Raw genomic sequence first — 72089 nt, 5'->3', positions numbered from 1 at the left:
CATGTACCTGAACTTTAAGTAGAAAAGGGTGAACTTATAACCTATAAAGCACTGTAATTCAGCATCTTTTACACAGCAAAAAAATAACAAGAAAAATCTAATTGTTTGATAGTTGAAGTTAGAGTAGACCCCTGCACTATTTTACAGTCAACATGGTGATTAAAATAGAAGTTAATGTTTGTAAAATACACAGTAAGACAGAATGACCAATAAGGGATTGTTACATGGCCTAAGCACATGAGAGGACATTTTCATTGTATGATCAAAATTTTCATTTATGAATTATGATAAAGTGGCTACTAATCTGCCCCCAAAACAATGGGAGGGGCAAGACACTATGACATATTGACATTATAACTACCCTGCCCTCATAATTCTTTTGCCAATGCCAGCAACATTTTCCCAGATATACTAGAAGGTAATGGCAAGGTTAGGCAAACAGTTTTGCTCAAGGCTTAATGTTTTAAATTGCATTGTTTAGGGTAAAATTGGACAGTTTACCAAATAGTAAGAAAATGGCAGTTGAACCACTTAAATTTTGGTTTGACTAATGCTGCCATCTAACATTAAAAAAAAATGGAGAGGGGGGGGGGAATTATTTTCCTGATTAGGCACAGTTTATGATTTAGGTATGATTTACATAGTGGAAACAATGTTAGGCAAGGGGTAAAAAATGAAAATTGGGAAAATACTGACAAATTTTCCATGGGTTAGATTGTCAACCTGGCATTTACTATAATAATATGGACCTATAAAAATTTCTCCCAATATGCCAGAAGAAATCAACTGCATAATAATTAAATTGACACATTTAGTCAAATTCTAGAATTTGGTAACCTGCACTCTAATGGTGTGGATCTCTTTTAACAATACAAGATGCCATTTCTCTATATATTATTGGCAACATTTTTGAATTTAAATACATACCCTTCTTCTTTGGTTAAAATTCATTCACATTGAACCATTAGATAATCAACTTTAATTTTCTAAGCACTTGCCATGACAATCTCAAGCACAAGTCAATCCCCTTGATTTTATCAACATTGGAATAAGAAATTCTCAATTTCAAAACTACTTAGTAATGTGCTTGACCTCGGTTTTGAGATGCCGCATTTCAACTTAAGAGTAGGTGGGCACTAGACTCCCCTAATTTCTCAAACAAAATGGTAGCACAAAGACATATCTGCACATGTCAACTACTATTTTTAACATTTTTGTATTGATAAAAAATAAGAAGCCAGATGGATGCAGATAGTGCAATTGGTAATCTTTTGTTGTCAAATAAAGGATTAGAGATCAAATCGTGCCTACACAAAAAAAGAAATCAATATTGAATATTGCCTATGCCAAAAAGAAACCAATTAGTATCTTAGCTAGACAACAAATAGCAATCATTATGAAACGGAAATCATAAATTTAAATCCGGTTATAGTTATTAAACAAAATTTGGGAATCTCAAATCAGTGAATCACTGTGCTAATTATAAAGAAATTGATCATTGCTTAAGTTTGCTAACCATGTCTGCCATATGGATGACAAACTATTACCTATTAATGAATTGGTGATGATCTTTAGAGTCAAATGGCCAACTGGGAACTCCAAATTTACTCAACTTCCTAAGTGTAGCCCTCGTTTGAAGCCTTTCTGGTCTGTTCCTTGACCTAGGGTTTGGAACCCATGCGTGCAACATAAGTTGAAAAATGGGTCAAAGTCTTTTAACCAAAGCGTTCCAACCTCTATCTTTGTGAACATTAACCTCCTAAGCATAATCACGTTCCCAATGTAGCAAATCCACATTAGAGTTATTGACTAATACATGATTTCTATAATTTTGCACCATAATTTAGGTGGTCTAGCTCCAAGATAGTTTTCATAGACTACCCAAATTTCATTATCACTTAAATTATTATGCTTTAAATTTTGTGCAATTTCCATTAAAAAAATATGTGTGCAATTTGTATGTGGATGTGAATGACCTTATTTTCATTAACTTAGTCTGTTTATTATGTTAAAGTATAGTTATAACTTATAACTTGAAAAAAGTGAGACTTTAAAAAACTGTATATTCCTTTTTAAGGTAAAAATAAGTTGAACCAAACAAGTTAACACTACATTTCATTCCAATGCAGCGTATTATATACTCACGCAGTTTTTTTCAACTATTCAGCAAATTACAACTCATTTAGGGGCTTATAGTGGTCAATTTTGGCACCAGATTCATGAGATGACTAAGCTTCATAAAACCAAGCATTAGTCCAAGCTAATTGGCTAAATATGATTTTAAACCTCTTCACTCAAGAAAATGATAAACAGCTCAAACAAAAGAAAAGAACATGGACACATGGCTAAATTACTTTTAACCCCATTGTCCCGGAATATTAATTGCCTCCTTGTGCCAGATTCCTTACTTTTTTTAATCGTTCTTTCTTTTTTTCATATAATTTATCCTATTAAGTATTGACCATGGTAACTTAGAACCTTGGTTACGTATGATCAATCTGAAAGGAATTCTATCATTCAATATCTTTTTTTAAAAAAGAAAATTCGAACCACTCTGCATTATTCTATAAGCATTCGACTTTAATTAAGTGATAATTTTACAAGCATTCAGCTTGATTCAGCCAAAAAAGCTCTATGGACATGTGACCTCTAAGATGATTCATTCATGGTGGATCGCTTCCAAAATCAATTTTAATTTCTGAATTATGTAATTAAACTGATAGGCCAAGAATGTATTAACCCCTTTGGTAAATTAATCAATTAATTAGCTAAGTTAATTAATTAGATTCAATTACATGCAATAAGCGTGATAGCACAAACAAATCACTATCTAAAATAAATGCAGTGGAAAATAAGTTTGACACAGGTGATTTGTTTATGAATGGAAAAACCACTGAAGCAAAACCCCACCGGATGAATTTAAGATCACCACTCCCGAGAATCCACTATTATCAAAACAAGCGGTTATAAGTAAAGGAATCCCAGTACCTTATACCAACCTACAGTTGAATCCTTACCCCAATACCTAATTGGACTTATAATGTGGTGACAATCTCTCATTTCAATGCACGGCTCCAAGTATGCGACTAACCAATTGATGCACGAATCCAAGTTTGTGACCACCAACTTGAGGAAGATGCTGGCTGCAAAGTTCTTTAGTTCATCCAACGATGAAGATCAAGGAGCTCCTTGGTTACAAAACCCCTAGCACAAAGACACAGTAGCTTCTTCAAGAAATATAATGAATTAGAGAAAATTGTCTCTGGTCACAATATGCATAAATAATGACTTTGCATTTGCTTGCATTATCTGAGACAACCCTTAAAATAATCCTTATTTATGTCTAGGGTTGTGAGAAAAGAAACCCTACACAAATACACTTGGATATACATGAAAACAAATCTGGAAATCTGAATTTCGTAATTCTCAATAGATACTGTTTTTGTCGAGCAGCTGTCGAGATTTGTCATTAAACCTCGATAGATATCTATCTGTCGAGTTTTAATAAACAACACTTCTTCACTTGTTTCTTGAACAGATTTACATGACTTCAATACTAAACTTGAACTCTTATTACTTGAAATACTAAATCCATCTTAGATTACCCAATTACAAGTAAAATGCGTTTTGCCAAAGGATTAGCCAATCTTACATAACATATGTTCTAACATAAACCTCCCCTACCATACATCAATTTTGTAACGTTAATCATGAGTCTTTTGCCTTATGTTAATGAAAGTATCAACAACAAAAAAAAAAAAAAAAAAAATTTAAGTTTTGTGTTTTGAATTGGGTTGCTTATACAGCCCTACTGAAAACTACAGCAGGCTCAATTTAATTATAAATAAAAAATATATATATAAAAAAAAAAAAAAAAGGAATTTCAAGTTTTCAAGGTAGTGGTCAACAATAACAACTATGCTAATATATATATAGCTCCATTAACTTGGAACTGAAATTTAACTACTATTGTAATTAAAGAGAAATCCGATACCTTGATTATCGATTTAATTCATGTTTTTCAGTATATTGAATCATATATTGTGTCTATCTATTAGGCCGAGGTTGATCTCTTTGAAAGTAACTTTCCATCAATATCATATGACATTTATAATCCTAATAAACCTTATTGCTTAACTAATAAGTCACTATTTTGAACCTTATCTGAGCAAGAAAATAAATAATATAAAGCTTCAATCGCGGTTGGCCTTTCATCTTATATTCCATGATATATTCTTGTTTTTTATCTGGAAAACTACGAAACTTTATGAAAAATGTTGTTTTAGATTTGGAAAACTCTAATGAAAAACTTCGAAACGGTATGAAAAATATGATTTAGACCCCAAAGCTCTAGTTAGCGGGATTAATCATAACTTTATACAAAGTTAGCAATTAACCAATTAATACACCGCAATAATAAAATAAAGCAATAAAAAGCCTCATATAATTTGATGGTGAAGTGAAAAACTTCGAAAAACTCTTCAACAGCAAAGCAGGGACGGATCCACGGGGGGCATAGGGGGCCCGGGCCCCCTAGCCCAAAGAAAAAATATGGGGAAAAAAAATTGGGACCCCTAGCCCAAAGGAAAAAAAAAATTAAGATTATATATATATATATATATATATATATATATATATTTTCTAGAATTGTGTCTCACCCTTCTAAAAACTTAGACTCCCTCTCTTTTAATTAGTCAAGCCTAACTAGCAACTACCTAACTCTAAAACTTAACAAAAACAAAATTTTAAAATAAAAAATTTCAGTCAGCCCATTATTAGAGTACTAGTATTCGGTGTTTTAAATGGTAAATATTTAATATTTAGAACATTAAATATCAAAAACACTACTGTACGGGATATTTCAAATGATAAATTAAAGTAGTAAAAGTAAGTTTTGGTTTGTGATTTTTTTTTTTTTTTTTTGCAACAGTTGATACTCTTAAGAAACAATATTATTTTGTTTTTTTTTATTATCTTTATTGGTAAATGATTGCATCTTAATGTATTAAGAAATAATAATTTTGTGTATTGATCTTGGCTGATAGTTTGTTAGTACTATATGGATATTTATTTGAATTTTTTTTCTTCTTATACTTCAGCCCCCTATCTTGAAATCTTAGGTTCGCCCATGTAGGAAAGCAACCTAGCTTTCAATGTAGGCTCTCAAGAAAGTATAGTAGTATTCTTGTCTTGAAATTCATGCATCAAATATATATATATAGTTAAGTTCAAATTACACTTGATGTAACTTCAAGTTACACTTGGAAGTTCATTCATTGTGTGGCTATGCCAAGAGCTTCTGTGCAAAAGGTGGTGAGAAGGATTTGTTGGGAGAAGCCACCTGAAGGTTGGTTGAAGTTGAATACAGATGGGTCGATGGAGGGTGGAAGTGGTTTGGCTTGGTTTGGCTTGTTGTGGAGGGGTTATTAGAGATGCTAATGGGCAGTGGGTAAGAGGCTTCAGCAGAAAAGTTGGCATCACTAACATTTTTGCTGCTGAACTATGGGGATTAAGGGAGGGGCTATTGCTTTGTAGAAGCCTTAATCTTTCTTCCCTTGTGATTGAGCTAGATGCGGATTCTGTTGTGATTGCTCTCAATAATCCTTCCTATGCTAACAATTTTATCTCCCCTATTTTGGATGACTGCAGATTGTTAGTTTCTCACATGCCTCAAATTCAGATTAAGCATTGTTTCCGCCAAGCTAACCGCTGTGCTGATAGACTTGCTAGGATGAGCTTTAGTCAGACTTTGGAATTTTCTTTATTTGATAGTCCGTCTGTGGACATAATTGATGTGTAAGAGAATGACCTCAATGGGATGTATTTTGATAGATTATGTCCTGAACTTTGTATTTCCTCTAAGTTTGTTTTAATGAATAGTAATTCACCAAAAAAAAACTTTAAGCAATGTTACACCACCAAATAACTTGTTATTGAATTCATATTTTGAAAATTCAACCGTTGAATTACATGTTCTATATATTTTTAACATACATGTCAATTTTCATGTCAATCTGATATAATTTACCATCGATCCATAAACTCATTTTTTATGCATTATTTTAAATTACGAAAACTTAAATTTAAACAATTAATTGATGACATGATTATTAATCTTTGATCATATTTAAATTTTATTAAGTATGGAGTAAATACGAAGATAATATAATCTAGCTGTAGATTTATCAAAATTCACATCTAATTAAAAAATATTGGGGATGTAATATTGCTTAAAGTTACACTAGGTGTAAGTGATTAACTTGAACCCAACTCATATATATATATATGGATTGGGTTCAAGCCACATCTGGTGTAACTCTAAGCAACATTACACCAGATTTAGCTTGAACCCAACCTTTAAGCAATATTACACCAATCAATTTTTTTAATTAGATGTGAATTTTGACAAATCAACTGTTGGATTACATTATCTTTGTATATTCTTCATGCCTGCAAAATTTCAAAGTGATCGAAGATCAATAGTCATGTCATTTATCAATTATATAAATTCAAGTTTTTGTAGTTTAAAATAATACATAAAAGATGAGTTTATAGATCGAATGGTAAATAACATCCTATTGGTATGAAAAATGGCATACATGTTTAGAACATATAGAACATGTTTTGAAAATTTCACCGTTGGATTACATGTTCTACATGTTCTAAACATGCATGCCAATTGGATATTATTTACCATTTGATCCATAAATTAATCTTTTATGCATTATTTTAAATTACAAAAATTTGAATTTAAACAATTGATTGATTACATAGTTATTAATCTTTGATCACCTTGAAAATTTTCAAGTATGGAGAATATACAAAAATAAAGTAATCTAACGGTGAATTTGTCAAAATTCACATCCATTTAAAAAAAAATATTAAGTAGTGTAATATTGCTTAAAGTTTCAGTACTAAGTACAACTTGCTTAGTATTTAATATATATATATATATATATATATATATATATATATATATATATATATATATATTGTCAGGGGACGAGAATCCAAAACAAGTAAATAGGCAGTCAAGGTTATTCCGATGAGCTAAAGTCCATAGAATGATCTAGGGCAGAGATCTCACGATTTGAAGAAAGATTGGGATAACTTACTTCATGAAGGTTTCGAGGACATACTTTGAACCTCGGAAGGACGAGCACTAGTTGTATAAGGGGCATAGAGCTAAACCACCAAAAAGGAAAGAAAACCAACTTGGCATGGAATGTGATAAGGATGAAGAAAGAAAGGTATAGAAGTCATCCACTCTGTATTAAATACAAGACAACCACATCTTTAACCGCATTAATGAGGAAGTGACCATGAATAATGGTGGCACGGCTAAGATTTTAGTGTAAAACTTGCTGGTATGTTCCAAATGGGATAAGAATTCTAAGAGTGTGATCCCAACCCTCCAAGTGTAGAATACAAATATATTTAAGCTGGATATATAAAGCAAGATAAAACATCTAAAATGGGACCAAAAAAAAAAAAGTGTAAGAAAGAAAGAGAGTTCACTTGTTTTGTAATATCTTCCTCGGAATAGACCCGAGGACCAACACTTGTATTTTTTCTAATCAACTTTCAAATTGAACATCAATAAAATAAATACCATTTCTCTCTTAATTCTATGACATAAGCCTTCTTGATCTTTGTATGGGGTATTCAAAAATAGACTTGACTTCCCATCCCTAAAGAAATTAATTGTGATAGCAAAATAGCAAACTCATCATTTAAGACATAAAGTTGTTCTTTTGCTTTTTGCTTCACACACACACACACATACAAACAAGAGTTGTATGAACTTCTACTTAAATTTAATGATCGCTTGAGTGAGTCCTGATTTCGCCCAACCAAATCTTATGTTCGTCAACATCTTCAAACGGTTCTTTGAAAAACTTTTACGACCTAACTTAATTACACTTGTTTTTAACACTTAAACAACCTTCATTGACACCTAATTTAGCACATGGAATATGCCAATTAATTCTAAAATTTTTATTTTTCTTTTCCGTGTGATTGAGTTTATATGAGAGGGGTCTAAATCCAAATCCATAGAATAATATGGGAAATTTGTATTCAACTGCCAGATTATTGGGAAAGTATAATTAATATCAGTATGATTGTGAAGTTTAACATTCTAATATGGTGTTTGTTAACTGGAAGCAAAGAAGTAAAAAACGCAACACGGAAATTAACACGTAAACAAAATTGGACTTTAACAATAATATGATACATGAATGATGAAAATTTAGATTAAATCAAATTTCTTTTATATTTTATTTAAATTATATTTTATGCAGCCAAAAAAATATATTATTTGTGCGGACTATACTTGATACCACATTCAGAAAGTAGCCCACCGATAAAATTGTGTGCTTGAAACAGCTGGCTGGTAGCAATTGATGGTGGAATTAACCAACTGAAATAAATAGATTGATGAGATTTTGAAGGCAAATGATAGCAATTTACATAGTAATTGAAAATAGAATTATTCCTTTTTTTTATAGGGATAATAGAATTATTCTTAATACACTATTAATCATGAATTTATGATGATGAATTGATGGTGACATGTAATGTTATTAAAATAATACAGATAGTTCTTGTATTTATCTCTAATATAAACATTGTCTTCTGTATGCATACAAAACAATTGACAACGACTGAGATTTGATGGTTAATTTTGTAGGACTTGATGAAAAACATGTAGTAGAAAAGATCATGATCATCTAATGTTTTGCAGTTGTGAATTTGTGATACTCTGGAATTATATGAATTGATATTTGCTTAAATATGAGTGAAGGTTGCATGGGAGTGTACCGAAAACCATATTTGTACACCTAATTGTAACTTAACTAGTCTTTTGAGGTATAATGCATATGTGAGTATGTGACTAGTGATCGCGACAGTTATTTTACGAAAATGTTTTAGAATCAATGGAATCATGATCTTATCTTTCTTATCTTTCTATTATTTTCTTCTAATTTGGTTTGTATCATGTTTTGATTTTTTTTTTTTTAAATGTGTCTAACTTTCTTATACACGATATGCATGTGTTCAAAGACTCTATCTCTTTCCTTACTAAGTACAAATGACACAAAAGGAAAAAAAAAATTAAAAATAGTAAATTAAGTCTGCAAGATAAAGAGAAGACAATTGAAAAAGATGACAACTATCACCAAAAAAAAAAAATGCAGGAATTGTCCTATTAATTTGTCATCTAATTAATTACATCTTACTTAAGTATATAAACATAAGCAGCACAGCACAGCACAGCACAGCATATAACTTAAATCTCCGCGTAAGAACAAAACAAAAGACATAGCCGACGTATAAGAACCGCACCAAGACAGTAACAATAGCATCATCAAAGCCATCAACTAAAACTCCATGTTCACACATATTCATACTCAAAGTTCCACTATAATGCCATGTAAATCTTGAATATAAGAGATAGGAGGTTCACTTCATTTAAAATGAATCCATTGCACGATTCAAATTAAATATTATAAATTTAAAGGTATACTTAATGTTACATCCATTAAAATTTTAAATAACATGACACTACATGCATAGTTAAATCTAAAAGAATAATACTAGTGATACAAATTATTTTACAAAAAATTTTACAAACTACTAATGTGGTGAGTAATTATTGATAAATGAAAAAGTGATATTAATGGTGGGTTTAGATAAAAACCAATAAAAAGTTTACCACATTAACATTTTATAAAAATATTGTACAATAGTTTGTAACTGTAGTATTATTCAATCTAAAAATTAAAAATTTTGCTTGTGGAATGGAGTCTCTCAGTTTAAGTGATCAATTATAACCTTGACTTTATTTATGCGAGTTAGGACTCAGTACTATTATTGCAAAATCAAGGAAGGGTAGTTATCTTTAGAGTTTAGACTGCAACTTTGAAGCGTGTGGCATTCAAAGAAAAAAAGAATAAAAAATTTATGTTTGGAAAGTAATATTAGTCCAAACAAAAATCAACAGCAATAATACCAATAGGATGATGGCAAGCAACACTGGTAGAAGCAACTTTGCTAATAAATTGTGAATAAATTTCTACAAGTTTGAAAAATAAGGGAGAAAGTGCATCAATACTTATTAGGAAATCCTTACTTTGCTGTTTTTATTTATTTATTTATAGATACAATAGTATTTTGAGTCTAAGACAGGTACGATGGTATTTTGAATTTAAGGCATCCTCCTCATGCTGATTATTTTTTATTATCAGGATAATTTACTAATTAATTTTTTGTATAGTTGAATTAATTTAAGCATTTTTTACTTAATTTTTTTTTTTTTTACAGTAGGTCAATAGTTTATCTGAAACACTTGTCCTGTTATATATATGTATGATCCATACACCCATACACGTGAAGCCTACATGCAAGTTAAACAGATCTTTTGACAATATATATATATATATATATATATATATATATATATATATATATATATATATATATATATATATATATTTTTTTTTAATTTCCTTGTCGGAGATTGGAGACATAGGCAAACAAACAAGCTTTGAATGGGCTCAATTTTGAAGCGTAGGCCCACATCGTTGGGGTTTAAATCTACACTTCTTGGGCTCTTATCATATTATGGCAATTGTTTGGGTTCAAGAAAATTAACTCCCAGTCTACGATGGTCAAATTAGGTTCAAGGATTTATAAAACATTTCTTTTTCTAGGAGAAGATAGAAAGATAGAAATTTTTTTTTTTTTTTTGAGATGAAGATAGAAACATATAACATTCTTTTAAATGGTATTTTTCAAATAACAATGCAAGACACACAAAAAAAATATTTACAAACTTTTTCATATCTTATTTAGATAATAAGTTGTTATTATTTATTAGAATAACATCATTTTCTTATGCACTCACTACTATCATAATTTTTATAATGTATTAATCATATTAGGTCACATCTCAAACGTGGATTTGAAAATTTTTGCATTACTAGATTTATTCTCTCATAGGGTCTCACATCACTTAAGGTCTATTTAGAATTCGCTTATTTTGCTGAAATTAAAAACTTTTTGCTGAAAGTATTGTAGATAAAGGTAAAAGTTAGTTGAAATAGTATAGTGGGACTCATGAATAGTACCAAAAAGTATAGTAGGGTCCATAAATAGTAGTAAAAATAAGCTGAATAATGAAATAATTTCCATTTTTCATTGGTATTCAAATGGAGGCTTAGTGTGTGTTTGACTCCAGCTTAAAAAGTCAGCTTATTTTACTATTCAGCTTATCCTTGCTACTATTTATGGGTCCTGTTACACTTTTTGGTACTATTCATGGGTCCCACGGTACTATTTCAGCTAACTTTTACCTTCATTTACAGTACTTTCAGCAAAAAAAATTCAGTTTCAGTGAAATAAGCAGATCCCAAACAGTCCCTTAGGTTGCATTTGGATAGCTTATTTTTTGTCAATTTATTTTACTATTCAACTTATTTTTGCTATTATTTATGGATTTCACTGCACTTTTTGGTGCCTTTATCTACAGTACTTTCACATTTTGCTGAAAATACTGTAGATAAAGGCAAAAGTTAGTTGAAATAGTACAGTGAGATCCATAAATAATACCAAAAATTGTAGTTGGATCCATAAATAGTAGCAAAAATAAGATAAATAGTAAAATAAGAAATAAGATAAATAGTAAAATAAGTTGACAAAATTAATCATGTCAAACGACACTTAATGCCCCTTTTTATAAGTGTTGAAATTGTACTTTTTTTTTTTTTATACAAGATAGAATTCTACTCTAGTCTAATCTAAGTGTATATGTGTGTGAAGTTCCTTCTTGGAGACTTGAACTTGTCCCCCAACACTCCACAAATATTTATATTTGTGGAGTAACTATCGCACCAAAGGTGTGTAGTAGTCTAAAATAGGAGTAATTCTTAGATACTCCCGGAGCACGAAGAATGGTGCTCCCTCCTCTCACATTCATGGTGGGGTCCGCTCATTAAATTCATGGTGGGGTCTACCATGAATGTGAGAGGAGAGAGCACCATTTTACTATACTCCAAGAGTACCTAAGAATTTTTCCTAAAATAGTACTTCTTTTAACTGATTTCAATGCCCCTATTAATTAGTCCTAGTAGATGTATATAATACTTCTTTTATTTATTTATTTTTGTCTCTCATTAGGCCTAAACTATCTCAGTTACTTGCGACCCAGCCCAAAGCTTTGTAATTATTTTTTATTTTATGGACCAGAGTCAATGCCTAAAACTTTGCCGGTTGAGTAATAAGCTAGGCGTCAAGGCGTGTGCTTGCTAATTATTACTAGTATAAACTAGAAATCATACTAGTCATGATGCAGTTAAAAAAAAAAAAAAGGATTTGAACAATGTTTGGTTAAAAAAAAAAATATTCACAACTTTTTTTTTTTCACTCTTAGCTTGGGAAATTTTAATTAAAACAAATATGTTTCGTATAAACTTATTACTAATACCGTTTTATTATGTACTACAAACAACAGTAGACACATTTGTAAAACAAATAAAAATAGTTTGTGAAAAATTTTGTGTTAATGTCACTAGATTTATTGAATGAGATTATCACCTTTTTCACGGCATCTCTTTACCAACATTTGTTAATACAACATTCTAGAGTACCCTAATGTTAGACCATTGATCCTTGACAGAAGTGGCTCCATCCAAGACAGTTAGTAGTCGTGTCTTAGTCTCTTAGAGGCAATTACCATAAAGTGGTAGCAAGTCAATGGGCTGTTTTTTCTTGCACAATACAACCTAGGCTATCGAGGTTATCAGTACAACTTCGTGGGATTATAAGCCTTAGTGGCTAAATAGTGTCTTTAATGTTTTGAGGCAAAGTTGGGTCGGGTTGGCCATATGATTTTGAAAAATTTATCAACCCAAACTTGAGACTTTAAAAGAAACATTCAACACACCAATTCACAAAAAACCAACTAACTCGAGGTATCAAACTAGGTTGAATTAGGTCATGTTGGTAGGTTAAAAAAACCATCAACCCAATCTGAGACCCTGAAAAGAATAAAAAATAAAAACCCATCAATCCATGAAAAACCAATGTCAAATTAAGTAGATGGTTTGGATGCACCGTTACAAACTCATGCCTTCCATGTTATTAACATTTCCCCCCTTTTTAACTTTAATCTCATTAAAGAGAACAATATGAAAAGTTTTAACCTTGATTAGATATTCAAGTAGAAAATTATAGTTTTATATTCGGTATGCATTTTTTAAAAAGCTTTAGGACTTGGAGTATCAGAAAATTGTTTCTCAGCAAAAAAAAAAAAAGAAAAAAGAAAAAAGATAAAAAGAGGAGTATCAGAAAATTGTCGCCGCAACAACTAAACATTGATTTCGATACAATAAGTTGTATGAACTCATACACTCAACTTTAGTGGTAAACTGGAAAATTTGTGTAGGCATAGAGGGCACACTTGTACTTTCAACTTGAACCCCCGGGGACAACCTTAACAGCTAGCGAGCCAAGTCTCCGAGACTCTTATCTATGTTTCTTCTGATTCTTATTATTACAACAACATAGAATAGAACACAGTACACAGTTTCTTGTTTGTGTTCTAATAAGCTTTTGAAAAATGCAATTAGTGTTAGCAATAGCATCATCATGCAAACTCAATTGTTCTTCTAATTCTTGGCCTCTCCAATTCCAAATCCAATCTCACACAATTTTGGGTCGCCGCCAGCTCTGCTTCGACGGCATGTCGTCTGTAGTGTGCTCTAAGTCTCAGTCTCAACCCCACCATGATTCCCTCAACTCCAACCATTTCGTTCCTTCCCAACAACCCATTTCCATCCCAAGGTTTGCTCTTCCATTACTGGACTATATTATATAGAGTACAGACTAAATATGAGCATTTTTTGATGCAGGTAAAAGCTATGTATTGTACACCATAAAAATGTTATCTTTTATTTTTTTTTATTTTTTTTTTTTAGGGATGCTTTGTATGACATTAAGTCTATCGATAAATTTTACAACTTTGTTCATAACATATTATGTGACAGAATATGATTGTTGTAACATTACTTTAATATGGTACCACCGCCACCGCCACCGCCACCGCCACTACCACTAACATCACCTTATAGTGTGCCTTTCACCTTAGCAGATAAGTTGTGAAAAAAGATGTGGAATTTGTCGTTTTTCTTGATTTATTGTAATTCTATAAACACAACTTGGTGTAAAATGCTGATGTGGTAGGTTATGATTGGTAGACAATAAAGTGACATTAATCAAGAACAATTTCTCACGTCAGCATGTAGTGAAAATGTCTTGAAAAAGCGTATCTGTACAATGTCGCTAATGAGCTTTGACTCAAATGACACTTCCTCTTACTACAATATTGTATGAAGTGTGAGTTAGTGGATTCAAAATTCATTAAATACATGTGTAGCTTCCAATTGAAAGGAAAATTTTGTATAATGCAATTGAAGCTGCATTACAATATCAATTCTAGTTCCAATAAGTTATTTTGAGGATTTTGATATCAATCCCTTTGATGGTTTTAGGAGTGTTAGTAGCCATTCAAAGAATTTGGAGAAAGTAGTATGCAGTAATATTCCAGTCACAACCCGGCGGATGCTGTTTGCAAGTTTATTTGTGTATTCCTGTTATCATCCTTCAAGGTACTACTTATCAGGTCCGCACGGTTCAGCTTTGTGATCAATGGTAGACTAACAATTTGTTCAAGGCCTCAAAATGTATGATTTAATTGTGTTTTGTCACTGAGTTCAACTAGTATTTTTTTGTATGAATTTCATTCAATTAGAAAATGAACCTTGAAGGCAAAAATATGATTGCCACTTCCCAGAATGTAGTAGAGTGAAACATCTGACATGTAGATCTCCAACTACAATTTGTACATTGAGATTGTGAAAGAAAAGATTAAAGAAAATATTGGTCAGGAGAAAACTCTAGCATAACTGAGGGTGCTCCTTCTGTTATAACTAATCCGAAGTTTGATTACTTAATACTTCTCTTCTTTCTTTGTTAGATAACGGGTTTGCTTAAATATAAGTTCTTCCTTCATTACAATGGTCATTGGATCAGTGAAATATTTGGTTTGATTTTTGATCTTGGACATATTAACTTACTTTTGAAATGTGATTACATGTGGATGTACAGCTCAAGCTTTAGGGGATCCATCTGTGACAATTGAAGAAGTAACTCCTCCTGTATTTCCATCTGGATCACTCTTCCCTGTTGAGGTTTATCATTAACTATTTTGTTCTTATCCTTGGTTTTTGAATCATCAATTCCAAAAGAAAATTTGATGTTTTTGCTAAGTAACATTCTCTTTTGTACAGATGTTCATGGTAGGTAAAATGATGTGTCTAATTTGCAGGAAAGAATTGTCCAACTCTTTGAGAAAAACACATATTCTGTTGTCAACATTTTTGATGTGACATTGCGTCCTCAACTTAATGCGGGTGCGGTTGAGGTATATAAGCAATTAAATTAAAAATGGCTTCATTTACTATCCCAAGAAAAAAAAAAATTGGCTTTATGTGAATAATCTTGTATCTAGAAGCAAACTTATGAAACTAGATAGCTTCTCAAGAAATTTTCTGCTAAACTAAGCATATAGTTGTCTTGAGTGATATAATATCTTTCTATGCTTATATGCAATTGGGTGGCAGCATATATAATTCGTGTTGTCCATATTGACAGATTCCTGAAGGAAATGGTTCGGGCGTAGTTTGGGATGGACAAGGGCACATAGTAACAAATTATCATGGTAAGAGCTAGTGAGTGAGTTTACAAGCACTGAACATTAGATGAATGCATCTTTCCATTAAATGATGTTATCTATATACACATGGCTTCACATTGTAGTAGGGAGCTCATGCTTGATTTAACCAGAACATCACACTACATTATTTTTCAAATTTTTATTTATGTGCATTTGATATAATTCCTCCTTGTGAGATATCTATATGCTTTTACCCTTTCCATAATTAAACCTTATAATTGATCGCTTATCAGGTTCTTCTTGAGCAAAATAATACATCCTTCAGTATGTTTTCCATTTCAAACACTTTTGAAAAATTTAGAGTTTATTCTCTTAAGGTAGGATTTGGGAACATAATGTGCTCTTATGTACTAGTATGTAAATGTTATGCATATATTAAACTGAATCTAATCTTCTAGTCAATGATATTAAGTTCATAAACTCACTGTGAAATCCCAAGTTAATCATTATGTTCTTCTATTGCCGCAGTAATTGGTAATGCCCTTTCTAAAAATCCAAGCCCTGGCCAGGTTGTTGCACGAGTTAATATTCTAGCATCCGAAGGGTGAGACATACAAAATCCTTTAGCATTTAGCACTAATTTGATTTATGTTATTGCTGCATCCATATTTCTCATTTTCTATTATTTATCAAGGGTACAAAAGAATTTTGAGGGAAAATTGATTGGTGCTGACCGTGCAAAGGATCTTGCTGTCTTGAAGGTATTTTTTCTTTTGAAACTTCTTGTTTCATAATAATATTTTTCTTTAAATCTGCCTATGTCATATCGTATCCTTTAGTGGGTCCTCACCCCAGACAAGCCAGTGTAAAGAGTCTATGCACATACCAGTGTGAAAGAGTTAGAGGGTGATTACATTAATGTGGAAGGAGCAAAAGGGCAAAAGGGAAGCCAAAAATGAGATGGATTGAAGTTATAAGGAAAGACATGGTTTATCATTGGTAAATGGGATACGGCCTTAGGTAGGGCTGAATGACAGAAAAGGATCCATGTAGTGGACCCCAATTAAGTTTGGTCTTGTCATTGAGATTGTACACTTCCAAGTTTCATACACTGCTTTAAAAATGAATGCTTAGGTATCGTTGTTCACTCAATTAAGATCTGCATGATGTTTATCTTCGCAGTTTATGCAGTATTTTGGTCTCATCAATCTAACAAAAATCATGCATTCTGAAAAATGTTAAGATAGAATATAAACCCATTTAGGTTGATGATGACTGTTAAGATATTGTTTCTCCTCTGGTTACTTGTTTTATCCATTTATTAGTGACTATGAGTGTTAAAATCCCAAGGAAGCCTAGTGAAGAGAATTGATTTAGTTTTTCATCATGTTGGAACACCGTAGTGTAGTCCTTCTGTCTTCAATGTTTAGGTTATATAAGCAAAGTTGAACCTATCTATCATAGAATTTTGGTATCCACTTACAGTCTTTACTCTAGCCTCATCACAAGTTATCTTAGGCTTTCTTGGCCTTTCAACTACTTAATCTTTCACATCCAAGGTAATTTTTTTTTAAACTCTAAGTCCTGTTAAAATCTGTTTCGTAAAAAACTAGTGTCAATTATGGTGCACTCCTTTGAAAAGATAAATGAGCAGGGAATCTGCTATCACTAGAAAACTAAATTTAGAATGTTTGTTACCAACTTAGCGAACATCTGTAAATCTGCTGTCATGAGGAACAAAATCTGTAAGATCATTGCCATTAAAAAGTTATATATTATATTTCCTTGTCTCAGTTATTGTAAATCTTTGTGCTGTAGAAATAGTTGGAGGTGTTATGCAATGCTTTGAAGTTTCTAAGGAATTGGTATACCTGTGTAGCAAATAGCATTGCGATTATACTATACAGAATACAAGTAGTGGAGGTATTAATATCTTTAACAAACTAGGTGGACGCCTCTGAAGATCTGTTAAGGCCAATTAAGGTGGGGCAGTCATCTTCTCTGAGAGTGGGGCAGCAGTGTTTAGCAATTGGGAATCCATTCGGTTTTGATCATACTCTTACTGTTGGAGTTATTAGTGGACTGAATCGAGACATTTTTAGTCAAACTGGTGTCACAATTGGTGGTGGAGTTCAAACAGATGCAGCCATTAATCCAGGGAACAGGTCAGTCAGGGACCATTCTAATCTAAATGTCTCCATTAAAAAGACCAATTCTCCTCCTTTGCCTCCTCTGCTTTAAGGAGTATCTCAGTGGATGCATTTCTGCCCTCATTGGAATTTCAGAGGTGTTCAAACTAGTGAAGCAAATACTTTCTTTCCATTGTTACTTATGCACTGCCTAATGCCTACTTTTTCTTGTGACTGGCAGTGGAGGTCTTCTAATGGATTCCAAAGGAAATTTGATTGGGATTAATACTGCAATATTTACTCAAACAGGTATGTCTTTCATTTTTTGGATAATAATCAGACTGTATGTTTGTTGCACCAATTTTATTAGTCTTATTAGAAAGGGTAAAATGACTGAAACCAAAAAATATTTTGAGATTGGATAATTAAGAAAACCCTTTGGAATTCTGGGTTGTGAATCAATATTTGAATGGTGCGTTCCACTTTGTTAATTTCTAGGTGTATGTAAGTTCTCTAGGTGTAGCCTCTATTTGGCATTATTGAACTCCATCTATACATGGCATATGAAGGAACCACTTCCTGTAGTATTGTGTGTTGTACTTCTGTTCTTGTATGGCAGGGACATCTGCTGGTGTAGGCTTTGCCATCCCTTCCTCAACTGTGTTAAAGATTGTACCTCAGTTGATCCAATTTGGCAAAGTAAGTGGTCTTGCTAAATATTTGTTTAGGTCGAATTATCATGATCTTATATTTTGCTAGAAAATATACGTAACACAACCTCCACCTATATGAAACTTCATTCTAATATTAATCTTGTTACTGAGGTTCAAGTCATAACCCAGTGGCAGTGAGTAGTGACACCCTTTGTAGTGCTTGGTGTTTGTGGCTCGAACCCCACCTCCCCCTCCCCCACTATCTATCCATCAAAAAATATATATTAATCTTGTTACTTTTTATCTTATATCCTTAGTGGTTTTTTCTGCATTTTGACAATGACATTGCTGTTGTGAACAAAGAATCACAATTCATTTGGTAATAGTAAAGTTTTGTATTCTGTTTCGCCAGAAATGCTCTAAAAGCTACAAACCTTCCTATCTCATACCTTCTCTATCTTAGGTTGTTCGAGCTGGTTTGAATGTGGAGATTGCTCCAGACTTGGTTGCAAATCAACTTAACGTTCGAAATGGAGCTCTCATTCTGCTGGTATCCCTTCAGAGTTTTGAGATTGCATATTGATTGATTCTCCCTTTTTGCCATACTGTTATCTCATTATTTACATTTCTCATCTGATAATTTCTTTCGGATGATTTTCTGATTGCCGAAGCTTATCCTATGGTACTGTAGGTCCCTGGAAACAGTCTTGCAGCAAAGGCTGGGCTACTACCAACGACAAGGGGTTTTGCTGGTAATATAATGCTTGGAGATATCATTGTTGCAGTTGACAACAAATCTGTGAGCTCTCTCTTTCTAAAACTGTTCTCTTTTTCTATTTATGCATTCTAATATGCTGCTTGTTAATAGAAGATTCAAGATTAAGTATTATATATCGTTAAAGTTAAGATATCCTTCAAAAAAAGTCGTACACGTGGTGCTGCTGGAGAAAAGTCCACCAGAAATCAATTTATAACCTGTGCAGAGTTCACAATTTTTTACTTGATCGTTTGCTCTCTGATTGATATATATATTAATTTCACTCTCCTTGGGTGAGAACTGATAAGATAGAAATTTAAGAACTTTAAGGTTAAACAAACCTAGTTTCACATACTGTGGGTTTGCCAGCCTGACAAGGAGTACTCATGTGGAACATAATTAGAACTGCTTTCTGCTAATATGCAATTTTGTACTCTGAAATATAGCAAAAGGTGTGATGTATTTTTCAATTAGTCTTATACATCCTATCCTCAGGTAAAAAGCAAAGCAGAGCTGTACAAAGTGTGGGATGACTATAATGTGGGGGATAAAGTAGTCTTGAAAATTCTGAGAGGCAGTGAGTATGTGGAGCTACCTATAGTATTGGAGGAAAAGAGTTTGTGACAGGTTCTGTTGATATTGAGTTTTACTTTTACAAGATGTCATCATTTCGTTTTGTTCTGTATACTAGGAAAACAACTGTGCTGTTGTTAGTTCTTTTGTTTCTTTTTTCTTTTTTTGGAGAAACCAGACCCGAAAGGGCCCAGGTAGTTAGTTAATTTAAACGATTAACTGTTGTACACATTATTATTATTATTCTATTTGTGGAAGTGGATGATTCCGGATGTACTGATACTTTTCGATTATTGAGCAAGAGCTGAGCAATTTATATATATATATATATATATATATATATATATATATATATATATATATATATATATATATATATATATTTTGTTTACTTATATGTGACAAAGAGTCAAAAACATGTTTGTTGATCCTAGGGAAATGAAATTATTCTAATACACTACTGTGCTTTGGTTAGCATCTAAAATGGGCACTTACTTCCCATGACATATGAATTCACACAATCGAATGGAATCAATTATTAGTACCTTTAGATGATTTGAATGCCCAAATCCATCATTAGGTACAGAAAATTGAATCATTTGAGAAACTTGGATAGGCTAGCACAAGTCCTAGCATAATAGCTTAGCTTGAGCTTGTGCAGGAGCCTAACCAGTTTTGTTCACTACTCCGACTAATTGCTCTATGATTTAGTGGCTTCTTAACAATATGATATTAAGTTAAGCTTCTCAACTTCTATCTAAAAAATAAAAAAAAACAAAGAGGTAAGTTTCTCAATGGATTACGTCAAAACAGCTATTTGTTGCCGTGTGCAATTCTTACACCTAATTAATCTAAGCCTAACATCATCCTTATCACCTCAAACCACACTGCATCTTCTGAGAACTGCGTGCAACATCATGTGTCCCATGGCGAAATACTGAGCGTTACTAGAGATAGATAAAGCGCACAGCATATTCCAGATTTTCTTCCATTGTCGTTTCTAGTATCTCATTGTAACCAACCAACAACTTCTGCTTAAAATGCTTGTGTTAGCTATTTGTGAATATGCGTTTTTAAAAGTAGCGATTAATGCGTTTTGAAAAGACGATTTTGTCAATTTAGCTTTTAGATAACTTTGATTTGTTATTTTATAAGAGATAACATTGATCTTTAATTGATGTTCTAGGTACAGATGATAACTTTTCATTCTTTTAATTCAAAATTGCAATAATAATAATAATAATAATAATAATAATAATAATAATAACAACAACAACAACAACAACAACAACAACAACAATATTGAAGATATAAATAAATTCAGAAAGAGAAATACATTAAAATTGATAAAAGAATGTATTAAAATATTCAGGACCCATAATATATACCAATAAATTTAATTAAAAAAATACAAAGATACTAGCCTATATATACATTAAAGATAATATAAAGAAAGAAATATTAAAAAAAATGAGTCATACTAAGTACACAACAAAATGTCATAACAATTTCACATCATTCCTAAATTAGCATGTCAGCTCACATATTGGCTGATCACAATTTCTAATATAAATTTTCTGGTATGCTAATTTGAAATTTTTGTTATATCCACGACATTATTCTAAAAATTGATTGCAAGAACCCACACTACACCATTTTCTTAATCAATATTTCAATGTGGTGGATTGACCATGTGTATTAACCTTAATCTTAACGTAGTTGAAATTGAAGCTGATGGCTATGGTTGTTTTTTATTGGCTTACTCACAGCAGTAATTTACTAACACTCAAAATCTGATTATAAATTGCAACTTTCTCAATCAAATTTCTCATGTGTTGACGAAGCACGGCTTCATGAAGCTAATCAATGCGTTGATGCTTTGACTAGAAAAAAGGATTAGATCAAGATCAGGATTTTGTTATTTTCCAAACCCACCACCTCTGGTTAACGGAATCTCACCATAAATTTAATGAGTGAAATTCATTATGAATGTGAAAAGAGGAAGCACCATTCTTCTCTACTCCAAAAGTATCTAGGAATTTTCCGACATTTGTATTTTGCTTTATTGAAATATTAATATGGCAATAGTGAAGCTTTTGGATTCTGTTTCACCAGAAATGCTCTAAAACGTAGAGACCTTCTAATCACTGTTTGTTCCTCTGTGACTCTGTCATTGCAACTGACTTTAAAGGCAATGGGAAAATTATCACTGCTGCAAATTCAAAATCCTCAGTTCGAGATTTTGCCTTCAAAATCCTACAATTTGTAGTAGGGAGGTAAGATAAAACCAGAATTCAAAGTTTGAATTAGTTTTAGCAGTTTGCAACTCATTCAGTCTAAGTTCAATTTCTTTTTTGCTTTTTTTTTTTTTTCTTCCTCTTGATATTTTTGAGTTGATTCAATACAAATCTTTACTTATCAAAACATTTTATATGCTAGATTGCATATTTTAAGATTACTTGGCCAAACGTTTCTTTAAGACTGCAGAACAATCCTTGGGGATATTAAAAACCAGGAGACAATGAAACCAGAAACAATAGTTGAGTTAGACACAAAGATTTGGTTGTATACTGCTATCAAGTTCTGACTATCTTTTCTTTTAATAATTAAATTAATAGCTAGTAGGCTCTGGTTTTCTAATTTTCTTTACTTAATACCATTGTTGTTTAATGGTGAGGTTTTTATTTTATTTTTTTATTTAGTGTATATGGACTAGACGAGTGTAATGGTGAACTCTCTTTAAATTAAGGGTGTAAATAAAAGCAAAAAAAAAAAATAGATGTGTTTTCTTTTGACATATTTGCAAGGTTGTCAACAAGATAAAATTGTAAAAATGCTGATTTGCAACACTAGGCTATTTCTCTAATCTTCTTTGTGTAAACATAGCAGCCTTGCAGAGTAAAGTACACAAAGACAATGTATGGCTAGAGAGACTGTCGCACCATTGCCTTATGAATATTCATTTGCACTACACTGGTTGCTGAAAGTCTGAAACCTTTATTGGCAATTAAGCACCTTATGCCTTTTGCTATCTTAGACTGGGAATAAAAGAAATTTGTGGGTTGTGGTAACTAATATGGTCTAATCAAGAATGATTGGATGATTTCATTGATGAGATTATGTTGAATTTAATGGTGGAAGAATATGTCAAGGTGCACCAAAAGTTGTATATCTAAGGTGACGTATGGTCCTAAAAACTAAAAACCTCAAAGGAGCTCGTTGAAATTCAAATCCAAATCCAAATCCATGTCATCCAAACACACCGTTAATGACAAAAGTTCTATTTTATAGTTTTCTACATCATTGTGAATTGTAATTGTTTTTATTTTATTTTTTTACAAGTTGTTGTGAATCCGGTTTTCTTCTAAATCGCTATTTAGGATAATGTGAAATCAATCAATATCTATATGATATCTAAATCGAATAATAGCATTTATATTTATTATTGTCGTAAGTCCACAACCCAACGATCGACTCAAACAAAGATTTTGTCAGTTTGTGCTAATTCCGGAATCTTTTACATGCTAGATTATTACAAGAGAAGTCCCTTAAAATGGCAACAAGAGAGAGAAATGAAAACCTAAACTAAAAACAAACACTTCATGAAGCACTTATAAACCTACCAAAGATGCACCAAACCGGTGGCTTTGGGATTATTAAAAAAATTAAAATTAAAAAAAAAAAATAAGGGTTGTTTGACTGTGTTGATAGTTATCCAATAGATGGCATTAGCATGCTTTTTTGTTATCGTTTGGGGGTGCTAAAAGAGCTTTATCCTATAATAATGTGCATGCTCTTATAAGTTCATATTATATGATTTATCCTATAATAATAACGGTTAAGTTGCCGGTACAGGTGATAGGTGAGGAGGCCATCAAACTCAAATCTCACTGCAAGGTACATCAACTTAAACACACATTTTCAGTTTTTAAACATTACATGCATTTTCATACATTTTTTCACCCACATGTATTTCTACACATATTTTCAAATAACAAAACACATATTTTCAAACACTTGTACCAAACACCCCTCAAATCTCACAGTCGAAGCTAAAATAGTAAAACCCACAAGCTCGTCAATCTCAAGTTCATTATCGCTCTATTTGTTTTGTTGGAAAACTTTCTGTAAAAATAGTTTTTCACATTTTCTAGTGTTTGGTAGCACCAAAAAAAAAAATGGTCAACGGAAAATTATCTTTAGTCAATAGAAAATCCTAATAAAAATAAGACTTTTTTTTTATAGGTAATTTTCCAATTTTTTTTTTTTTGGAAAACAATCTCTCTCTCTCTCTCTCACGGTACGCTCTCTCACTCTTTCTCTCTTCCATTTTCTTTTTATTTCCTCACACCCTCATTGTCACTAACTCTGTTCTGTCCTCTTCCATAGATCTCTCTCTCTCTCTCTCTCTCTCCATATTTCTCTTCTCCTTTATAACACAGTTCTCTGATTAGATTTTTTTTCCCTCATTGCTCAGTAATTATTTCATTCCTCTACCAACTTGCAAAAGAGAAAATATTTGCAACTGTAATTATTTCATTACTCTCTACCAAAATCCTAATTATTTACTTTGAATTTCAAACTTAATTTTATTTTTTCTCTAAGAAATTTTTGGTTTGATGGATTCCATGTAGAAGTTTTTTTTGCACATAAAAGTACTAAAAAAAGAAAAATGAAAAAATGAAAAAATGAATGATTGAATGAAGTAAAAGATGAAAATTTTAAACATAATGCCTATATAGCTCTAAATTGCTTTTACATAAGATAATTTTTTTTGTTGACAGAGACATTATGCAGATACTATGTAGTGATGATATATTATGTAGATACATTATATAAATACATAATTTTGAGTAATATTAAAAACTTGTGATTGACCATAGTAGACAATTAGTGTACCAAAAAAAAGAGCAAACAATTAAAAGTTATTGTTATTTGTACTTATTAAAAATGTATTCCCCTATCAATTTTATATAGATAGACAGATGGTTGATATGTGTGTGTGTGTGTGTGTGTGTGTGTGTGGGAGTTCTTGTCCATATATATATGAATAAGATGAGTGGTAGAGATTATGGAAATTTGACAACTAATTTTAATTGTATTTATTGTCAAAATTTTAGTATAAAAACCAAATTCATTCTTAGTTTATTATTATTATTTATATTGATTACATTAGTTAGTTTATATAATACACATGTTTTAAAATACACAAGAAATATAAAAAATAAAAATAAAAATAAAAATTTGCATACCAAACACCAAAAAACATTCTCAAGTTCATTTTCAAAGTCATTACCAAACACAAATGATATAGTTTTCTAGAAAATACTATTTAGAAAATGAACAATTTTTTAAAAAGCGTTGATTGCTGAAACAAACTAACTTAAGTTAAAACTTATCAAGATCAAGTCCGTCAAACTCAAGCCCATCAATCTTAAACTCATCAACCTAAAGCCTAAGCTCAACTCCATCAAACTCAAGCTCATCAAGCTCAACTCCATCAATCTCATGTTCATCAAATTCAAAGTCCATCAAGCTCAAGTCTATAAAGTTCGAGACCATCAAAGTTCATCACGTTCAAGCCTATCTAGCTCAAAGGCCATCAAACTCAAGTCCATCCAAGTCCAACAAGTTCAAGTCTATCAAGCTCAAAGTCCACCAAGTTTGAGCCCATAAAAATTCATTAAGTTCAAGCTATCGAGCTCAAATCCCATCAAAGTCCATTAAGCTTATTCCATCTCAAGTTCAAGCTCATCAAATTTGAGAATTGAGAGAGGGAACAGTATGGGAATTGGAGTTTCCTTTTTTCTTTTTCTTTTTCTTTTTTTTTTCCTCCATTAAAGCTACAATGAACTGAAAAAATTGATGAGGGGATTTAGTTTTTTAATAGCTAATGTGATACTATGACAAGTCTGTCTGTAAAAATATTGTAATAAAATTTGTAATTTTTTTTTTTAAGAAAGTGTAAAATTTGTAATTGGTTTGACATTATTCCCTCTTTTTAATAAATCCAACCAAAATAAATAAATAAAATCCTAGAAGCTGGTCACTTTTTAACTGAGGGCTCCCACACAAAACAAAAGAGAATAATAAACTAGACTAGACTAGTAGTACTACCCTCGTATATATAAATAGTACCAAACCATAGCCTTTGAAACCACCTCAAAGCCTATTTTCTGTTTCTGGGGTCTCTCCAAAACATGAACTTTCCCAAAAAAATTTAGGATTTTATGTTTTTTGGTATTTTCCTTTTGCCTCTTTGAAAACTAGGGTTGTAGAAAAAAAGAAAAAATGGTGGCAGAGAAGGGAAAGAAATCGAAGGTGGTGGAGAGGGCTGAAGGGGAGGATTCTGTTCACATTGACAGTCAGCTTGTTCAATATATCGAGAAGTTGCAAGAGGTTCAAGATGAGCTCGAAAAGGTTCTATTTTTTCAACGACTTTTATGCATGTGTATGTGTTTATGTCATTGTTGTGGTCATGATGACCACCATTGCTGATTTCCATGGTGTTAATGTTGCTATTTGTTCGTTGGGTTGAGTTTGAATTGGGGTGTAGAAAGTGGGTTTTTTTTTTTTTAATTTTTTTTTTTATTGCAATGACTATTACCCAGTTGTATGTATCGTTGTATATCATTGTTGTGGTCATGGTGACCATACTTGTTGATTTCTATGGTGTTAATGTAGCTATTTCTTTGGTTGATTTTATGTAGAAAATGGGTTTTTGTTTTTGTTAATTGGGCTCTGACTTGTATCATTGTTGTGGTCATGGTGACCATCATTATTGATTTCGAGGTGTTAATGTGGATATTTGTTTGTTGGGTTTGTTTTAAATTGAGATATAGAGAGGGGTTTTTTTTAATGCAATGGCTATTACCCAGTGTTTTAGCTTGTTATTTCGTGGAGATACTGTTTTATGATAATTTGTGCTCTTTTTTCTTGTGCTATAGTTATGGTAAAAGATGAATCTTTAGCATTTTTCTGTTGAGAAAAAAGATAATGTGACTTGAATAAGCGATTTTGAATCTTGGGTAATATGTGTTTGGGAACTTGAACAAACTATTTACTCAGTTCTGGAACATGAGGCCAGGATGTTAAATATTGTAATGTAATAAGTTTGTTTGTAAATACCGCAATTAATATAATTCTGATATGTGTTTTCATTTTCATGGAATTGAATTACTTCATTTCTTTTTACTTAGTGGTAGTACTGATGTTACAAATCCATATTCATGTGTGGAGGAAAACTGTGAGCTATTGCCATGGTAGTTTATAGATTTTACTTTTCAAAATTTTTTTTTATAAATTTGATTATATTCTGTTCTATTAAAGTTTATACCAAGATTAGTGATAGTAACTTCATTTTTGTGCAATGCTGGTGTTCAAATCAGTATATTTGTACAAGAAAAATAAAAAGCTATGCATAAATAACTAGTGGGGCAATACAGTTTATTATGGAGTTGCAATAGTTCCCTTTTTACTTTGATTTATATGTCTGATGTGGTTCTCAAACTAATGCGAAAACTCGAGTAGTTGATTATTATGGGGAGGTTTTTTATGGATTATGGTTTTGATGTAGTTCAGTAATTGCATTGGCACCTTACAGGTCAATGAAGAAGCCGGTGACAAGGTGTTGGAAATTGAGCAGACATATAATGAGATACGCAGGCCAGTCTACAACACACGGAATGAGATTATCAAAACCATTCCTGACTTCTGGTTAACTGCTGTTAGTGACTGATTTATCCTCAAAAAAACCTTTTATTTCTAATTGACTTAATAAAGTTTCATCCTTTTCTATTTGTAACAATGTGTGTTCATTACTTAAAAAAAATTGCAAAAATGTATTGTCAGTTAAAAAAATGAGTAACAATGCGTGTGAATCCTTAATAAATTTACTTCTATATGACCTGTGCATTATTGCTCTATGCAGTTCCTGAGCCACCCTGCACTTTGTGATCTTCTGAACGAGGAAGACCAGAAGGTTTGGCGCATGATTTCAAAATTAGTTAGCCAGAATTTTCATTCTGACATTAGCAAATTATTTAGAACAGAAATTTGAACAATTTTCCTTTTATTTATAGCTTACCAAATTCATAGTGTTTGTTTAAATAACTGGAGACTAACACTCAATTCTTTTAACAGTTGAAATAAATTCTTGTGCAATTTCAAAAATTTCCTTTCTTTTATTTATGGCGTAGATCTTCAAGTACTTAGACTCTCTAGATGTGGAGGATTTTAAAGATGTGAAGTCAGGGTACTCTATTACATTTGTAAGCCGCTTCATCCATTCTTGCTTAGCCGATCATGTGCATATGATGTTTTCTATTCTTCTTATTTCATGCTTGTTATATAATCTTATGCTGATTTTTTTTTGTTCAATATAATACACTTATATAGTCTAATAGTGTCTTATTGGAAATCACTAATTTATGCATGTATTTTCTAAATTCTAATTTTCAGAATTTCAATGAGAATCCATATTTTGAAGACCTAAAGCTGACAAAAACCTTCATATTCTTTGGGGAGGGAACGACTAAGATAACCGGTACAACCATCAAGTGGAAGGAGGACATGGTAATGGACCAATGGTTACAAGTTACAACCTTTATACCTGTTGGAATTTTATTTTATCCCCCCCCCCCCCCCACATTTTTATTTCTCTTCTTGCCTACATTTGATAATGGGTTCTAACTTGTGAAGGGTGCTTCTAATGGAGTAAATCACGAGGAAAAAGGAAACAAACGGCCCCGTACTGATGCTAGGTGGTTTATCTAAATAATCTTTGCATTCTAAATATAGCATGTTTGTATCTGTAGGCAGCAAGTAGAACCATAACTACATTGAGAAGTAATTTAATGGGTTTGATAATTTTTTATAGCATCCATATATAGAGTATGAACATATGGTCATTTCTATCTCCAAATACATACATACACACCCGCATGTGTATATACTATATATATAGCAATTCATTAGAGAAAAGTGCAATAAAGGGGCACGGCCAACCATGTTACATGGGATATGAGAACCACCAAAAGAGAAAACAACATGCATGTGTATACTGCTGCCTTTTAAAGTTTTCCTCCTCACTCTTATAATTCTCATAATATTAATATCGGGTTTTACTAATACACACACACACACACACACGTATATATATATGTATGTATGTACACACACTAATGCCCTCCCCCCCCCAAAAAAAAAGTATTCATTATATCTATCGTTTTATTGATATATTTATTCTTCTCATAAAGTGGTCTGATCTTTCTAAATTTGTTTCCGAAGAATCTCAAAAGGAGCTCTTCCTTCACTTTAGGAAAGGAGGTTGGACCTGCCCATGTCTGCTCAAGGGCATGTGACGTAGGACAAGAGGGAACAACAAAATCTGATTTAGAACACCAGGGGCAGATCTGGTATAGCTTGAGTTTTGAAGAATTAGGGTTAGGTTTTGGTGGGGAATAGGCTAGAAAATAATAGAGATTATAGGGTTTCCAAAGGGGATAAGGATTAGTAGGGTTTTAGGAATGAAATCAAAGGTGAAATTCAAGATTTGGGTTGCTGGGAACAGTGATGTGAACAGTAATCATGAATAGAGAAATTAAAGAAAATAGATAAATTCTAGAAATCACACCTAGACTTCCTAGGCATCACACCTAGGGTTCCTTAGCATCACACCTCAGAGAAGGTTGCATCACACAAACCATAAAAGAAAACATAGCTCTTAAATTCTAAAAACATTCATTAATAATCAACTTAATAGAAAGTACTACAACTCTTTAAGTAGAAGACTAATACCTAATCCTAGTTGAACTAGGATTTCTTAAAATCCTAATAAGACTTAGGCTTGGACTCCTTAGGCTTTTACTACTAAGCCCTAACCAAACTTAAATAAAACCTAAAAGAAGATCTAATGGACTGTTGGCATAGCCCATTCCAAAGAATTATGAAATTACAAAGTTGCCCTTGATACTTGAAATCAAATAAAATATAATAAATCTGTCTTCTCATTGCCTCCTGCATCAGCATGACACCGGAGTAGGGGGTTGAATTAGGTTTAAACATGTTGAAGGGTTGGGTTCATGAGGGTGTTAATGGCTTCACACTCAATCTAATTGATTTGTGCCCATATAAGAATGGTAGCAATTGCTAACCTATACCTAAACAACTAGAACCTGCCTTTCTCTTTTTCAAATCATTTACTTATTGTAAACTAAAAAGGAAATGAAATATTGTCATGCATAATTGCCATATAGTAGACGATATTTCTTTTATGATAGAATCAAAGCAAACCTATGGGTAAGATGATCTAACTTGTTAAAAGGGTTCATAATGTTGAAATCTTACTCCTAATTTATTTATATTTGGTCAACCAAAGGTCAAAGTTTTGATGAAAATCTTGATCCTAACATGCCTAAGATTGATAATGCTTTTGGCTGTTGAATAAGGATGTTCTTGACCCCGTTTTTAGTTTGCTTCATATTCCCATGTTAAACATAAGAGACTATTTTCCATTTCGTTCTGGTTTAATGTTTGATCTCTGTATGCATGCATTGTGACTCTGATTCATGGCATTTCAAGTAGCTATATATTCTAATCCTCTTGTAACTAATTAGTTAGTTAGTTAGATAATTGTTTAAGCATTGGCCAGTAGGGTTTAGACACTAGTCAGCCATCTAGAGGCTGCCAATGCCAAACAACTAGTATAAGTAGTAGAATGTAAGCAATTTGTAGATCAGTTTTTGTATGTGATTAAAAATAAGCCTTGAGAGCTTTTAATTTAGAACTTTGTGTTCTTTGCAGAAGTGCCTAACCACCTATCAATGTGTTCTAAGAGAATCACTTTACATCTAATTCTAAATCATATCACAGCCCATCACCTTCCCTGCATATCTAATCAGTTAGTTAGTTAGTTAGATAATTGCTTAAGCATTGGCTAATAGGATTTAGACACTTGTCATCCATCTAGAGGTTTCCAATGCCAAACAACTAGTACAAGTAGCAGAATGTAAGCACTTTGAAGATCAATTTTTGTATGTGATTAAAAATAAGCCTTGACAGCTTTTATTTGAGAATTTTGTATTCTTTGCAGAGGTGCCTAATTACCTATCAATGTGTTCTAAGAAAACCACTTTCCATCTGATTCTAAATCATATCATAGCACATCACCTTCCCTGCATCAGGCTCACTCATCAATATTATTGTGAATGCAGCTTCTTTAGTTGGTTTACTGAAACTGAACAAAAAGAGTTTACAGAGCTTTATGATGAGGTAAAATCTGTCATTTTAATTATCAGGTTCTTGCAACTTTTTTTTTTTTTTTTTTCTCGAGTTCCTATTTATGGTGCCTGATGTCAAAGTTAATAAATGATGATCATGTGAAGTATTATGCCATTTTTTTTCTTTTTATTAATTATAATTAAAAAGGTTCACTTACAGTAGTACTGAAGAATTGAAATTAAAGTCATCAGAAATTACTTTCATTTTCTGTTTTCTCTCGTACTAAATTACTTGACTTTCCCCATGAATTCTCAGGTTGCAGAGATAATAAAGGAGGATTTATGGCCCAATCCCCTGAAGTATTTCAACAATGTAACAGCTTATTATCATATATGCTCCTTGTCATTTTCTGTAAAGTTTTCCTTTTTATCTGAATAGTAACTGAACAAAAAAGTTCCTCTATTACTGTCTTCCTTTTGTTCTTGACTTTGTTCACAGAGAATTTTTTCCCCACTGTTTCAGGAGGCCGATGAAGAGGATTCTGATGGTGATGAAGGTGATGAAGAGGTATTACCCAGTAGTATTTCCTTTAATGACTGCACATAAACAGATGTATGTTGTGCGGTTAGCATGATATGTTCTTGTAGGGATTTCTGTTCTCTCACTTGCACAGTTGCACCCCACACACACACCCATTTTGGGATGGTAATAATAGCTTTCAGGTCCTCCTATAGGACCTTTTTTTTCAGTTAGTAACAAATCTTATTTAGAAAGATTTATACCTGCACACAGGAAAATACGTCCATCTTAAAAGTCCAGATATGAAAGCAGAGAGTAGATGAAAAATAATAATAATAATAAATTGATGCAACAGTTGCTTAACCACATCAAGGTTTAGATTTTGTCTCGCACCAAATAGTATTTGTGAGTCACAACAGGACTCATTTGCAGTCCCTACTGCCATCATACTCACCAAATCTACTATTCTAACTAGAGAGCATGTTTTGTACTAGACATTACCCAATAAAATTCCAAACAAAGGAGAAAGCTAAAGACCACAATCTCTCTCTCACAGCTGAGCAATGAAGTAAAAGGTTATCCACTGTCTAACTGCTGCTCTTCCACATAGAAGAGTGCCTTGATGATGGATTAGTTTGATAAAAAATTATGCATCAAGGCTCCACCACTGGTGTTTGATACTAAGCTTGTGCAGTAATATACAAATCTTTTGCCCATAATTTAGTCTGTCAGTTGCCCACACAGCGTCGCTCAATTGGTTGGCCTCATGGGACCCCATGAAGTCTCCAGTGGGGTTACTCAATACATGGTTCTTGCGGGTGGGGTCTTGTATCCAATGTTTACTCAACAGGGGTGGGTACACAAAGTGGTCCTGCCTTGATTGGTTATTAATTCTGTGTTCCTTTTGCCATAATCTGTTATAAAGAAACACTAATTGCATTGTTTAGCAACCAAAAAAAAATACTAATCACATTCTGTGTCAACCACATGCAGTTTTTTTTTTTTTTTTTTTCAATCACTGTTTAAACTTGTTTTTGCTTATATGATTATTATTATTCATGGGTTCTGACATCAGAACATTGCCTCCGCAGGAAAATGGTGAAGATGATGAACAAGACGATGATGATGGTAATGAGGGAGACAGTTAAGCTCATTCTGGCTTGGTTTTCAATTTTCCCCCATTTCTCTTTATGGTTCATGGCAATGAGACAAAACATTCTTCAGTTGAAGCAGACCTTTTTGGTTAGGTCGGATGACAATCTATGCTGTCCATAATCGTACTTTTAACCGACAGTCATTTTATTTACTAGTTTTCCGATTCAGCTATTTATCTCCCATCTCTCTAGTAGATTTTTCTTTTCACTAGTTGGAAACCTACATGTGAAAGGCTCTCTAATGGTTAGCAGATGAGGGTGAGAAAATATAAAAATTAAATGTATTCAGACTAACCAACTACAATCTTACAATTATGACACAATACCAATAGGATTGCATTACAAAAAGTTGTGCTGCTGCCCCTTTTAAGGTGGTAAATTTATCATACAATGGACTATAATAGTCCAAAAAAAATATGCACAAAAATTGGTGAACTTTGGTGAGCTTCAGTGTGTTGATTTGAAATGGATTAGAGAGACTCTGGGCTCTTTTAAAATTTATGGCAGGGGATGGTATGAGGAAATTATCTTTTGTATGTAACAAACTAATGAAACTAAATGAGTGAATATCTTGTAATTCAATTTTATATTCCTTTGTCAAAGTTGGTCCTATCTACCTCCTATATGGAATTCACTCATTGGTTCGATAAATGGTAGACTTCCTATGTCTGTTACAAGGGATATTTTCTCAATGGTATGATGTGAGGTGTGAGGTCTCAATAGCTTCATGTCACTATGCTTATAGAGCAAATGTGTTTTGGCTAAAATTTGAAGTAGATGGTTAATAATTTGTTGAGGAGGACGGATTATATTTATTTTTATAGAATAAGAAATTATATAAAAAAAAATTAGCAGTTTGAATTAATATGAACTATTTTGTAATCCATGCTTACGCTCGAAAACATTGAACAACAATAATAATAATAAAATTCAAGAATTTTACAAATATTTTGTAAGATTATAAATTATAATTTATTATTATTGTTATTGTTATTGTTATTCTTCTTGAAAAAAATATTGATTATTATTAATTATAATACTATTGTTGCTAATATTTTACTTACTTTAACCTCCATGTATCCAAGAATTTTGATCAAGCTCATATATAAGGAAAAGTAAATAAGGCAAAATATAATTTTCTAACTCTTTGAGTCCTTAATGATCAATCACTCACAGTTTGTACAAACCCAAATTGACAATTTAACACTGACAGTGGCATGCCTTCTACATGTGAGGATAAAAACTCAAAAAGTGTGTTAATTTTTGTGGCGTCGATTGTCTCCTTTCTTTCTTTTTTCTTGAGAAATGGTTGTTATTTGATTGTAAGCTTAGGCTTTTTGTTTGAAGCTTTAGTGGCTAGAGTGCTATACTGCTGCTGCAGTTTCAGTACTGTACTTCACTATTTTAATTGAATTTAAATTTGATTCATACACAAATGGAATGAAGAAATTAAGTACAACCAAAGACAGTTTTGAGATTGAAGAATTATCTTGCATTATGGATGTGGATAATAGTGTCACAATCACTGTTTTCAGAACCGGACCGAACCGGGAGGTCGGACCATGAAAATTGGGAACCGGGATGAAAATCGGTTTTTTAAGCATAAAGAACCGTATTTTTAGTTAATTCTGTGAACTCCTAAAACCGGGGTTGGACCGCATGAACCGGTGTCAAGAACCATGGGTCCAACCCATTGGCTTTTTTTTTTTTTTTTTTTTATAAAAACAACTTAACACAATTTTATTCTACTTAATTGAATTATCCATCTCTTACAGGAAATAAAAAAAATATAATTAAAATCCTTCAAAGATATTTAACTTTAATTCAAAAATTAATCAAAAAATTTAATGTTTTCATGGTTATTATTATTGTAGGGGTATTGGGCCCAGTAATTTATGAAGGATGGCCCAACGAAGTCTTTTGGGCTGGAAACCCAAATCCGAAGACATCAAAATGATCGTGGAGGATCTAAATGTCCAAATACGTCCGAGGAGTAGATTTGTCCTCGGATTATTAGGCCGAGGACATAGGAAGAGAAGTTTAGTATCCCCGGGTTATATTATAAAGAATCCTACGATTATGGGAATACACAGTACACGTGGAAGACAATAGAAAGAGCGGTGGAATGTCTAAAGTAAAGCTGCTACCACCGCCCATACATTAAAAGCTCTGTAATTGATACGCTGACTGTATAGATGGAAGGATGGGACCTGAGCATGGAGCTTGGAACTTGGTCCCTAATTCCAGCGGGCTTTAGGGAAGAATGGATGGGACAAGTATCCGGAATGAGGATTGCAACCAAAAGGTGGAAGATGATGAAGAGAAGGAAAGGAGTATAAATAGAAGGGAAGACATATGAGAAAGGGAGGACTTTTTGAGTAAAAGAGAGAGAGCCAATAGTAGATGATAATTAACATTTGTATCCAATCTCAAAGAAATACTATTATAAACTATCCTCGGATTTCGTCCGAGGAGGAATTCACTGTCTTACTTTTGCAAATAACTCTTTAGTTTGTCCCATTGGGCCCAAAGCCCATCCTTTCCCTGATTGTCTAAACCATCCTTGAAATCTAGATTACAAACCCATCCTCTACAAATTTATTGTAAAGAAAGTCCTTTCAAGCCCATCTCCCACCAGTCAGAGTTTGGGAATTTGAATTGTGTCCTTACAATTGGCGTCGTCTGTGGGAATTTAGTCTTTAAGGAAGTTTAGGACATCATGGTAGGATCAGGACCACAACGCAGCGCGGAGTCCATGGGCTCCCAGGGTGAGGATCACTCCTTGCATCCTGATCACGGAGAGAACCGAGAAGGAAGTGTACATACTACACACACCATCAGAAGTGCAAGTCGTTCGCAAGGAGGAAGCAAAGTTCCTTATGAAAGAAATGCCAGGGCCATGCAGAAGGAGATTGACAGCCTAAAGAGGAGATTGCGTCACGAAAGGCGAAGGAGAACTCCTCCGGTCTCTGACCCCTCTTCGGAAGGATCTGAGGATGACAATTACGGGCAGAGATCCAGAACCCCCCCAGGTGAATATTTCTCTTCCGAAGAAGACAATCTGCATGGGAGGCGTGGCAGAGACTACCCCTCTAGGGGCTTAGGAAATGACGCAATGGGAAGAGCGTTACACCAAATCTCCAGGTCACCCTTCACGCGCAGATTGGAAGAAGGGAGGTTACCTCGGCGCTTCACACAACCGGCCTTCACTCTTTACAATGGTCAGACGGATCCTGTGGAGCACGTAAGCCATTTCAGCCAGAGAATGGCAGTGCATTCCAGGAATGAAACTTTGTTATGCAAGATTTTTCCTTCTAGCCTGGGGCCCGTGGCCATGAGATGGTTTGACGGCTTAAGGGCAGGTTCCATTGATTCTTTCAAAGAGCTTACTGGAGCATTTGGTTCTCGCTTTATCACGTGCAGTAGAGTTCCTCGTCCATTGGATTCTTTACTATCCATGGCTATGAGGGAAGGGGAAACCCTGAAAACGTATTCGAACCGGTATTGGGAAATGTTCAACGAAATTGACGGAGACTTTGACGATGTAGCAATAAGGACCTTCAAGGTCGGCCTACCAACAGAGCATGACTTGAGGAAGTCCTTAACAAAGAAACCTGTCAGAAGCGTACGTCGACTAATGGATCGCATCGATGAGTACAAAAGGGTTGAGGAAGATCAGCAGCAGGGAAAAGGCAAGGCGAAGGTTATCCCACAAGAAAGGAGGAATTTCAGGTCAGACAAATACAACAACAATAGGCCTGCGCGGGATTTTTCCAGGCAGGCTGGTCACATACCCCCACAAGTGGTCAACACCGTCTTTAGGGAGCCGGTGCAGCAGCTGTTGGAGAAAATAAGGCATGAGCCTTTTTTCAAATGGCCAAATAAAATGGCAGGGGACCCTTTGAGACGCAACCAAAATCTCCACTGCCATTATCACCAAGAGAGGGGTCATACCACCGAGGATTGTCGCACTTTGTGGAATCATTTGGAACAATTGGTTAAGGAGGGAAAGCTGAAGCAGTTCCTGTACCAACCCAATGGGCGAGGAAACAAATCAGGAGTGGCAAACCACGACGGCCCTTCGTCGAGACGTCCTCTAGGTACTATCAATGTCATTTTTGCAGCACTTGGAAGGACTGGCTCAGCTCCTTTCAGGGTAATGTCAGTGGCTCGAACTTTAGCCGAAGAGTCACGGGATCAGCCGAAGAGGATTAAGGCAAGTATCCTGCCAGTCCTAAGTTTCTCTGAAGAGGACAAGATGGGGACCATCCAGCCTCATGATGATGCCTTAGTGGTAACCCTCAGAATAGGGAACTATGATGTAAAGAGGGTAATGGTTGATCAAGGCAGTGGCGCAGATATCATGTACCCTGACCTATTTAGAGGCTTGAATTTAAGGGTTGAGGATCTTATGGAATATGACTCACCCTTGATAAGTTTCGAAGGGAGAGCTGTCGTTCCGAAGGGACAAATTAGACTGCCTGTGCAATCAGGTCCGGAGGTGGTAGACGTAGATTTCATCGTGGTCGATGCTTATTCTCCCTATACGGCTATTGTAGCGAGACCTTAGCTGCATGCGTTAGGGGCTGTTTCCTCAACCTTGCATGTCAAAGTCAAATTTCATTCTAGGGACCAGGTGGTGGAGTTACTTGGGAGTCAATCTGTGGCTCGACAGTGTGTCACGGCTGCAATTCTGCGTCGACCAGAACCAGACTCCTCGGCCTCAGCTAACGGAGAAGCATAGCAATCAAAGTCTCTTGCCGCAGCCGAGGTAGATGAAGCGGTATGCGAAGAATTGGAGAAAATTCTCATAGACAATGACCCTGAGAAGTTCTTCCAGGTTGGAGTTCAATTGCCACAGGAAGAGAAGACGGAGCTGATTTTATTTTTAAGGAAAAATATGGATGTATTTGCTTGGAACGCGTATGAGGCCCCTGGGGTTGATCCGAGCTTCATATGTCATCATTTAAACGTCAGTCCAACTGTAGTACCGAGGAGGCAACCACCTCGGAGGTCCTCCAAAGAACATTCCGAAGCCGTAAAAGAGGAAGTGCTTAAACTCAAGAAGGCAGGTGCTATCAAAGAAGTGTTTTATCCTGAATGGTTAGCCCATACGGTGGTGGTGAAAAAGAAGAATGGGAAGTGGAGAGTTTGTGTAGACTTCACGAGATTTAAACAAAGCTTGCCGAAGGACTCATTCCCAATGCCTCGGATTGATCAATTGGTTGACGCTCTTGTTGGACATCCTCGGATGAGTTTTCTTGATGCTTTCCAAGGTTATCACCGGATACCTTTAGCCGTTGAGGACCAAGAGAAGGCTGCATTCGTCACTCCTACGGAAATTATCATTATAAGGTAATTCCCTTTGGTTTGATAAACGCGGGGCTACCTACCAAAGGATGATGACGAGAATGTTTGAGGCACGGCTAGGAAAAACTATTGAGGTATACGTGGATGATATGGTGGTAAAGAGTAAAGAAGTTTACGCACATACGGAAGATGCGAGCAACACTTTTCGAAGCTAAGAGAGTATAAATTGCGGCTCAACGCCTCTAAATGCTCTTTTGGTGTGGGATCGGGCAAGTTTCTAGGATATATGGTGACTCACCGGGGAATTGAAGTGAATCCTGCTCAGGTTAAGGCAATAAACAGCTTACACCTACCTCGGAATCCTAAAGAAGTGCAAAGGCTAACAGGTATGACTGCTGCTCTCAACCGATTTATATCTAGGTCCGCGGATAGGTGCAGACCTTTCTTTCAATTATTGAATAAATGGAAGGGTTTTGAATGGACCGAGGAGTGCGCGCTAGCTTTCCAACAGCTAAAAGAATATCTCTCACGACCGCTAGTTATGTCCCGACCAGAAGTTGATGAAATTCTGTTTGCATATATTGCAGTGGCTAACCATGCAGTTAGTTTGGTTCTTATCCGAGATGACAATAACATCCAGAGACCGGTTTATTATGTAAGCAAATCTCTGCATGAGGCCGAGCTGAGTTATTTGCCACTGGAGAAAGCTATCTTGGCGGTGGTACATGCTACACGAAGACTTCCCCATTACTTCCAGTCTCATACGGTTGTTGTTCTTACACAACTCCCTCTTAAATCAATTCTGCAAAGTGTAAATTATATGGGAAGAATTGCCAAATGGGGAACTGTCCTAGGAGCTTTCGATATCAAGTATATGCCTCGCACCTCTATAAAGGGACAGGTCATCGCGGACCTTGTGGCGGAATTTGCTGAGCCTTCGTTAGAAGACTATTAAGAAGGCATGGGTAAAAAGTCAGTAGGCATGATTTCGTGTGAAGGGCCTCCATTATGGAAAGTCCATGTTGATGGAGCAGCAAATCAGAGGGGATCGGGTATAGGACTAGTTTTTATATCCCCAGAGGGAATTACTTTTGAGAAATCTTTGAGATTAGGATTCTCGGCCACCAACAACGAAGCAGAATATGAGGCCGTCCTCGCAGGGATGAGCATGGTTCATAAAATGGGAGGAAAGACGGTGCAAATATTCTCGGATTCACTATTGGTGGTAGGCCAAGTAGAAGGGAAGCTAGAAGCAAGGGATTCCAGAATGAGAGAATACCTAACCCAAGTCAGGTATATGCAATCTAAATTTGAGTCTTTTTTACTATTGCATGTATCCAGATGTGGCAATACCCATGCCGACTCATTAGCCACGCTCGCAACGTCCTCGGCACAAAGTCTACCACGAGTTATCCTCGTTGAAGATCTGTTGAAACCCACTGGGACGGATGGTAACTCCGCTCAAATTCTTCAAATTAGGACAGGGCCTAGTTGGATGGATCAAATAGTAACATTTCTCAGAAATGACATCCTGCCTGGAGAGAAAGCTGAAGCAGATAAAGTTCGCAGGAAAGCCACTCGTTTCTGGTTATCCGAGGACCAGAAATTGTACAAACGTTCCTTTTCGGGACCATATTTGTTATGCATGCACCCCGAGGCAACGGAGCTACTTTTGGAAGAGTTACACGAAGGGATTTGCGGAAGTCACACAGGGGGAAGGTCTTTAGCTCACAGAGCACTTACTCAGTGCTATTGGTGGCCAAATATGCAGAGAGAGGCGCAAGATTATGCAAAGAAGTGTGACCAATGTCAAAGATTCGCTCCAAATATACATCAACCAGGGGGAGTCCTGAATCCTCTATCTAGCCCATGGCCTTTTGCTCAATGGGGCTTGGACATTGTTGGACCCTTCCCCAAAGCAACAGGAAACAGACGGTGGCTCCTCGTGGGAACAGATTATTTCACCAAATAGGTTGAAGCCGAGCCATTATCAAATATCAGAGACATGGAAGCAAAAAAGTTTGTATGGAAGAATATCGTTACCAGGTTCGGCATCCCTCATACTCTCATATCAGATAATGGTTTACAATTTGATAGCAAAACCTTTCGGAAGTACTGCTGTGATCTGGGCATCACGAATAGATATTCCACTCCGGCTTATCTCTAAGGAAATGGGCAAGCCGAGGCTGTAAACAAAGTAATAGTGAGCGGACTCAAAAAGAGGTTGGGTGACGCCAAGGGGAGGTGGGTGGAAGAACTGCCACATGTCTTGTGGACGTATCGAACTACACCACGAAGATCCACAGGTGAAACACCCTTCGCCATGACTTATGGAGCCGAGGCAGTAATACCCTTAGAAACTGGGTTCCCAACCCTGAAGAAAAGCTCCTTCATTCCAGATAGCAATGATGACCTATTAATGAGGAACTTAGACTTAGTTGAGGAATGACGAGAAAACGCCATGGTTCAACTAGCTTATTATCAACATAAGCTCAAGCAGGGGTATGATTCTCATGTGAAACTTCGACCTCTTAGACCTGGTGACTTAGTAGTAAGGAAAGTTTTGGGCACGACGAAGAATCCCGCGTGGGGAAAACTGGGGCCCAACTGGGAAGGACCTTATCGTATTACTTCGGTCGCAGGAATAGGGGCCTACAATCTGGAAGATTTGGACGAACGTGTTGTACAACGTCCCTGGAATGTAAATAATCTACGAAGGTACTATTACTAAATAAAAGGCACTTCGGCCATTTTTTGTTGTAAACTGCATTACGTTCATTATCTTCGTTCGTCTAAATTGATATTCTTTACCAAGTGTTAAACAGAACCTAAGTTAGGCCTGGTCCTCGGATCATCTACTTTGGGAAAATTAACATTTCAATTTCTTCGTCTAAGTATCAAGCTGAAACTTGGTATGCCTGGATCCTCGGACCACATACCTCGTCTAAATTGATATTCTTTACCAAGTGTTAAACAGAACCTAAGTTAGGCCTGGTCCTCGGATCATCTACTTTGGGAAAATTAACATTTCAATTTCTTCGTCTAAGTATCAAGCTGAAACTTGGTATGCCTGGATCCTCGGACCACATACCTCGTCTAAATTGATATTCTTTACCAAGTGTTAAACAGAACCTAAGTTACGTCTGGTCCTCGGATCATCTACTTTGGGAAAATTAACATTTCAATTTCTTCGTCTAAGTATCAAGCTGAAACTTGGTATGCCTGAATCCTCGGACCACATACCTCGTCTAAATTGATATTCTTTACCAAGTGTTAAACAGAACCTAAGTTACGTCTGGTCCTCGGATCATCTACTTTGGGAAAGTTAACATTTCAATTTATTCGTCTAAGTATCAAGCTGAAGCTTGGTATGCCTGGATCCTCGGACCACATACCTCGTCTAAATTGATATTCTTTACCAAGTGTTAAACAGAACCTAAGTTACGTCTGGTCCTCGGATCATCTACTTTGGGAAAATTAACATTTTTATTTATTCGTCTAAGTATCAAGCTGAAGCTTGGTATGCCTGGATCCTCGGACCACATACCTCGTCTAAATTGATATTCTTTACCAAGTGTTAAACAAAACCTAAGTTAGGCCTGGTCCTCGGATCATTTACTTGGGAAGAATTAACATTTCTTTTCTTTTTTGTCAAAACATCAAATCTTTGCATTCCTAAGACAAAAGACCATATGCCTTATTTTTACATAGTTCAACTAGATATCCAAAATGAAGAATCAATTATTTAAATGCATCACTTAATGCAGTTCCCGGCATAATTAAACCTTCCTGGAGTATCAATTTCAATTCAGGTTATTGCTATTAACTTTGGTAAAGAGCAAAAAGATGGTACTTTTTGAGCAATATGACCAAAATAAAGCAAAAAAATAAGAATCATCTAAACAAGGAAAACAACATTCATGCTTATATTAGATTCCAATAGTACTTTTGCAATTACACTTAGATATTACACTTAGAGATAAAATAAAATAAAAATAAAGAAAGGAAAGACAACAAGCAGTCACTGTTTCAGCTTAATCTTCAGATGGCCTTTGGGGTCTTGAGGAGATGGAAGCTGAACCGAGGACTCAACGGCAATTCCTTTGCCTTTAGGATCATCTATCAAGGTTATTGGATTAGCTTGATCACCCAACTCATCCTTTGAAGATTCCTGAAGGTCACTTGAGGGCTGTACGTCTTCAAGTGCCTTTTCTTGTGCTGGATCAACTTGTTTAGGAGCATCTTCAAGAAGAGTTGAGTCTTCAGCCAAATCACCCCCCTTATCCTCAGATGATCCCTGGGCAGCTTCTTGGGCAGCTTCAGGAATGGTAGAAGCTCGAATTGCAGGAGGATAGTAGACACTCTCTACTTTCCAAAGAATGGAAGAGGCATCAACCCCAGCTTGGGAAAGTGCCTCATTCCACACTTGGAGGCAGTAATGCCTACATACCTCGGGAACCTGAGCCTTGAAAGTTTCGGTGACCTCCTTCACACATATATCATAACCGTCTTGTTCAGCTTGGTCCCTTGAGATCTCGGCCTCTTCTTTTGCTTTCTCAGCTTTTTTCTTCTCCTAAAGGGCCTCCTCTTTGCCCTTGATGGCCTCCTCTTTGGCCATCTCAGACTCGTTCAGATCTTTTTAAAGATCCTCAACGAGCCTTCGTGCTGCTGAGAGGTTATCGTCGGCTTGACGGAGCATTAGGCGCTGATCCTCGGCCTGTTTAGTCGTTGTTTTCAGATCAGCCTCTAAGCCTGCCTTATCACTCTCTGCCTTAGCCAACTTTGCTGTGACCTCCTGCAGTTTCTTCTTATGAAGGTCCGAGATCTTTTGGGCGGTTTCACACCTGGATTCCTCGGCCCTCAGAGATTTGTAGGAGCTGATGGCAATCTCTTCTGCCCTATGGGCAGATTGAACGGCCTACGAACGAAACATATAAAACTTAGACATATATATATATATGTAATAAAAATAATAGCCAAGGTTTTAGAGGAAAAAACTCACCATTGCAAGCTCCTTCTTCAAAGTCATGAAAACGGTGTGGTCCCTTTTCTTTCTAAGCTCAACCATGTCCTCGGGGAGTAACAGCGCCTGCTCCAATGCATCTGCGACGCATGCAGCTGTCCCTTCATCAGAGTTTCTAATGGACGCGTCCACGGTGATGGCCTCGTCGTCCATGGACATGTCAGGAAGCCATATAGGGCCGCGCACGGCCACTTGTTGTTCGGTTCTTCTTTCCGACCTAGTCTGCATGGTGCGGGCCTGCTTTCCACCCTTTTCCACCTCGGGCTCCTTGGAAAGAGAGCCCTTTCCTGCCTCCACCACTTCCTTCCCTTTCGGCTGATCCCTTTTTCTTTTGAGATCAGCTATGTTGGTGCATTGAGTTTGGGAGGATGGGGGAGGAGGAGGAGGCCTAGTTTCAGGGCCTTTATCAGCACCCTTTTCTTGAGTCCGAGGGCGCACCTCTTTAGGAGGTTCTTGGACTCTAGGGCCCTTGTCAGCGCCCTCGAGGACATCTTTTAGGCTGGGCTTAATCTTACGTTGAATGCCCATGTTGTCAGGTTCTTGAGTAGTAGCCTTTGAGATTTGTGTAGAGGTGCCGAGGATGGGAGTTGAATCTTCAGGAGAGTAGGGTTGATTAAAAACCTCAAACTCGTCCTCGGAATCTGATACCTCAAGTATTTCTTCTTCTTCTTCCTTTACGGTAAGGTAGGAAGACACAACTTCACCAGAGGTTGATTGTGTGGAGAAAGGGACTGTGGGAATCCCAACTGGAACGAATTGTGGTGGTTGGATTGGTTGGGTGACCAAAGTGCCCTGAGGAATGGTAGTCCCCTCCGGTAGCAAGAAGCCTTCAACGACAACGCTAATCCGAGGAAGACGAGGATCGTGGGCTTTGATCACGCACTTCGGCGCCTGAAAGGCTTTGGATATCGGAGTGTAGCCGAGGATCAGATGAGCCGCTCGGAGTTGGCCGTCAGTACGCACGAAAACCTCAATTTGTAGGATCCTATCCAACTGTCCGAAGTCAACAAGATTAGGATGACGATCCGCGGCGTGTGGATCTGTAGATTTATCCAAGTAAAAGAGGGTAAGAATAAGTAAAAAGACAAAGGATAATAGTATGTAAAAGAAACTTCACCTGGAGTCCCTTCCCTTGTCGGGCAGGGGAGGCCGTCGTGCCAATTTCCTAATACGATTAGGAAGTCGTTTTTCAGGCCCTTATTTGATTCAGGCAGGCATTGAATTAGCCTAACTTCTGGGTATCTAGATTTTAGGTAATATTCGTCTTTTTTGCTTAGGTAGTAGAGGTTATAAACCCAGTTCACGTCGTGGTGAGTGAGCCCGAGGTTCATCTTCTCATTTAAGGCATCTATAGAACCTAGGATCCTAAAGACATTTGGGGCGCACTGGGTGGGAGCTAATCTAAAAGCCCTAAGATAATCCTTAGTCACGGTTCCCATGGGGATTTTCATTCCCCCTTCGATGAACACAATCATCGGGATTACAACTTTCCCCGTTTTTCTTTTTGTATAATATTCTTCCTCGTTACAGTACCTAATAGATACATCCGAGGGGATTTTGTACTTAGCCTTAAACTGCTCTATATTTTCGTTTGAATCCACCAGGGACGCAAATCTACCCATCTTTGAAAAAAAGGGGTGTGAAGAAAACTAACAAAGAACTACGCCGAGGATGAAAGATACAGAGAAAAAGAGAAGATGGGAAGGAAAAGAAACAAAAGAAACAAAAAGCTGATAAGGAGGGAAAAGAGTATTGAAGAACTTACTTTTGAAAAAGAAGAAAGCACGGTCACCTCGGACAGGGTACTTGATAGAAAGAGAAAGTATGGGAAGATGAAAAGTGTGGCAGGTACGTTATGAGGTTACTGTAGTGTGAAAAAATTTTGAAGAAAGTTAGTATTTATATATCAAAAGGTGTTTTGAAGCGGGCGAATTCCCGCCTCAACATAGGAATCGCTCTCGACCGTTGGATATGTGTCACATCATTGAAACGTGGGAGACATAGAGGCGCCAACAATTAATTTGGGGGCGTTTCGCATACCGAAGCATCGGGAACACGCGATGGGTAATTCAGAAGTTATTTCCGTCAGCAATATTGCCAAGATTCTGCAGGGTAAAAAGGTCTTTTAAGTCGAGATTCTATTTTTCTCCCGAGGTGAAAATATAAAGAATCTCGAGGGGCTATTGTAGGGGTATTGGGCCCAGTAATTTATGAAGGATGGCCCAACGAAGTCTTTTGGGCTGGAAACCCAAATCCGAAGACATCAAAATGATCGTGGAGTATCTAAATGTCCAAATACGTCTGAGGAGTAGATTTTTCCTCGGATTATTAGGCCGAGGACATAGGAAGAGAAGTTTAGTGTCCCCGGGTTATATTATAAAGAATCCTACGATTATGGGAATACACAGTACACGTGGAAGACAATAGAAAGAGCGGTGGAATGTCTAAAGTAAAGCTGCTACCACCGCCCATACATTAAAAGCTCTGTAATTGATACGCTGACTGTATAGATGGAAGGATAGGACCTGAGCATGGAGCTTGGAACTTGGTCCCTAATCCCAGCGGGCTTTAGGGAAGAATGGATGGGACAAGTATCCGGAATGAGGATTGCAACCAAAAGGTGGAAGATGATGAAGAGAAGGAAAGGAGTATAAATATAAGGGAAGACATATGAGAAAGGGAGGACTTTTTGAGTAGAAGAGAGAGAGCCAATAGTAGATGATAATCAACATTTGTATCCAAACTCAAAGAAATACTATTATAAACTATCCTCGGATTTCGTCCGAGGAGGAATTCACTGTCTTACTTTTGCAAATAACTCTTTAGTTTGTCCCATTGGGCCCAAAGCCCATCCTTTCCCTGATTGTCTAAACCATCCTTGAAATCTAGATTACAAACCCATCCTCTACAAATTTATTGTAAAGAAAGGCTTTTCAAGCCCATCTCCCACCAGTCAGAGTTTGGAAATTTGAATTGTGTCCTTACAATTATTATTATTAACTTTCTTATTTAATTATTAAATATATGCTTGAAAATCATTAAATTTCCCTCACATATATAGATATATTAGTTAATTTTGCTAGTTTTATAAATTTAATATCTATATTTTGGATTCAATTAATTATTAAATTAATTATGACATCATCACAGTTCGACTCCGGTTCAACCTCAAAAACCTTGAACTTCTCCCTTTTACGGTTCAATGAACGGTCCGGGTTTCAAAACCTTGGTCACAACTTACAACTTGCGGTGATCATACTTAAATAGGGAAAGAGTTATTTTAAAATGTACATTCAAGCAAAAAAGATAACAATGTCTACAAACCCTAATGTTAAAATCTTTTACATATTATATGAATTTGATTAACTAAGCTTATGATTTTGATGTGACAATAGGTTTACCACTTAAGCCATGAACTTCCAGGAGTGGGCGTTGACTCATTTTTGGGCCTAAGTTCCAGTACTCCTCCACGTCTATAACAGCACATGAACTTACTTGCCCATTGAATAAGTTAAAAACTTAAAATCATTAAAGAGTTACTCAAATCCAAAAACAAAATATGAAAATTTAGGAATATCAAGTACTCTATTGTGTTAATGTTTGTAGATGCTCAATTTTGCCTAAAAGTATTAATCTGACACTTAAAAATGTAGAAGTTGTATTAGTCCTAATACTACGTTTCTGTCAATCCACTAACATTAATTAGTTCAATGTCCTAAAGCTAGGTTTACAAATAAATTATACAAAATAAAATTCTCGATAAATTAACTTAAGTAACTAAATAGAATAGACTGAACATAAAATAAGAGAAGGCAGAATTTTTTAATACAATGCCATGGAGGCTTGGAAGTCAGTCATAGGCAAATTGACACCAACAAAAATAGTAGTTCCAAACTTCCTCCTCTCGGCATTTGGCGTTATATAACCATCATTGGCAATCTCTTCTAGAGTTTTAGTTGTTCTACTTCTACCACGTTTGACAACTAACTCAAAATAGAATTTGTGGTCATTTAAAACGTAAAGAAAAATCATCTAGCGATTTAAGAAAACAATTGTCTGCTATTGATGCTTAAAACATTATACTCCAGCAAATAATTATTATCAAAACTCATAAAATTCAGAGTTCTAGATTAAAAACAACCAAATTTTGTGTTTATCAGCAACTAATTTAATATTGAGTAAATGACAAATATTACAGAATTATTTAGATTACAATTTTTTTTTCTTATTCCTCTTCCAAAAGGACCCAGAGGTTTACAAAATCAGAATATAAATGTACCATCTCTATCTCAAATACACATTTTTTTTATTCCTTGACATATGTGCATGTCTCACTTGCATACCATTCCACGCAAGTTCCTTCACTTCATGATTAGCCATCTTTGTGAGATATATAAATGTGTCTGGAGACTAGTGGTTTGCGCATCTATATTCTATAGCCTCTTTTGTGAGTACAATTCTGAAATTATGCTTCTAGTTCTAACTATATTATGCATGTCTGCAATATCCCTCTCAGAAAGTTCCAATCTACGATGTCAAGAAATTGAACCGACCTTTAAATAAGGTATATGGCTTGATTTTTTTAATAATCTTTAGGTATAGCTTAATTGACCTCGTGGTCCAGAAGCATGATCAATGAACTTGTAATAATATGGACTTATTTGCTCATCTTGAATACATTTTGTGCGTGCAGCAAGGTGATTGAGAAAGAATTCACTTGGATATCTTTAAATTTTAACGTCACTTTAAATCAATGTTAAAAACTACTGACCTTGGCAGTCATGGACATCTTCTCCAACATCGTCTGTGGATGGAGCCAAACCTTGGTAAAAAAAATATGAAATAAAATATAGAACCTTTGCCTATAAAATAAAAGAGAAATTGACTAAAAATATAAAGGGTAAAGGAAGCATTAGAGAGAAAAGGAGCTTAAGAATCTACTCATAGAAGTGTGCAGGTGAGATGTTCTTGGTTAGGTTATTATTGTGGTCTTCTTGGCTTGCAAATTAGGTGTTAATACATCATTTACTATGGTACACAAATTTAAAAATTTTAGATAGAACACTTGACGCAAAAGTAGACTCCAATTTAGAATTTAATTAGAATTTCTTTGAGTTTTGCCTATTAATATAGATATATAGATTTGTAGAAGCATGTAGAATGATATGAAGTTATTATGAACAAACATGTATGTTTCCACTCATGGAAAATTAAAGTGAAATCAATCTCCACGGTTTCAGTTTTCCTCCCAAAAAATTCCTTCAATTTTTCTCCCATTTTTATTTGGATTGAAGACGTGATATCTAAAAGGTTAAAAACAAAACACACTTGAATTGCAGCATCCAAATCACCACGTTTTGAATACATGTCCAGCTAAGTATAGCATAAGCATGAAGTGTTCTACTGAACAAAAAAGTGTACCAATACTTGTACAAGCCACAAGAATATTCACTATTGTCACCAAATCTATGTCAATTCTCAAATCTATGTCAATTCTTGCAAACACTGTTCGATGATTACCAACTTATTCTAGAATTCCACGATAAAACATCTCCAATCTCCATCACTCAATTCATCGAACAACCTCGTGTCATCTGTTCCACAACCTGATTATTGTAACCACCAAAACCCAATCTCAACCTTATTCAATTATTTAATCATGTAATATATGTGACACACTATTTCCTTTTCCATAATATACAAGTGAGGCAAAACATAAATCGATTACACCAATTAACACCAACATAAATTTTAAGACAAAACCATAGATGATGTATCACACCGACATAGATGAGCAAGGCCTCTAATGTAATGGACACAAGCAAACACAACGAAATCCGACAACTAAGAGGAAACAACATAGGACTAGGACTCACAATTCAAACCTCCCTCCCTCTTCTAATATATATAGACCATGCCTAGGTACAAACACAAACACAAACACATAATGAAGTAGTTGAGAAGAGAGCAAAGAGAAAATTAAGAAGATCAAGGATGGCCATGTTCGGGGCTGCTTCTTCTGAAGTTTCAGGGTTCTTCTCACATCTGGCCAGCCTATTCTTCATATGGGGTTCCTTCAAACAGTTTCTACCTCGTCCCTTCGTAGATTCCTTCTGGAACAAAGCTATGGCCTACTTTAAACCAGAAATTTCAATCAAATTCTATTGAGAATTTCAACGGTCGTGACTGTCTCAAGCACAACGAAGCCTACACCGCTGTAGATACTTACCTCAGTACTATATTTACCAACAAAACCAAGACTTTCAAAGCTAAATTCAACAAGAGGACTAAGTCTGCTCAGCAATCCATGGATAAAAACGTGGTGGTCTGGGATAAGTATAATGGAATAATGGTCAAGTAGTATTCAGGAATGAATGTATCTGAATCAGGCTCACCATCTCAGGGTCCATTCTCAAATGGGGTAATAAGTTATTATAAGCTTACCTACAATAGGAAGTACCATAAAATCATTACTGAGAAATATCTGCACTATGTAATTTCACAAGGCAGGGAAATCAGTCCAAAAGAAAGCAAAAGAAGTTGTTCTCAAATAATTCTTTTGCTTTCTTTTGGTGGGGCGTTTTCTAAATGAAAACTCGCGTTTTTTATCAAAAACACTGAAAGCTATGCGTTTGGCAATATCTTTTTTAAAAAATTACGTTTTTGAAAACTCTGATATTCGCGTTTGTGAAACACTTTGGTGAATGGCTTTTTAAAAAACGCAGGAAAAAAACGCAACTATCATGGTCGGTTGAAGTTTGAAATTCCTAAAATATCCTCACAAATACTAATGTCTTGCCTGCTATCTTACTGTCATCTATCTCCTCTACGCCTTGCGACTATCTAATTCTGCTCGGCTTTGATGAAATTTTTTCTCTGTAACTTTTTTTTATTAATTGAATATTCTGGGCATGCAAAAATTGGAGCGCAAGCAAAAATTACTTTGGTATGAGATAAGGAGTGGGTAACACGAAGAAGATAAATCTGGAGAAACTTGAATGCAATTGAATGAATTTTTAGAAGCAGACCATGTGATTGGCAGTAGAGGATTTTTGTCCAGCTACTCTGCAAGTGAAGGAGAAGCTTGTGGTAGTAGGAGATAGACATTGGGAATGATAAAAATTAGGTGTCCTTCTTGTGTAATTTTTTATTATTATAATAACATAAATAAATTACACTATTAAATAGAACCATATTATTATTATTATTATTATTATTAAATTTTTATGGGACATTTTCTTGTTATTACATTATTAAATATATATATATATATATATATTATTACTCTTATTATTATCATTACAGCATAGTCTGTTAGGTCCTTTTTTGTAAATCTCTCCAGACAGCAATTTTAGAGTAACATGTTTTACCAAACGCTTAAATATTACTTTAAAAATTGTGTTTTCAAAACTCTCGTTTTAAAAACGCTATTTTTAAAAAATGCATTTTTAGAACAGCTTATCCAAACAGGCCCTTATTGTGAATGGACCGATATAGTTTTCAAGCACCCTGGGACCTTCCAAACTCTTGCAATGGATCCAAAGAAGGAGGAGATTATCAATGATCTCATTAATTTCACTAATAGAAAAGAGTATTATGCAAAGATTGGTAAGGCTTGGAGGCGCAGATATCTCCTCTATGGTCCTCCTGGAACAGGAAAGTCCACCATGATTGCTGCCATGGCTAATTTTTTGGATTATGATATCTATAATATTGAGTTAACGGCCATTAAGGATGACACAGAGTTGAGAATGTTGTTAAGTGAGACAACTAACAGATCTATCATTGTCATTGAGGATATTGATTGTTCCTTGGAATTAACTGGATCAAGGAAAAACAAAAAGAGGGAAGAGGGAAAAGGTGGTGAAAGCAAGGTTACACTATCTGGGATCTTGAACTTCATCAATGGGCTTGCCTCAGCTTGTGGAGAAGAAAAGATCATTGTATTCACCACTAACCATATTGAAAAACTCGATCCAGCTCTCATTCGAAGAGGAAGGATGGACAAGCACATTGAGTTATCCTACTGCAAATTTGAAGCTTTCAAGGTGTTGGCTAAGAACTATTTGGACATTGTTTCACACCCACTTTTTGAAAAGATCAATCACTTGTTGGAAGAGGTGAACATATCTCCTACAGATGTGGCTGAAAATTTGATGCCTAAGACTGAGGTAGGTGACACTGACGCTAGCTTGGAAAGCCTGATTCAAGCTCTGGAAACTGTTAGGGAAGAACAAATACTAGGCAAAGGAGGCACACAAGACAAAGAATGTAGAGAACAAGAAAGTGAATGACATGAAAAGCAATGATGACTGGAAAAGGATATTGATAATAGTTTCGGCTGGATTTTCTAGTTTTGATTTTATGGTTGTCATGACAGCAATTTACTGTGAATTTTTTTGCCCTTAATTTGATGTCTTCCATTAATTCTAAGGAAATGCTTGCACTTGCCACTCCTATTGATCCAGAATAAATTATTTTAATTTTCAGTGTCAAGTATGTTCCAATTCGCAAAGCAGATTCATAAACCAGAACCATCAAATTGCTAAATAAATTTGGTATTTAAGATGTGAATCAGCTGACATAACTCAGTACTTTACAATTGAGAAGCCACGAGTGCTCAAGTAACCAAAAATATTTCATTGTGAAACTAAAAGATTAGCGCCTATTCTAAAACAAAATGCCATTTATTAAATTTATTTATTTATATATCTGAAATTATACGTCATGACAAAGAACTCATGAATTTCTGGACATATCTCAAAGCAGCAGCAACAGCTAATCCTTTAAAACATTTGACAGAAAAAAGAAAAAAAAAATCATTATTGAAGACAATTCCCTTTGATTTAAATTTGAGAAAATTGGAATAAAAATTATCGAATTTCCTAGTCAAAGATCTGTCTCAAAAGGTCTTCTTTGGGTACCACATAACTAGCTGCATCGGTACCCACTGCGTTAGATAATCAAAGTACTCAATCCAGTGACCAAAGATAGAAGATGGTCGAAACACAGTGCTATTACTTTCTCCACTTGGTTTGAAAACTTCCCAGCATGAGAGCATCTTCCACATCTCTCCAAAGTAAAACTCATCTGAATATCCAAGGCAAGCCTCTGCCTGACCCAATAATCCTCATTCTCTAGCAGCTGGATAAAAGTGAACCATATATCCAGTATTTGATGATCATGCATATTGACATCTTCATTTGGTTCAGAATGAGAATGTGAATCCTTACATGGGATTTTATTATTTATCACAGAAGAATCAATAAGCACAGCTTGTTCTGACAATCCAGATGCTATTATAGTATTATAGATTCTACTGCATCCTTCCAATTTATCAGATTGGCAATGTTCATTGGATTCCACAATCCTAACTAATCCCAAATCTGAAACAAAGAATCATAATCCATCCCACCAACATAAAATATTTTGAGTGCATATTTCATCACCAATTTAAAATTATTATCTTATATATTTATTATTTCTCTTCAACGTGTAATTATCTTATCAAGTGTTATAATAGTTTAATTTAAGTAAAACTCTATTAGATATTTGTTTCAAGAGCTTGAAAACTACTTCAATTAAAATTCTATAACAAAAATTTCAACAAATATAAACCCCTGTCAAGGTTGAAACCATTCATACTCAAATTTTCACAAAGAAAACACAAACGGCAAATTGAAGCCATGGTAAGAAGCATGAAGGTTCAGAAGAAACAGAGAATTGAAAGAGATGATGACAAAGACGAAGATGACATAATAAGTAGTCTACCGGACTATCTCCTTACTGGCATCCTCTCCTATCTCCCAATACAAGACTCTGTTGCAACAAGCGTTTTGTCCAGCAGGTGGAGGCCTCTCTGGACTCTTGTCACTATTCTTCACTTAGACCAGAAGAAAACTTCTCCAACATCAAATCATACTTTTAGTTTCATGGGAAATTGTGTAGAGAATCTTTATTCTTCGCAATACAGTTCCCAATCCCACGCCTATGCACGAGTTGCACACCCGTTGGCACAAAAATTGTCTTCCACTCCAAGTTGACACATGGATCCACGCCACCTTTCGGCATGGTGTGAAAGAGCTTGATCTCTCCATAGATGCTAATCCTAATCAACCTTTGGAGTTGCCCCGGAGTTTCTACTTTTGTTCAACATTAAGGGTTCTCAGATTAAGTGGTGACATTCTTCTCAATCCTCCTCCTGCTTGTGAGTTCCCAAGCCTCATGATTATGGACCTTCTAATTGTTAGTTATGCAAACTCTAACTCTCTCTCTCTCTCTCGTCTCCTCACTGCCTGCCCTGTCCTCCAACATTTACACCTAGCTACAAATTTGGACATAATTATACTCATACCTACGGTAATAACATAAAGTGCTTGTCGTTTGTCAAACATAGTCCATATCAATGCCTCAGTTCTTGAATTCTTCTATTTTATGGTTATTTTATGCTCTAACTCTCTATGATTACTACTTTATAATGTTGTTATTGTTGTGACTTGTGAGTTTTGACTTTGTGACATTTGTGATTCTTATATGGTTGTGCAGATCCTCTTCCATGCTTCTAATCATGATGATATTCCCATGTTTCATAATTTGTCCTCCTTGGGTTTAATTGGCTTTCTTTGTGAGTGGCATCTTATACAACTCTTGCTTCATCGAACTCCAAAGCTACAAATGCTTGTCTTTAGATTGGTTTCCTATGATGGTGAAGGATCTGCAATTGATGGTTGCTTGAAGAAGCCATGAGATGTTCCTAAATGTCTATCATCACAACTTACAACCTGTTATTTTGAAGGATTTTCAGGGAGGAAGGTTGAGATGAAACCTGTTAGAAAAATCCTGAAGGTTGCAACAGTGTTAATTAAAGACTAAGAATCATTGTTGACCCTACCCTAGACTAGGCAAAGCTTCTTAATCGTGAGAGAATAAGCAAGTTCCGAAGGAGCTCTCAGACTTGTCATATTGTATTTAGTCTTTTAACACTCCTAATTGGATAAATGAAATAGTTTTATGGGAATGCTGAATTCTCTGCATCTTTCATTTGAAACTTTAATGGATTCAAGATTAAAAATATTTAATGCTCTCTGTGTCTCTCTTCTCGTGTTATTATTATTATTATTATTATAATTTGAAAACTATAACGCATAGAATATATACTATTTACTATATCTACTAACATCTATATAATATGGATGCCTCATTATATATCATAAACGATTAATTTTATGTAGGCCATCTCTCTTCGGCATAACATAATAGCCCAGCACTGGAAGGCACTTGCAGAACTTGTCAAGTTCTATGAGCGTAGATATATAAAAAAAATCTCCAATTATATGTCAAAAGAATAAGGATAGTGATAATAGTGTCAGATTTTCTAGTTTGGCACCCTAAGGGGAGAGCAAAAATGATAAAACATAATCTCATACAACACCCACAAAACCTCAGCTTTTATAAAAAGCCTGTTTAATATGTTAAGGTGATCCTCACAAAAAAAGTTGAATGTTGTACAGACAAATTGTACGGCACAGCTGAAATTTACAATACATTATTATGACTTCCCTCAAAATTTCCATAGCTACATTTCTCAAAAACTCCAAAGGCCCCTATAATTGACTAGAATATGAATCTTGCATCTACAAAGATCTTACCTAAGAAGAAAATAAGGTTCAAAACTATCCCAGATACAGCCGTCTCTGAATTCAGGGATCAAGTGGTCAGGAATCCTACTAACATTTTTCTCATGTAATTTAACAACTAACAAATACAGGTTAAAAATCAAAGGGTTCCTAAGGAATGGAGTAATAGTTCTACCAAGTTCAACAACATCAGATAATAGATGCCTACCATCCCCAGCTTTTTCATTGAGAATGATGTTTGAGAGGGAATAAAAGCCAAGCAAATTTGCATACAGAGGTAGAAAAGCATCCTTGTGGTTGCCAACACCTCCTATCCAATCAGCGCCTCCCTGTTTCTCCACATGGTCCTTGGCAAATGAGATCAACTGATGGCAAAACCTGTGTCTGCAGTTGTGTAAATAACTTCTCATGCCCTCTTTGTCTGAGATATTTACTGCCCAAGATTTTGAAACTGGAAGATTCTCCAAATGGGAACAGCAAATTTGACTTAGCAAAAGCTTCTCTTCATGATGATTATCAATTTCCTTGTCAAAGACCCGTCTCACAAGATCTCCTTTGGGTATAGCATAACTAGCTGCATTTAGTACCCACTGCGAAAGATAATCAAAGTACTCAATCCAGAGACCAAAGGTAGAAGACAGATGGTCAAAACACAATGCTATTACTTTCTCCACTTGGTTTGGAACCTTTCCAGCATGAGAGCATCTTCCACATCTCTCCAAAGTAAAACACTTCTGAACATCCAAGGCAAGCCTCTGCCTGATCCCATCATCCTCATCCTCTAGCAACTGGATACAAGTGAACCATATATCCAGTATTTGATGAGCATACATATTGACAGCCTCATTTGGTTCAAAATGAGAGCGTAAATCCTTACGTGGGATTTGATTATTTAGTACAGAAGAATCAATAACCACAGCTTGTTCCAACAATCCGGATGCTATCACTGATTCTGCTGCAGCCTTCCGCATGCTTACTGGCTCAGAAGAGGCACCATGTTGTTTGATTAGGCTTGTGAAAAAAATGATGCAATCATACAAGCGAGCTGATCTTTCCAATTTATCAGATTCGCAATGTTCAACGAATATTCTTAATCCCACAATGCTCATAAATAAACCAGAAAATTGCTTTACACATACTCCCATGCAACAGATGAGTGTTTCCCGAGTCTTTGAATGTCTTGCGAGTTTGTACAAGGAAATTAACTTATCCCAAAACTGAAACAAAGAATCATAATCCATCCCACCTATATAAAATGTTTGAGTGCATTTACCATCACCATGTTTCTGAAACTGAAGCCAGTTCCAAGCAAAAAGAATCCTTAGAATGTAATATGTGCATCTATTATTCTTTTCCGAGTCTAAGAGTTTTATCATTGTTTCATGGAGAGACGTTTTGGTCCAATTCTTAATGATCATAATCTCACCACTTGAAAGATCATGGACCTCACTACCAGATTCTATTGCTTTCACGAATTTAAGTAGCCACTTCAATGTTGTAACTCGAACTTCATATGATGTGTCTGACAAGGAGCGGATCAACCTTTCCTGGAGTCCAGCAAAAGGATTCTCCATTTCAGGTATCTTCAACAATTTTGAATCAAGTGTTGGACATCTCCGCGGCATCTGGAACTCTTCAGACACTTCCTTTGATGCTTGAAACACACAACTAAAATAGGACATAGCTGCTTGCTCACGAAGTTCTGCTATAGTGGGATCATAATACGACAACCCATAAGAAGCTTCAACATCTAAGCATTCTGTCGATGACTTCAATAGTAGGTTCCTAATGGCATAAATTTTTTTGCTCATACTGAATGTTCTTGCAATACTAAGCATGTGATCCAAAACCCTCAAGAAAGAGGTGTTGAGAATGGGGCAAGGGCACCATCTGGGGCTCCCAATACATGAACGAGCCACAAGAACTTGGATTAAGTCACCAAGAATCTGATCTTTCTTAGAAAAATCTGCAAGATTTCTACAATTCATATCTAGAAGAGAAATTAACTGCAATAGTATTCCATGTATTGAATTAAAGGAAGCATGGTGAGAACCGAGGGTCATGTGCAATGAAATGGATGAAACAGATGATTCTGCAAGTTGGTTTTCTACAAAAGGCAACTCAGAGGCTATATTGTGAAGGACAATTGGCAACTTTTCATTAGAAACAAGACCAGTTAAAGCTCTGGATGCCAGAACTCTGACTCGTAGATTGCTTTGGGTTGAACACTTCCTGATGAATGGCATGAACAGGAAAGGGTCAAGCTCATCTCCAGTCTCACTTGCAATTGTTGAAGGCTTGAGCCTGGACAAAAGTATCAGTAACGGGCACAAACTTGGGTGCACAACATTTGCCAGGTCAGATTCTGAATGCCCAGATGACACATCACCAAGCATCTCAGTTGCAACTTTCAGTTCATTGAATACAAATGTATGCAATGAGGGGTACCTTCAAACAAGTAAATTGAATTTCTTGTTAAACAGAAGATATTACTGTATGTAAACAACAACTTGGTGCCAGCACTAAAGTTATAATTTAAAATTTTTACCCTCAGAATGTAAAACTCAGACGATGTATTATGCTCCTAACAAATAACAGCTCCTAATACTAATTCCCCCCACAGATCATATTCATAACTCCCTAATCATAAACAGCACAGTTGATTAAATATTTCAAGGGTTATCATTAGACCTTAGACATGCTGGAGAATACAAATAACAACTGCTACAGAAAAATATGAAGGGGTAAAAACATTCAAACTTTTATTGATCTAAAGATCATGTATGTCACACATACAACTATAAAAGTTAAAGCTGCCAACAACATTGTCATCACTAGACTCAGGACAGAGACCACCGTAAAAAGGACACAGGTGTATCACTATCAATGAATAACAAGGATCAAAGAGGAAAACATCTAACAAATTTTTACATTGCCATTTTTCTTATATTTTTTGTAATTCCTCAACCTATCATATGTTTTTTCTTTGCTACCCAACAACCATAACTCGTCAACCAAATTTGGCAATCCACTGCCTACCCCAGAATTTTATGTTTTTGTCTCAAATTTCAAATCAAGTAATGCATATTTTAAAAATTGACACAGTTAACCAAGTAGACATCTCTCTGCATGGTCAAATTAAGCTTTCATACAACTATCCTAATTACTATGCAAACAAATCCAAAATAAAGATAGTATCCAGTTCTTCCAAAATACAGAGCTGGATGACCAGGCTGACTAGTTTAAAGACAATTTACAAACCAACAACTATTTGGGTAATTGAACATTGCAGGAAAGTATCCTTTGCAGCAAACAATAAGACTGTAGTCTCCCCTTCATTTGGTACTGAAGGAGCTCAAAAATATTCAGGAATAAAAAAATCGATAAGTAAACAAACAAAGCAACTAACCCTTCTCAACCTATTCCTTTCCCCCATACTTCCACATAACCAAACAGGTTCCAATAAAACAAGAACTTGTCGTAACTATATATATTACCAATTGATGCAAACGCTTAGACATTGCATTCTCAGTAATAAGATTAATTTTTCAATAGGACTAATAAGATTAATGCAAAATAAATACCATCTCTTGTAATCCAATATTGTTTCTTTTATTCATTTCATTTCTTTCAGCTTCTTTTACAGTAAAACAATCCCCAGAACAGCCATTTTACATCATAGCCTTAAGCATGATGAAAATGTTGTCCTTCTCCCACCCCTCCCACTCCAACATTTGTCCTGTGTGCTAAGAATAACTCTTATGTGATTATGATTGTGTATTAACTCATAAGCTTAAAAAGTGCAGTGCCACTCACAAAGGAGCCCTGTAACAAAGAAGTTTTGGAAGTTTTTTTTTCCCCAAATTTAAAGGATTTCTTTCACCTTCAATATCTTTCGATTTCAACCAATTAGGCTTAAATTAAGGCCTTGTAGCTTGTGTTTTCGAGCCTTTCTTGCTGAATGAAGAAACATTAATTTAAAAATCATATCTTAAAAAAGCATTTTTCTTGATACTAGAATCTTTTGGTCTATCAATCTCTGGTCCCTAAAATCCTACCCAAGTTACATAAACACCAACAAGTAGAATATAAAGGTCATATTGACATCAACTTTAAATATCCTAAAAAGGGAATCTTTCCAGAAAATGTGTATAAAGAATTCTATCTTGATGACCCACTTAGTAAAGTATCTGGAAATACTAAATCCAAGTAACAAATGCTGCAAATGGAAGAAAAGAGACGTTAAATTTAGAAACCATACCTATGAAAAAATTCAAGCCCACTTAACGCACGTCGTACTGATTCTCGTTTTTGAATATTAAGGAATCCAATCATGCGACGAACTAAAGCAGTGTATGCCAGACAAGCACTGTTCCGTACCTCCCAGTATGGCGAAGAGAAGGAGCGAATAGAAATAATAAGAGCCTCAGCGGAGAACCCTGAAGTATCAGTAGCCAGATTAGTGTCATTGAAAGCAGCTCTAAGGACATTGAATGCATGTACTGTAGGAACTAGACCCTCATGTCGGATTTTTGAGGTCTTTTCACTCTCAATTATCTCAGGTTGCATTGCAGACTTGGTTTCTTGGTTTCGTTTTGTTGACAAAATTATACATGAGTCACCATTTGTTCCATTGGTTTCATTCGGATTCAGCAAAGACCCATTAGCTACATCAATTAGCCATCGCAGTGCTCGTGGTAGAAGCTTCTTTGGTGCACCTTCTGGCTCTGAGAGAAATAGAGCAGTAAATGCAGCAGGAATGCCTGCACTTCTCCTTAATAAGTCATCCACAATTTGTCCCTTGGCTACAGTTCTTTCCATAAGTTGCTCCATCCAAGATTCTGTCAACTTACAGAGTCTGAGAAGAGACACACTATTTTAGAATAGATTTCCTCAATATTCAAATAAAAAAGAGATTTCAACCACCAACAACCTCTGAATAAATTCAACCCCACCTAACATGGAGAATGGGATTTGACTAAAGGATAATCTAAATAGTGATATCAAATAAAATCTTTAATACGAATCAAGACTCTCCAAACACAGTGCAAAAGCTTGGGAGTAATACAACAAAAACAAAGCTTTAGTCCCAAATTTTTTGGGGTTGGCTATAAATCCTCAAAAAATTAGTGAGGGTCGGCCACATGTATAATAATTGATTCCTTTATGTTAACATTAAGGCTTAGTTGATTCAAGTTTATTTCTATTTATTTTCCAAAAGAGTAATGCAACAACAACAAAGCTTTAGTCCCAAATTTTTTAGGGTTGGCTAAAGATCCTCAAAAAATTAGTCAAGGTCGGCCACATATTTTTTTTTTGATAAATAACGTAAGAGTATTATTAATAATAATAAAGGAATTGCCAAACCGAGTACATTGGGGATGTACTAATGATGCAGAAATCATGAAACAAGAGAACAACGGTCAAGAAAAATAGAGAAGGAAGAACAGGAAAAATGAGAAAAAACCACACTCCATTCGAAGAGAGTGTGTAAGAAAAAAGACTTAATCTCCAACAAAGAGCGTTCGCAACCCTCAAAACTTCTAGCATTCCTCTCTCGCCAAATGCACCAAATCAAGCAGTGAGGTACCAACTTCCAAATATCAATGTGACGATGTCTCGCAAACTTTCCTTGCCAAGCCTCAAACACCTCAAGAACAGTACGAGGCATAACCCACTGAATACCAAACAAGCAGAAAAACCAAAGACCACAGCTCCCAAGCTATGGTGCAATAAAGTAGAAGATGATCCACTGACTCCCCACACCTCTTACACATAAAACACCAGTCAAGCACAATCACTCGTCTTTTACGAAGGTTGTCTGTTGTTAAGATCTTACCTAAGGAAGCAGACCAAGAAAAGAAGGCTACCCTTGGAGGAGCCTTCGATTGCCATATCATTTTCCATGGAAAGGAAACAGGAATATGAGGATAGAAGGAACTGTAATAATCTCTAACCTCAAATCCTGTATTCCTTGCAGACTTCCAACAAACCTTATCTGGTCCAAACCCTCTCACTGACGAGGAGTAGAGTAGCCCCATAAACCGATCAAAGGCTTCTTCTTCCCAATCTTGTGGAGGACGACGAAATAGCACATTCCGTGAAACCTCCCGGCGAGACCACCCCATAACTTCAGCCAACGAGGAGTCCTTGGACCTACTAATACAATAAAGCTCGGAAAGGCCTCTTGGAGAGTACAATCCCCACACCACACATGCTTCCAAAATTTCACTCTAGTACCTTCCCCCACATCATAAACCAGGAGTTTAGAGAAGTTCAACCAGCCACTTCTAATATATCTCCACAAGCTTACCCCATAGGGACTTGTCACTTTCTTCGAACACCAACCACCCCAAATATTCCCATATTTTGCCTCTATAACCCTCCTCCATAAAGCATCAGTCTCGGTTCCATACCTCCACAACCATTTACCTAGTAAGGCAGAATTAAAGTTACCCAACTGTCTTATACCCAACCCCCCATCCTGCAAAGGCCTACAAACCTTGGCCCAATTAACTAAATGAATTTTAGGTTCACCACCAATCCCATCCCACAAACAGTCTCTGAATTTCTCCATACGCTTGGCCACCTTCCCCGGTAAAGGAAGTAGGGAAAGAAAGTATGTAGGTAAAGACGATAATGAGCTTTTAATGAGTGTCACCTTACCCCCTTTAGATAAATACATTCTCTTCCAACCAGCTAATCTCCTCTCCATTCTCTCAAGAATCGGGTTCCAAACAGATAAGTCCTTAAATTTTGCACCTAAAGGAAGGCCCAAATATTTCAAGGGCGAGAGAAGACCCGCCCACACCCCAACGGACCAACCAAATCCTCCAAATTGGATACGCCACCAACGGGTACCAGGCTCGAGATTTCCCTAAGTTAATACGAAGCCCGGACACCTCCTCGAAATCTAGCAAGAATCGCCCTCAAATTAGCAATGCGAGAAGGTTCGGCATCACAAAAAATCAAAGTGTCATCTGCAAATAGAAGGTGAGACACCATCAGCGACGGACCAGCCGTATTGCCCACGAGAAAAGCCCTCGAGAATTGCCCGAGTGGAGGCAGCCACATCCAACATACGACTTAATGCCTCCATCACAATATCAAACAACAATGGGGATAAAGGATCCCACTTGCCGAGCCCCTAGAACTTCCAAAGAAATCGGTTGGGCTACCATTGATTAAAATGGAAAACTTTACGGTTGAAATGCAATACCTTATCCAATTTCTCCATTTTCGAGAAACCACAACGGCGTAGCATATACAATAAAAAATCCCAACTCACATGATCATATGCCTTCTCCACATCCAACTTACAAAGCACACCGGAACTCACGACTTCAATCTACTATCAATACATTCGAAGCAATCAAGACGGAATCAAAATACGTACGCCCTTCACAAAAGCATTTTGTGAACCTGAAATAATTCCATGCGCCACCCTACGAAGCCTATTAGCCAAAACCTTAGAAATAATCTTATACACCCCACCAACTAAGCTGATAGGCCGATAATCCTTTACCTCCACAGCATCCACTTTCTTAGGAATAAGGGCTAGGAATGAAGCATTAAGACTCTTCTCAAACACCGCGAGTATGGAAATTGTGGAATACGGCCATAATTTCGAGTTTTCAAAACACTGACAAGATTGAAAGAATGTCATGGAAAAGCCATCCGGGCCAGGTGCCTTATCACCATTAAAGTCATGGATCACCTCAAACACCTCATCTTCCTCAAAAGGCCTATCTAGCCAACTCGCATCTTCCACCGAGATGCTAGAAAAGTCCACATCATCTAAAACCGGACTGTGAGCCATATCCTCAAAGTAAAGTTGCCTATAGAATTGAGAGATACAGTTTGCTATAGCAGCAGGGTCCGAAGACAACACCCCATCCACCATAAGCCTATCAATAGAATTAACCCTCCTGTGAGAATTAGCTATACGATGGAAAAACTTAGTATTCCTGTCTCCTTCCCTAACACAAAGAACTCTAGATTTCTGCCTCCAACAAATTTCTTCCAACAGGGTAGCTTTCTCTAAGTCATCACGAATTCTTCCCATATCCACCCTTTCCTCCGCTGATAATCCCTGATTCTCCTCTCTACTCTCTAGAACACTAAGTTCCTTCCACAAATTTCTAATCCGAACATCCACATGACCAAACCCCTCCACATTCCATCTTTTCAAGTCATTTTTAAGGAGCTTTAATTTATTAGCCAGAATAAAACTCGGCGCACCGTGAACTTGGTAGGAATCCCACCATGACCGTACCCTATCCACAAAACCTTCATCCTTTAGCCACATATTCTCAAATCTAAATGGCATACTCCCTCTCTGAAAAGATCCACCCTCAAGGACAATTGGAAAATGATCTGAGCACAATTTAGACAGCCGTCTTTGAGAAACTGTTGGAAATTTATCCTCCCAATCTGCAGAAAACAAAAATCTGTCTAGCCTAGCCTTCGAAGCAGCTTCTCTAGAATTAGACCAAGTGAAGGTACCTCCTTGCAGTGGCAGATCAATAAGACCCTGTTCTGAGATAAAGTTAGAAAAATCCCTCATAGCAGTAGTGAAAGAAGTAGACCCCAATCGTTCAGAAGGGAATCTAACCACATTAAAGTCCCCACCCACACACCATGGGACGCTCCACCAGCTATTCAAGCCGCAAAGTTCCTCCCATAATAATCTCCTATCTCGGTATAAATTAGGCCCATAAACACCCGTAAACGCCCATACAAACTGATCTGACACACTTGTAAACTTACAAGAAACCGAAAATCTCCCCACTGCTTCCTCCATTTTATTCACTACCCGAGTGTCCCACATCACTAACACACCACCAAAAGCACCACATGAACCTAAATAAGACCAATCAACATGATGTCCACCCCACAAGCTACGAATCACGGCTCTATTAATCAGCCCCATTTTGGTTTCTTGAAGACAAACCACATCTGGCCCCCATTTCCTAATCAAGTTTCTAACACGAGCCTTTTATCCCTTGCTTTCATTCAACCCTCTAACGTTCCAAGAAATTATCTTCACCTTAATTGATAAAACACAACCGCCCGATCAGTACTTGCACCCCTCACTTTTTTTTTATCAGTCTCAACATTTTAAGATGACAGCAAATTCTTCAGCTCCCCCTCGGCCTTTAAATGGGACTTAACCAACATCTTCGACCACCCACCACAAGTTTTTGCCTTTCTTTTTCTGGCCTCTATGGCTAATAACGGACACATGTAATTTGCTCCTCAAAACCTTCCGATTGAAGTTCCCATAGATTTCTTGAAAGCCTTTATCCTATTGGTTACCCATTGCGATAGATGGCAATTATCCACACACTCCTTACACCCAATCTCCTTCAAAGGACTAGACTCCAACTCCAACGGCCCTTCGGTAGCCAAAGGAACCACAACTAAAGGCTCATCACCTCCCTCACAAGACCTCAACCTTACATCGGACTCCCACGGCTCACTCACTTACCCGGGAACCACGGTCAAGGAATCCACTAACCCCTCACTCTCATACGCCCAATTAACCCTCTTCCCTTCATTTGTACAAGAAACATTACTTGGTACACCCTCTCCCTCTAAACTTGAGCAAACTGACATACATTCTGGAGAACGGTATAGTGACAGTGGGAGCACTAATTGCCGACCATCACGCATTTGTACTATCCAATCTTTGGAGTTACCCCAAAGACTTATCCAAGTCTCCAATCAAGTCCGTAATAGATGGGCCAGGGTAATGGAACTCCCACAAGGTCAAAAAACCGAACCTTCAAAAACAATGAAATCCTCATCCCCTTCCTCTGAGTCCACTGAAGAAGACAAAGACACCAGCTCCGACACAATCGGATCATCCAGATTCATTACCTGTTCCAATATCATGACCGATGACACCTCCGGCACCAATCTCGACTCACACTGCGTACTGGTCATCGACACCTGTTCGTGGGAGACTTGGGCCACCGCCGCCGGACCTGTCGGCTCAGTGGGAGGCGGCGCTAGTCGCTTCGAACTAAGTTGAGCAACGGTATGTTCAAACTCCGTCACCGCTACATCGATCGATACCATCGACGACATCTTAGGTTGCTCCGAGGTGGTGGTTATAACCATCGGAGCCTTCGGCGTCATCACAACTTGCTCCGATATCTTGGGTGTGAGCACCGAGACCTTCGACGACGTTGCGGGAAGCTCCGATGCGATGGGTTTGGCCCTTGAGCACCTAACCTCCTTCGGGACAATGATCTCAGTACTACCTGAGCTTGTTGTAAACCCATTCTGATCAGAGGACTCCAGAGCCCGTGGGCCACTATGAGAACTTTCTCCAATCTCAAAGATAGCTGGGCTTATCAGACCCAGGCCCAAACTAGTTTCTTTATTACCCAACAAGGCTGAGGCATTCCTCTTGGATGGGCTCAAACCCACTGCGTTATTAGTATCAGCCTTCCTTGGTACCCATTTGCCAGTTTGTTGACCTCCCTTAACAGCATCCCAAGATACCCGCCTCTTCCCATATTCATTCACACTCACTGTCAGCCCTCTCCCCAGCCAACGTCCCTTCCTAAAATCACGCAACTTTCCAAACTCAACCATTTTTGAATTCAAACTAGTCTTCAAAGGATTTTTGCAATTAATTCCTTCCAGGATTTTCTCCTCAATTTTATTCTTGCCATTAATATCACCTACTCCACCCTCACCACCACCCATGGGCACGATGAAAACTACCCGGCTGAGTTTCGAAACTACAACTGAGTGTGAGATTTGTCACCTGGAATCTCCTCGTTATTCATCACGAAACCAGCCTTAATCTTATCTTTGTTAAGGGGCTGCTGATCATATTTCAACATTGCCTGCACTGGATCTTTAACAACATCCACAAATGACCTGGTAGGATGATGTATTGGGCTCTGCTTAAATCTATACGGTACAAACTTCAACCCACCCAACGCATATTGAGCAGGTTCCAACATCCTTTGTAATTCAATCCCAAAAGTTCTCCATCCTTGTTGTAATTTACCGGCTGGAATAATGATATTTCGCCGCCGCCCACCAACCTTAAGCTCTGTCACTGATACAAACTGCCCAAAAGAATTGGACCCCCGTTGCAAAGTGTACGCAGTAGCACCTTCCCTAAGAGTGAAGAATTGCTTAGAGCTAGCCCCAATCACAATGTGTTCCAGATTCCGCAAAGTCCAAAGCGCTGCACCCTTGCCCATAAACACCGATTGCATATGGTATTTGCCCCGTTCAAAGATCTTAAGGGAGAAAACATTCCCTCCTTCCTCAACCACGAACTGAAACAACTTAGATTCAATAAAGAAACTACGGAATCCCCCCATACTAATCCTAATACATAAAAAACTAAAACAGTATTTCTGGCTAATTCGAGGTAGCCGGGCCTCAAGGGTTGATTTCAGAAGACATGAGGGGGAGTTTTGAGGTCGGCCACATATATACTCGGAATAATTGATTCCTTTATGTTAGCATTAAGGCTTTATTGATACAAGTTTATTTGTATTTCTTTTCCAAAAGAATAACACTTGATGTTTTGGCAATCTAAAATTCCATCATGACTAAGAATCCAACTAAGAATTAATTTGCCCCAATTCAAGTTATGCACCTTAAAAGAAAGCTAATTGAACAGTGAGTAAATTCAATTACATTCAGAAGGAACAAAGTAATCCCATCACAGGACACTGCAATCTGTTTTCTTCACACATTACTCCAACATATTTCCTGAGTATCACACATTACTCAGGTCTAAGACAAAGCAAATGAGGAAATGCAGATACAGCTGCATCCTGCATGTATGTCTGGTTAAATTCTAGATAAATTAAAAACTGAAAATAATGCCATAATAGTCAACTCAACTTGCCACTCCAACCACCATTGCTCGTTAGCAATCCTTCATCTCAAAATGAGATGGAAATTACTGCAGTTTATTCAGTAAAGAAGGGGAAAAAAAAAAGTTGGGTGGGGGGCAATACAGTATTAGCCAGAATGGAGTAATTGATTTGCAATATAACATTTTCTGGACTAAATTACATTCTCTACCTTTAATGCTACTGTCATTTTGGTCCCTAAGTATCAAAATATGAAGTTGACCCCCTAAAATCTCAAATTGTAGTTGATTTTACCCTTCCAATGGGTTTCATTAACTATTCCAAAACGATGTTTTGATTCAAAACTTTGGGGGGGGTTGGAAATTAAACTTGAGGGACCAAAGTGAAAGCAAATCATAAGCTCATGGGGTTAATTACAAATTTTGAATCTAGAGGGACTAAAATGACAGTCATTCAAGAGTTAAAGGGATTAATTACAAATTCGGAAACTTAGGGGGACAAAAAAGGCAGCAACACCAAACTTAGAGGGACTATAGTAAAACATATTATAGCCCAAATTTTCCTATTAGAATCATATGCTCTTTCTGTTGTCTATATGTGTGTGTGAAATAATTCCCCCATAAATAGGTGTGTCCAAGGCAAGAAATAAAATATGAGATCATAATGCAACTACCAGTAAAAAAAATAAAAAAATCAAATGGAAACATACGTTGGATCATTTGAACAAAGTAAACGGTTGCAAAGAGCTGTAAATCCAGCCCTCGTCTTATCAATTGCACCATTATGCTTCATCTTCAGAAGGACTTCTAAGAAGTGGCTCCCAATTTCTTCAAGTTGTTTCACATCAAGCATTGCATCAGATTCTGTCATCAGCGAAGAGTCAGCATCAGAACGGGGGACCCCAGACTCTAACGTATCTGAAGCACCGCTACTTGGTAAAGGTATCTTTCTTATGATGGTTCCCAAAAGAAGACTCACCTGATAAAAAAATATATATTACAATTGAAGATAGCAGTCTTCAACAGTATAACTCAAGAAATCTAACAAGCCTGAACACATATGTCGTATGCCTAGGCATTTCGTGGACATCATCCTATGAATTGTGTTTTAAAATTTTAAAAACAACTGTTTACCACCAGAGAAATGATCAAAAACATGCATGCCATGAGCAAACACAAAAACGAAGCAGGCAGCCAATAAGGAAAGTACCTCTTTCATAGCAAGCCAGCAACCAACCATAACTATTTGGTCTGACGGTCTGGCATCCTGGACAACTTTTGAACTTTTATCTTCATGGTCTGAAGAATGTGCCTGCACATCCACATCATTTGAAACCTCAAACAGGAAATTATCATCATCTACCATCTCATCCATGTCTTCTGGAAGATACCAAGCATCTGCAGAAACCACCCAAAGTGCCAAAGAAGTTATTCTCATGATGAGCTCCAAGAGTTTCTCCAATAAATATCTCATCTCTAAGAAGCTAGTCAAGACTACATCAGAATTCCAATCCAATTCCTCAAAAGTATACCGCAGAGCAAGTAATACACCATGAACAAAGCTGTTCTTGCATGCTTCAGGCAGGTCCCTCTCTCCCTCCTCCACAGTAACATTTAACCAATCTATAAGAGATTTCATATATTCTATGACAGGATGCCTAGATTTGCCAGTCTGATCATCTCCACTTACTAGTTCAGGCTGTGAACAAAAACAGACAAGATTAATTGATACATTGACAATCCATCCCAGCTCCAAAACATACTTCCTAAATATAAACCGTAAAGTCAGAGATCCTGCATCACTTTCTCTCACACGTGGACTGCAAACTAATATCTTAGCCCAAGCAATTACTTTCTGGACCATGCCTTCACATGAAATTCCAGGAAGTGGGGTAGGAAAATGTAGCAATATACGAAAAGAATTCTCTCTTAGCCTGTCCCAACTATCTACTATCGACCCAACTAACAACAAAGTTGAACCAGGTAATGTAATTCCTTTATTGTAAGGATAGAGACAGCTTTCAGGAGTAAGAGATCTACAGTCTTCTTGGTCAGAAGGCACAATAGACCAAACATTAAGCATTATCAGAAAGAGGTCCATGGCCATTATTTTTCTCTTGTAAGGAGCAGAAGGATAACATGAGAAAAATAGAAAAGAACTAAACCACCTCATAAAATGAAAAAGATCGTCCGCTCTGTTAACTGTAGTTTCCTCACTTCCATTTAAAAAATGCACTTCAGTGTTACCGTGATAGACAAGTGGTTGCCAGCTGCCCTGCTTGAATTGTCTCTCCAAGGCTGTCCGAACCCGAGAAAAGAACTTTCTGAATAAGCTGCTCCACTTCATCTGAAAAGCAGTAGAGCAACACCTCATGTTTAATGGCACTGCTTCCTTCATCAGAGTAAGTTCTAAATGGGAAGGCAAACTAGATGTCTTGGGGTTTAAGAAAAGGGACTCAGCAGCATCTACACGAAGTGACTCATCAACATGGGTCAGTGCCAGTACAAGCCACTCAACAGGGACTTCCACCTCAATCCCCTTTATGCAGACAAGAGCATTACACGAAAAGCGATCTGATCCAAGCACACCCTCTTTATCCTGTACCCCATTTTTCTTGCACCAATCAATGTCCCCCTCAATCAAAGCAAGTAAACGAGAGACCTTGAACAATGACACTAAAATGGCCACTTGCTGTTCAACCTTTAGTTCCATGTTTGAAAGACCAGTCTCCTGATATAACAGTCCATTTTCAGCCCCATTTGGCCCAATGGAGATAAAAGCAAGCATAGTAAATATACTATCCACATCCACCTCAAGTATAACAGGCAGAGCATAAGTGTTCAAATTCGAACGAAGCTTTGAAAGTCCAGAACCAAGCCCATACAAAAGCGGGGGCAAGCAATTCCCTCTATAAACGGCATAACCATCTGCAATACCCTCACTGCTCCAACACTCATCACGCAAGTACTCAAGGAAACACTTCAAAAACGTTGTTACAGCACAGCAAACATCATCATCAACATACGCCTGTATCGTCTCATACAGCAAGTCAGGACTCATCTCCAACATAGTCTTCGCCCCCAGCCTCCTTGTCAGAGAAGCTAAAGGAACATATCTACCCTTACAACGCGGCCCCAAGCAAAGAAGATACGAAGTAATCTTTTCCAAAAACGACTTTATTCTCTCCCCACCTTCCGACCAACAAAGTGAAGATTGAATGTCTAGGAAAAGATCAAACACGAGATGAACTTGCCTCACCGTTTGACTCAAAGGATCCTCTAAATTATTCCATACAATTCTCATTATCCGGGCCCCCATTTCCTCCGTAATCAACTCATAATCCCCAGACGGGTCACTAATATTAGCTAAAACCGACGTCTTTATCTGTTGCAAACAAATCTGCAGCACAGTCAATGCGTGAAAATTAAAATGACTATCACTCGGGTTCTCACAATACTCACAAAGCTCAGGCAAAATCCCATCATACAATATAGTCGTAACACAATTACCACCACCACCACCACCATCATCACTCTCTCTCTCTACATCAAACCGGGTATTAAGCACATCCCTCGAAACAGCAGTGAGCACACCTCTAATCAAACAAAGTCTACTCAAAACCGCGAAATTCGCTATCTCATCACATAAATCACCCTTATAAGGAACCTTATCAATCACATTCCTAAGCTCATTAACTGAAACAACCGAATTAACTGTAATGCGATTGAATATACCTCGAATGATGAATAAGGCGAGTTGTTGAGGGTTTAAGCAGACCTGAAGGGCAGCGAAAAAGCAGACCCCCGCCGCGACGAAACAGTCGCGAGAAAAGGCAATGGAGTTGAGAACACTCAAGATAACGGTCAGAGAAGCTTCTAGAATGTTCGAGTCGGTTAACTGTGACGGAAACCGTTGGAAAAGGTAGTACAAGCAGGAGAGAGCTTCTTGGCATTGTTCCATCACAATAGGCGAAGGCCGAGCCCAGTCTTTCGTCTCCGAAACGACGCTGTTCAAGCTCGAAACGACGTCGTAAGCCACGATCAACGCGCATTCTTCGATCACGTCGGCCAAATAGCCTAGCCTCGGCAGTCCCAAAACCGACAGCGCGACGCGCGACGCGCAGAAGAAGCGGTTTTTCTTCTTCTGACGACGCTCCTCGTGGTGACCGGCGTACTCGAGGAAGAGAGCGTGGAAGGACGCGCGGATGAGGGAGTGGTGGTGTTGGGATTTGGAGAGAGAGGAGACGAGGGTTTTGTGCAGAGGCTGAGAGTTTTCCAAGAACAGGAGCTCCAAGTAAAAACGCGAGGCTTCGCGGATTGAATCCTCGTGTTGGTGTTGTTGTTGTTGTTGTTGTTTAGAGGAGTTGGCGTTTGACAAGAAGTCGTTGAAGGAAGAAGCGAGTTTCTTGGCGTGGTTGATTTGGGAGTAAATGGAATTGAGAGAAACGAGATGGTTCAGTTCTGCGTAGAATTTTGACGATGGGTTGGTTTGGAGAGCTGCGAGTAAAGACTCGGTGTACGAGTTTGGGAAAACGACGGCGTTGTATGTGTAGCGGTGTCGGTGTTGTAGTGCTCGCCATTTCGCTGACATGGTGGGTTTAGTCTCAGAGGTGGAGGTGGTGGTGGTGGTGTTTCGGCTTGAATGGAGGGTTTTAGGGTGAATGTGAAAAAAGAATACAGAGAGAAAAGCTTGGAGGGGAGTTGTATTGGGCTTCAAATATGGAAAGATTATACGGCCCACAGAACCTTAGCAGTGAACCATTTCTTTTGGATTGTTCTCTTGATTTTGGGCTTTTTTTTAGGTTTTTTTTGTTTTTTTTTGTTTTTTTTGGAGAAACACACTTTTTATTAGGTATTAGTAATAATTATATGCCTTCTACGGTGTGAGTGTGTGTATATATATATATATATATATTAGAAACTTCTACGGTATATTTAGGATATTAGTAATAATTTTATATATAACTAGATCTAAGCATGTGCTCACGCGCGTGCTCAGAAACTTTTCTATTTTTTGGGTAAAAATTAATAATTTACATTTATTATAATTTGAGATTTCTACTTTTTCCAATCACAAAAAGAATGGTGTGATGAAGTAAAAAAAAAAAAAGAATCCGTAGATTGAGTTTTATAGATTGGAGGAATTTTAAAACTAACAAAAGAGTGGTTCTATTTTGTAGGAAGTTAGTGGGTAGAAGTAAGAATTTAAATCAACGTAAAAGTAGGAGTTTATTAGAGGAAAGAATGTATTTTAACGTAGAAGTAGAAATTTATTATTTTTGTCAATTTACTAGTTTAACCTCATTTTTAAGTTATTAATTAATTAATTTAAGGGTATTTTTTACTAAAAAAATTAATAACTAATTTTCTAAATCCTCTTAATATATACAAATAATATATAATTATATATAACAACAGTCATATATAATATAATATAATTATTTTTAACCGCCCTTTTAACTTTAATTGACCGCCTAGCGTTGCTATATATATATATATATATGCACAGGTATTCGAAATTTTTA

At 36.3% G+C, this 72089-nt stretch overlaps 4 protein-coding genes and 1 pseudogene across 5 annotated transcripts; 4 read left to right on the top strand and 1 right to left on the bottom strand.

The window, feature by feature from the left end:
- The first annotated feature begins 13548 nt into the window (after positions 1 to 13548).
- Positions 13549 to 20124, top strand: LOC142640004 (protease Do-like 8, chloroplastic). Of its 2 annotated transcripts, none has more exons than XR_012845171.1 (13): positions 13549 to 13845; positions 14553 to 14683; positions 15169 to 15251; positions 15389 to 15484; positions 15715 to 15781; positions 16265 to 16340; positions 16431 to 16497; positions 17684 to 17901; positions 18107 to 18174; positions 18364 to 18564; positions 18982 to 19068; positions 19210 to 19317; positions 19771 to 20124. XR_012845171.1 is itself a non-coding variant. In XM_075814121.1 (13 exons), the coding sequence occupies exons 1-13, from the start codon at positions 13622 to 13624 to the stop codon at positions 19897 to 19899; spliced, it is 1434 nt and encodes a 477-aa protein (XP_075670236.1). In that variant the 5' UTR covers positions 13549 to 13621; the 3' UTR covers positions 19900 to 20124. The 2 variants fall into 2 exon arrangements, 1 of the variants encoding a protein (XP_075670236.1); XM_075814121.1 differs by having other exon boundaries at positions 18485 to 18564.
- Positions 20125 to 25907: 5783 nt separating this feature from the next.
- LOC142621462 (NAP1-related protein 2-like) lies at positions 25908 to 33089 on the top strand. The gene is made up of 10 exons (XM_075794708.1): positions 25908 to 26268; positions 27452 to 27574; positions 27779 to 27829; positions 28047 to 28118; positions 28309 to 28422; positions 28549 to 28610; positions 31062 to 31119; positions 31384 to 31440; positions 31591 to 31635; positions 32679 to 33089. Exons 1-10 carry the CDS (start codon positions 26140 to 26142, stop codon positions 32733 to 32735), a joined length of 768 nt encoding a protein of 255 aa, XP_075650823.1. The 5' UTR covers positions 25908 to 26139; the 3' UTR covers positions 32736 to 33089.
- A 16355-nt stretch (positions 33090 to 49444) lies between these two features.
- Positions 49445 to 51368, top strand: LOC142633855 (AAA-ATPase At3g28610-like). Its single transcript, XM_075808109.1, has 2 exons — positions 49445 to 49613; positions 50527 to 51368. The coding sequence occupies exons 1-2, from the start codon at positions 49445 to 49447 to the stop codon at positions 51366 to 51368; spliced, it is 1011 nt and encodes a 336-aa protein (XP_075664224.1).
- Positions 51369 to 52760: 1392 nt separating this feature from the next.
- On the top strand, positions 52761 to 53820 carry LOC142633847 (F-box/FBD/LRR-repeat protein At4g26340-like; annotated as a pseudogene).
- A 700-nt stretch (positions 53821 to 54520) lies between these two features.
- On the bottom strand, positions 54521 to 71206 carry LOC142621603 (uncharacterized). Its single transcript, XM_075794900.1, has 4 exons — positions 67775 to 71206; positions 67275 to 67543; positions 58972 to 59568; positions 54521 to 57158 (listed from the first exon to the last, which is right to left on the bottom strand). The coding sequence occupies exons 1-4, from the start codon at positions 71153 to 71155 to the stop codon at positions 54719 to 54721; spliced, it is 6687 nt and encodes a 2228-aa protein (XP_075651015.1). The 5' UTR covers positions 71156 to 71206; the 3' UTR covers positions 54521 to 54718.
- Positions 71207 to 72089: the final 883 nt, after the last annotated feature.

The sequence above is a fragment of the Castanea sativa genome, chromosome 1 (assembly GCF_040712315.1).
Source record: "Castanea sativa cultivar Marrone di Chiusa Pesio chromosome 1, ASM4071231v1".
In the NCBI taxonomy this organism is placed as follows: domain Eukaryota; kingdom Viridiplantae; phylum Streptophyta; class Magnoliopsida; order Fagales; family Fagaceae; genus Castanea; species Castanea sativa.
This window is presented reverse-complemented; position numbering and strand designations above follow the sequence as displayed.

Coding starts and splice junctions, on each gene's coding strand:
- LOC142640004 (XM_075814121.1), top strand. CDS start 13,622: ATGCAATTAGTGTTAGCAATAGCATCATCATGCAAACTCAATTGTTCT. Junction 14,684..15,168: donor TTCAAGGTACTACTTATCAG/GTCCGCACGGTT, acceptor GTGGATGTACAG/CTCAAGCTTTAGGGGATCCA. Junction 18,175..18,484: donor TGCAATATTTACTCAAACAG/GTATGTCTTTCA, acceptor CTTGTATGGCAG/GGACATCTGCTGGTGTAGGC.
- LOC142621462 (XM_075794708.1), top strand. CDS start 26,140: ATGGTGGCAGAGAAGGGAAAGAAATCGAAGGTGGTGGAGAGGGCTGAA. Junction 27,575..27,778: donor CTGACTTCTGGTTAACTGCT/GTTAGTGACTGA, acceptor TGCTCTATGCAG/TTCCTGAGCCACCCTGCACT. Junction 28,119..28,308: donor CAGGGTACTCTATTACATTT/GTAAGCCGCTTC, acceptor TCTAATTTTCAG/AATTTCAATGAGAATCCATA.
- LOC142633855 (XM_075808109.1), top strand. CDS start 49,445: ATGAATGTATCTGAATCAGGCTCACCATCTCAGGGTCCATTCTCAAAT. Junction 49,614..50,526: donor TCCAAAAGAAAGCAAAAGAA/GTTGTTCTCAAA, acceptor ATGCATTTTTAG/AACAGCTTATCCAAACAGGC.
- LOC142621603 (XM_075794900.1), bottom strand. CDS start 71,155: ATGTCAGCGAAATGGCGAGCACTACAACACCGACACCGCTACACATAC. Junction 59,569..67,274: donor CTTTGTTCAAATGATCCAAC/GTATGTTTCCAT, acceptor GTCTCTTCTCAG/ACTCTGTAAGTTGACAGAAT. Junction 57,159..58,971: donor GGGCTTGAATTTTTTCATAG/GTATGGTTTCTA, acceptor ACTTGTTTGAAG/GTACCCCTCATTGCATACAT.